At 41.1% G+C, this 63774-nt stretch overlaps 1 protein-coding gene across 1 annotated transcript; it reads left to right on the plus strand.

The window, feature by feature from the left end:
- The first annotated feature begins 2826 nt into the window (after positions 1-2826).
- DHH (desert hedgehog signaling molecule) lies at positions 2827-50258 on the plus strand. Its single transcript, XM_069970090.1, has 3 exons — positions 2827-3522; positions 45072-45333; positions 48368-50258. The coding sequence occupies exons 1-3, from the start codon at positions 3223-3225 to the stop codon at positions 48994-48996; spliced, it is 1191 nt and encodes a 396-aa protein (XP_069826191.1). The 5' UTR covers positions 2827-3222; the 3' UTR covers positions 48997-50258.
- Positions 50259-63774: the final 13516 nt, after the last annotated feature.

Raw genomic sequence — 63774 nt, forward strand, 5'->3', positions numbered from 1 at the left:
CACTGATGGGGGATGAAGGGCAGGTGAGTTATGTACCCCCCTCCTCCATCACCACCCTAACATCACAACTCCAGGTAACAGAATATAAGAGTAAGGCTATGTTCACACAGCGTCAAAAATGGAGAAAAAACGTCCAATTTCGCTATTTAAAATTTTTTTTTTTGTAGCAATTTAACTTACTTCAATGCAATTGCATTGAAGTCAATGGGAAGACGGGCATCCTATGCACACAATGCATTGAAAAACGGACGTTTTTGCCGCGGACGGCAAAATAATGAAAATGAACATTATTTTCGGACGTTTTTTGCAAATAGCGGACGTTTTTTATTAGTTGTTCACACACAGTTCTTCTTTTGTCACCGTTCTTTCTCCGTTTTTACTATTAAATTCAATGGATTTTTCAATTAAGCCACAACCAAAGGCCAATTAGTAACCCCAAACTTAAATAATGTGCAAACACCCGTCATTGCACTAAGGGGATGCCAGGCTTCGAAAAAACGTCTTTTATTTTAGACTCAAAATAACGGACGTCATTTTAAACGGAGCTGAAAAAAAATGTTGTGTGAACATAGCCTAAGGCTGGGTTCACACACAGTATTTTTGCTCAGTATTGTGGTCCTCATATTGCAATCAAAACCAGGAGTGGATTGAAAACACAGAAAGGCTCTGTTCACACACTGTTGAAATTTAGTGGATGGCTGTCATTTTATGACAAATAATGGCTCTTATTTCATAACAATGGCCGATGTTTTAAAATAGCACCAATTATTTGCCATTAAATCCACAAAATTTCAACAGTGTGTGAACAGAGCCTATCTGTGTTTTCAATTCACTCCTGGTTTTGGTTGCAATATGAGGACCACAATACTGAGAAAAAATACTGTGTGTGAACATAGCTTAAATCTGTAACTTTTTTTCTGCCTAGGTAAATACAAGGGGAAACAGTGAATAATCAGATAAACTAAGCTTGCATGTTATCGTATGGCATGGGTCTCCAAACTGCGGCCCTCCAGCTGTTGCGAAACCACAACTCCCATCATGCCTGGACAGCTAAAGCTTTGGATTTGGCTGTCCAGGCATGATGGGCAATGTAGTTTTGCAACAGCTTTAGGGCCGCAGTTTGGAGACCAATGTCGTATGGTCTCCATAACACTTTTTATAAAACAATTAGGTATTATAGAATCTAAGCCGGGTACGGTCCTCTCTTCGTCTGTATCAGTCTGACATTTACTCTGTTTTATGTTCTGGTGCTTGTGTTATGTGTTATGATTTGTACTTTAACCTCTTATCATATCTACAATGCCAAGGATCCATAATAATAGTAATAATAATGGAAAAGGAGGGAGAAGAGGAGAAAGGAATTTATAGGAGATAGACTACAATTGACTTAAAGGGATTCAATCACCTGGACACTTCATATAAACTATCAATATAGCATAATATAGCCCATAGTACTCCAGCACCTTATGCATATAATCTTGTATGCTTGGAACTGGGACAGTTTTCAGGGTCGAAGCAGTCGTGGATGGTGAGAAAAATTATGTAAAATCACCCTGTAGGCGCAATTCTCCGTCTAGGAGCCTGCAGCGTCTGAGTGGGCCTGTAATAACTTCAGGGAACATTATAGGAACGAGATGTTAGACGATATTTCATGCCAGCCAATAGTTGCTTATGGCATATGAGTTTTGCAAACTTCATCTTCAGGGGGTAGCAGGAACACTGATATACAGTACATTACTTATAAGGCTGGAAAGAGTATTACAGGCTATATTATGCTATCATAAGAGATGATATGACATTTTCATTTGGAGAGTTTTATGTGGCCATCAGGGACCCCAAATCTTTAAGAATTTGTATAGATATGTGTTGGCTAGTTGGCAATTTGTTCTAGTCTATCTAGCTGTTGAATCTGTTGACCCAGTACAAACTGGTAGGGGGGATTGAATGTACATATATTTCCCAGAATACCCCTTTAAGTTGTTGTATTGTCACCCAGCATTCCCAGAATGGAACATTCATTTAGGGTTCCTTTACAGAGATTTATCTGACAGATCTTTGAAGCCAGAGCCAGAAACAGACTATAAACAGAGAACAGGTCATAAAGGAAAGACTGAGATTTCTCCTCTTTTCAAATCCATTCCTGGCTTTGGCTTCAAAAATCAGGGGATGGCAGTGCCATGTATTATAGCATATCTAATCAGATTAGGAGTCTGGAAAAGCTGAGTGACAATCTTGTGATATTGTGCTACACTGGTTGTCAGCCAGCTACAGTATGAGAGTATGGTAGTAGAAGACAAGTGCTTTTAGTGGATTTAGAGGGGCTGCTGTGGTGCAAACTGGCAGGGGGCATTGTATGTACATATATTTCTCCAGAATCCCCCTTTAACAGTTGTGTTGTTACCCATCATTCCAAGAATGGAACATCTGCTTAGTCAGGAGATAGCAGTGCCATGTATTATAGCATAACTAATCAGATTTACCGTTTAGGAATCTGGAAAAGCTGAGTGACAATCTTGTGAGCTGTACCTGTGCTATTGTGCTACCCTGGTTGTCAGCCAGCTATGAGAGTTCCCACCCTGGTAGTAGAAGACAAGTGCAGGACTTAGAGGGACTGCTGGGGTGCATTACCGGCCCCCCAGTAAATCTGGGGATTCTTGCTATGAGAAATGACTTCTCTCCTGATCACTTGTAGCAGAAGTCCCATCCAGAAGCAGCAGCAGCAGCACAGGAGGCCAGGAGGGCGCCGGGCAGAGGCACAAGAGGCGTGCCCGGGGGAGGGGGCTGAGGGGATCGCACTGTCCTTCTCCCTATATGAAGCTGACGATGGCCGGGGAGAGGCAGATAGCCGGTGCTGGGAGATTGCAGAGCCGGGCGGAGGGTGACAGGGCGCTGACACTGCCTGCACGGCCATACATAGCTGCTGCCCGGGCTGGATGTGACAGGTGCCACTGGCTGCTGATCCCTGGCACTGCTGCATCACCTGGGACATCACCTGGACAGTGCCATGCCCAACCAGGACACGTAAAGAAGAGTGTGTGGGACCCAACCATGAGGATGTCACCTGCCAGCCACCTGCCATAAGGCTGAACACCACCCAGTGCCAGTCACCACCACCCCATGCGGACACTGACAGCCTGGTACATGATAGACTAGTGAGAGGCAGCCTGCGCACAGGTGTATACGTTGTATCTGGGTGCCCACCATGCACTGGTAACAGAGGAGATGCCATCCGCCCGGGTCTTGGTCCTGGTTGCCTGCTTCTGGCTCCTCCTGGTCCCGGTGAGGTGCTGCGGTCCTGGCCGGGGTCCGGTGGGTCGCCGCCGGTACCTGCGGAAGCTGGTCCCCCTGCGCTATAAGCAGTTCGTGCCCAACGTGCCGGAGAAGACCCTGGGGGCGAGCGGGAAGACGGAGGGCAAAATCCGCAGGGATTCCGAGCGGTTCCGGGAGCTGGTTCTCAATTACAACCCGGACATCATCTTCAAGGATGAGGAGAACACGAGAGCGGACCGAGTTATGACCGAGGTGTGTACCCAGCAGGATCCTGTGCCCATAGCTGTGCCCACCGGGCAGCACTCCTGGCACACTGCGCCATAGGTGACTGGTCACATGTCCTGCCTATAGGTGACTGGTCACATGTCCTGCTTATAGGTGACTGGTCACATGTCCTGCCTATAGGTGACTGGTCACATGTCTTGCTTATAGGTGACTGGTCACATGTCCTGCTTATAGGTGACTGGTTATGTGTGCTTATAGGTGACTGGTCACATGTCCTTCTTATAGGTGACTGGTTATGTGTGCTTATAGGTGACTGGTCACATGTCCTGCCTATAGGTGACTGGTCACATGTCCTGCTTATAGGTGACTGGTCACATGTCCTGCTTATAGGTGATTGGTCACATGTCCTGCCTATAGGTGACTGGTCACATGTCCTGCCTATAGGTGACTGGTCACATGTCCTGCCTATAGGTGACTGGTCACATGTCCTGCTTATAGGTGACTGGTCACATGTCCTGCCTATAGGTGACTGGTCACATGTCCTGCTTATAGGTGACTGGTCACATGTCCTGCTTATAGGTGACTGGTCACATGTCCTGCCTATAGGTGACTGGTCACATGTCCTGCCTATAGGTGACTGGTCACATGTCCTGCCTATAGGTGACTGGTCACATGTCCTGCCTATAGGTGACTGGTTACATGTCCTGCCTATAGGTGACTGGTCACATGTCCTGCCTATAGGTGGCTGATCACATGTCCTGCCTATAAGTGGTTGGTCACATGTTCTGCTTATAGGTGACTGGTTACAGGTTCTGCTTATAGGTGACTGGTTACATGTCCTGCCTATAGGTGGTTGGTCACATGTTCTGCCTATAGGTGGCTGATCACATGTCCTGCCTATAGGTGACTGGTTACATGTTCTGCCTATAGGTGGCTGGTTACATGTTCTTATAGGTGACTGGTTACATGTCCTGCCTATAGGTGATTGGTCACATGTTCTGCTTATAGGTGACTGGTTACATGTTCTTATAGGTGACTGGTTACATGTCCTGCCTATAGGTGGTTGGTCACATGTTCTGCTTATAGGTGACTGGTTACAGGTTCTGCTTATAGGTGACTGGTCACATGTCCTGCCTATAGGTGACTGGTCACATGTCCTGCTTATAGGTGACTGGTTACATGTTCTGCTTATAGGTGACTGGTTACATGTTCTGCTTATAGGTGACTGGTTACATGTTCTGTTTATTGTTTCTCCTTCTATTACTTTTCTTCCACCTTCTATGGGATGGTTACACTGCCCAGCAACAAGGCTTGTCTTATGATGTATTGTCATACTATTATTAATGATTAATAAAATGTGTGGGTCGCCTCACAGCTCTGCATACCTTACATGTTTCTTTATAGGGCACCATGATGTTAACCCTTTCAAGACAGAGTGTAACTAGTGGCTATAGGTGATGATGATAACTACTAGTACTGTGTATCAGCCGTCATGAACATTGTAGCGGTGAGGTGGTTCCAATGCTTTTCATGTAAATACACTTGTTCAGGAACTACTTACTTATGTAGCAAACAAACCTTTGTTTTGGTGCACAGCAGAATGTCATATACTATAGCCTTTATTTTCATATATTTAAAGCAAACAATGGAGTCACTGGCTTTTTATTCTAAGTCAACGCGTTTCCGGTGTGATGTAGGTTATAACACACCAGAAACGCGTTGGCTGGAAGGAAGTGCCCCTACTTTGTTTGCAATAATATGGGAAAATAAAGGCCATATTTTATAAAGTTTGGTGATACTCTGGGTTGAGAGTTTGTTTGCTACTTCCTATCGGCACAAGGTTGGGGGGTGGATTTATGCAGCACCATTGAACATATCAGATGAGCGCTGACCTGGATCTTTTTACTGTAACTACTTATTTATGACCTTTGGCAAATTATCTTCCATTTTGACCCCATTCACGACACATTTTGGCATATACACTTGTGTTGCCGAAAACACAATGCATCAAATGTTGTTATGAAACAAATGTATGGTAAAATGTTTATTTGCTGTACACCAGTGTACCTTATTTTTATTAATATCAAAGCTTATAAACCCAAGTATTCATTAAGAACATAGAAGGATGACAAAATTTTTAAAGATTTTAAATCAGCCTGATCCAGTTGTGATGTCATATGATGGACTAGTCAATGTGGGGGAGATTTATCAAAGGGTGTAGAATTTAGACTGGTGCAAACTGCCCTCAGCAACCAATCACTGCCTCTCTTTCCTTTCACCAGAGCTGAAAGCTGAGCTGTGATTGGTTGCTGTGGCCAGTTTTCACCAGTCTAAATTTTACACCCTTTGATAAATCTCCCCCTGTGTGTTCATGTCAGAATTTTATCACATAGTCTTTCAAACTTGATTTGAATCTTTGGCCAAGTCAACGAATGTCATCACATTGGGGGCTGTTCCCATCACAATGTTGCTGTCGTATACATGTAAATATCTAACATACTGTACTGAAACGTATAGCTTGATGTGCCTGTAAGCTTTACTGGAAAAAAAATGTAGTGCAAAAGTTGCAAACTGTTGTCTACATTGTTTCCATATATTTTCTTTTTTTTTGTGGGGCGGAATGAAAAAATGTTTATCTAAATAATGTCATCCGCTTAGACTTGGTTTGATGTAACATAAAAAAAATAGGACATTTTTAATCTAATAATGTGTTCTAATAGATAAAGTCTACAGAAAAGTATCCATCAGTGCACACATTGTATAAAAAAAAAATTGGTAATTCCAAATTTAAGAACACATTTTTACATTTAAAAACCTGCTGTTGATTTCTCTTTAAGGATTTAGGTGTCCATGCCTTTAATGTGTGTTTTCTATTTTCAGACATGCACTAAAACAGGACTTGTAATAAATTCCCAAACCAACTTTAAAAGGAAAAAAACTTCATTGAAAAACTAACTTTTTACTGTAAAATTTATATAGAAACATTTAACATAAAAGCTTAAAAGATAGACTTGTGCAAAGTACTTATATCTAGATAGAAAGATAGGTAGATAGATAGATAGATAGATAGATAGATAGATAGATAGATAGATAGATAGATAGATAGATAGATAGATAGAAGTGATACTCACTTACCCTGATTCCGGAGCTGCTACATTGCTCCCAGTCCCAGCTTGTCAGTTCTTCATCCTGCTTCCTGTGACATGTTGTTCCCACAAGAACTGACCTGCTAAGGCCTGGTGTCAGTGATTGGGGTAGATAAGTATCACTTGTTTTTACACCATGCCCTTGCAAATTATCTATCTATCTATCTATCTATCTATCTATCTATCTATCTATCTATCTATCCACAGACAACCCCTTTAAGATAAGTCTATTTGGAGTGGAGCGTCCTCAGTAACCTTTGTATATGTGATGAGCGCTGTACAAGATGTAATAGTTCACAAGATACACCTGGCTTCACCTTTATACTTCATTGTAATTTATAAATAGATGTAATCTACATAGAAAGTTGCTTAAGTAACTTTGTAAACACAATCCTTTATTTATCGTGTAGTGAGTCTGAGATACTGTCTATAATATCGCCCAAAGCTTCACAGCAATTACAGTTTTGCTGGTTGCTGGTGAAACTAGTGAAGGGATTGTCCGCAAATTCACATCTGAGAGCCTACCCACTCGGCTGTAATGCTATCATCTGTGCTGTGCAGCATTCAGGGACAGTTAAAGGAAATTTCCGGTACTTTTCCAATGATAACATATGGCCATCAATATCTAATCAGTGGGGTCTGACACCTGGCTGCTCACCAGTCAACTGTTTTCCAGCATCGCAGTGTCCCCAATAAACAGAGCTGGAGGAAGATACTCTGTTTATGGAGTAGTGGCCATGCTGGGTTACTGCAGCTCAGCTCCCGTTCAATTTAACTTTTATTGAATGGGGGTGCCAGGTGTTGCACCCCCGCTATTAGATATAGGTAGCCTATCCTGAGGGTAGACCAACTATCAAAACCCAGAATGCATATTACCAGGGGAAGCAAAGAATGCTGGGAGATTTGTGATCTTTAGGCAGCCCAATGCTGAATGCAGCCGTAGACTATAATAAAGGCTACTATCTAGGTAGCAAAGTTGTAATTCAATGTATTTACAAAGTTACTCACCTTTTTATGTAGATGTTATCTGTGTGTAAAGTGTAGGAGGTGTTCAAAGGTGAACATGTGTTTAGTTTAACGGCTACAACTTTTTTATTTGTTGGCCTATCACTGTGTTTTTTTGTTGTTTTTTTTTCTTTCATGACTAATGCAGGTATCTATATTTTTCTATTTTATCTAAATAAGTCACTATTTTTAATATTTTCTTTTATAATTTGTAGGTTTATCATTTGAAAGAAATAAACTAAAAGCTTTTTGAGACTTTTTAAAAATTAAAAAAAAAAAGTTCTGCAAATCATATAACATTACCCCCAAATAGATTTTTATCTACAGTTATCCAGTTACATATATTGATGACCCATCCTCAGGACAGGCCATCAATATCTGATCAGTGACACGCCAATACCCAGCACCCCCACCAATCTGCTCTTCTTCAGGCCTACCTCACCCAGGTCTACACTGGGAATGGAGCTGGGAACGGCTTCATTCACTGTGTGTAGCTGTGCCAGGTTGCTGCAGCTCATCTGCCATTCACCTCTGCGGTAACCTGGCATGGACACTACAGTGTAGATCTGGGTACTAAGGCTCTGCAGGACAGCTGATTGGTGGGGTGCTGGGTATCAGCAACCCATAAATCAGAGTTTGATGGCATATCCTTAGGACACTATACACACCACTTTATATATACACATACTTCCAGGTGAGTCTCATCCCCATTTCATGTGGCGTGAAGAACTGCACAAGGATATGGCCTCATCAGGTGCTGCAATGTTAACAGATATGAGTTAAAAGATAGAGTCTCCAGGACCTCCCATTGTGGGTTATGAGATTGTAGTAATGGCAAGTGGAACATGAATGGAGCATATTTTTAGAGGTCCCTTGTTCCCTATTAGAGATGAGCGAACCTCGAGCATGCGTGCTTTCGTCTGAACCTGAACGCTCTGCATTTGATTACTGGTGGCTGAAGAAGTTGAATGCAGCCCTAAGCCTGCCTGGAAAACATGGATACAGGCATAGGATATAGACTCTATCCATGTTTTCCAGGACTCCCTAGGGCAGCATCCAATTTTTTTCTCGAGGTTCGCTCATCTCTATTTTCGTATACGTATACTTGTTTTTCATATTCAGAGTAATTCAGACTAACAAACATAGAACAAAAGACTAGTTCTAGTAAAATTTACCTACAGCTTACAGCTTCCTCCTTCAGAAGGGGCTATGCAATATTCCATAGGGGTTTACTGATGTGTTTGCCCCAGTGATTGTGTCATGTAACTGGTCACCAGAAGTTTCAATATCTGAATTATATATAACTTATATATATCTTTTTTGAGACCCAACTCTTTTGATAGGTGCGATGAAGTCAATAGGAGTGGTTCTCGCTTAGTAGTCAATGGTAATTATAACTGTCAAGTGACAATTCCATTGACTTAGGGAGAAAAAGGAAGTTTTGTGGCTTTTATTACAGGAACTGTGCTCGGCAGTCATCGTTTATCACTGACCTGTCTCATTTTTAGACAGGTGTTCAAATACTGTACGCCAGGTTGGATGGCTGTTGTATTCATCATTTATTGCAGAATTGTTTGTTTGGCCTCTCGGTGTGTTTACCCTACCAGAACCTTCTGCAAATCTGGAAGAGGGAACACAAATTCTTGGTATATTTTCCCACACTTTTCAATGGAAACAGTCACCTACTAGGCTGCTGGTATTTGCATACTTTAATAAGTAAATGTGTTCACGAGCCAACTAAATATTACCACAAAACAGTAAGGAGGCAATTAAAGCGGGAATTGTCTCTCCACCCTTGGACAACCCAGCTTTGTCACATCTGAACATACTTACTATCATCCCACCCCACATTAACACACTCTTTTGTTTGTGCTCTTACATGCATTCCCATTGGCCATGGCTAGTGGTCCTGATTCTTGACGCCGGGACCTAGACTTGCCGCTTTAAACAGCCAGGTTCAGGTGCAGCCTAAAATTAGATGAATTGTAAGTTCTAGCTGCGACTACTAGGGCTTGAAATTTATTGATAATTATGGGCTACACTTGGACTTACCAGTGACTAAAGCATCAGGTCCAGGTCTTGACTATAACTGTAAGATAAGCAAGTGCTAGCCACATCTTCTAGGCAGTGTGTAATAGCACCCTTTATGTAAGGGCGGACAATTTCATAATATGAGATATGAAGAGTTGTGTTCATATGCTGTGTTTATTCATGTGTTTCCTAGAGAATGTTGAGGGTATTCTCATATTTTGTCCTATGCTTAGAAGCTTGGTTGGCCTGTACTGAAACCATGGATTGCCTTTGTGGATAGATAGATAGATAGATAGATATATATTAAATAGATAGGAGACAGATGATAGATAAGAGAGAGATAGATGATAGATAGATAGATAGATAAGAGATACATGATAGATGCACGTATATTTTGTAACACTCATGTATATGAATTTACAGCTGATATAATGTCTGCTAATAAGACTCCTATCACGTGCACTTTTTGCACCAATCACTTGTTCACACCAATTATTACACCTGTATAAGAAGGTCTGTTGTTTGTAGTGTGGTCATGCTTGAAAAAGACGACAAGAGGTCGTTGAAACGTTGCTATGGACTGTTATTGCTGTGCTGTATCACTATGACTTGAAATAAATCACGTTTGATTTCACCTCAACTTGGAGTGCTGTGGGCGATTTCTTGGAATATATATGAGAAGGTTACTGGTCAAAAGTACCTGCAGGCACCCGCCATCTTTATTGGAAAAGTAGTGCTGCTTACAAGATTCTTCAGACTAGATAGATAGATAGATAGATAAATAAGAGATGGATAGATAGATAGATAGATAGATAGATAGATAGATAGATAAGAGATGGATGGATAGATAGATAGATAGATAGATAGATAGATAGATAGATAGATAGATAGATGAGTATCTTTGAATCTAGACAATTCTGTTTGCACAGCCTTGGCATTTTCTATCACCAGTATCATGATTTGTCTGACTACATAGCAAGTGTACTGACTAGTAAATGATGATAACTAGAGATGAGCGATGAAAGTTTGAGTTTGCACTAACCCAAATGATCAGCATTTGAATCCCTCTACCACCTATGCAAATTGTGTGCACTATAGTGACTTCTACCTCAGTTTACCTTAGATTAAATACAACCACACAATACTGAGTTTCAGTAGCAAATAAATCTTTATTATATAGCATTAAAAATACAATTTATTAAAAAGAGGAAAAAACATGCATTAAAAACAAAGTGGCAATCCCAGAGCCCAGAGGGTATATACAAGTACAAAATACTACATTATTGCCATCTGCCCACCTCACAAAAGCTACATACGTTAGGGCATCATATCACACATATCATTACAGGGTCCATATCAAAATAGAATAAAGTGCAAGTGCAAAATATATAAGCTACCTGGGAGTCTCAATGTATAAAGTGCTATATGCAAATAATTACATGCTTTACATCACTTCCCACTGATATAGCTGGACCATGTTTCGCCCTTTAATCTCTATTACCCCGCAAAGGTTTGGGACAGGATAGACATATTACCTATGAGTCAATTTCAATCACACCCCTCCGGGACGCCACCACCCCAACGCGCGTTTCGCAATCTTTGTCCGGGGGTGAATCAAAACTTTCACATGTATCTCTCACGTGACAGTGGGTTTCCTCATTTAGGCTATGTTCACACTACGTATATTTGAGGCTGTATAGCAACCAAAACAAGGAGTGGATTGAAAACACAGAAAGGCTATGTTCACATAATGTTGTAATTGAGTGGATGGCCGTCATTTAATGGCAAATATTTGCTGTTATTTTAACCCTTTAAGGACATGGCCCATTTTCGTTTTTACGTTTTCGGTTTTTCCTCCTTGTGTTTAAAAGGTCATAGCACTTGCATTTTTCCACCTAGAAACCCCCATGACCCCTTATTTTTTGCGTCACTAATTGTACTTTGCAATTATAGGCTGAATTTTTGCATAAAGTACACTGCGAAACCAGAAAAAAATTCGAAGTGTGGTGAAATTGAAAAAAAAAACGCATTTCTTTTATTTGGGGGAAATGTGTTTTTACGCCATTCACCCTGGGGTAAAACTGACTTGTTATGCATGTTCCTCAAGTCGTTACGATTAAAACGATATATAACATGTATAACTTATATTGTATCTGATGGCCTGTAAAAAATTCAAACCGTTGTTAACCAATATACGTTCCTTAAAATCGCTCCATTCCCAGGCTTATAGCGCTTTTATCCTTTGGTCTATGGGGCTGTGCGAGGTGTCATTTTTTGCGCCATGATGTGATCTTTCTATCGGTACCTTGATTGCCCATATACGTCTTTTTGATTGCTTTTTATTACATTTTTTCTGGATTTGATGCGACCAAAAATGCGTAATTTTGCACTTTGGGATTTTTTTGCGCTGACGCCGTTTACCGTACGAGATCAGGAATGTGATTAATTAATAGTTCGGGCGATTACGCACGCGGCGATACCAAACATGTTTATTTATTTATTTATTTGTTTACTTTTATTTAAAACCTGGGAAAAGGGGGGTGATTCAGACTTTTATTAGGGGAGGGGGCTTTTTACTATTAACAACACTTTTTTTTTTTTTTTTACACATATACTAGAAGCCCCCCTGGGGGACTTCTAGTATATACACTTGGATCTCTCATTGAGATCTCTGTAGCATAGATATGCTGCAGAGATCCATGAGATCGGCACTCGTTTGCTTTCGGCTGCTGCAGCCGGAAGTAAACGAGTGCCGAGCCGAGGACGGCGCCATCTTGGACGCGTCCCCGGCCGGCATCAGTAACGGAGATCGCTCCTCCGGGACAAGGTCCCGGAGGAGCGATCTCCCCCACTAGACACCAGGGAAACGTTGCCTCCGGTAATCGGAGGCAGCTGTCAACTTTGACAGCTGCCTCCGATTAGCTAATTAGCGGGCACGGCGATCAGACCGTGCCCGCTAATAGCGGCGGTCCCGGGCTACACGCGGCACCCGGGATCGCGGCACTTCAAAGCGGGGCCGCCGCGCGGCCCCGCTTTGAAGTGCAAGTGAGGACATAGGACGTAGCGGTACGTCCTATGTCCTTAAGAGGTTAAAACAACGGCTGTTATATTGAAATAATGGAAGTTATTTACCGTTATATGGCGGCCATCCACTCAATTTCAACATTGTGTGAACAGATCCTTTCTGGGTTTTCAATCCACTCCTGGTTTTGGTTGCTATGAGGACCTGACATGAGGACCAAATACAGCCTGAAATATACATAGTGTGAACCCAGCCTAAGGCTGCGTTCACACTACGTATATTTCAGTCAGTATATGCATATTTCAGTCAGTATTGCAACCAAAACCAGGAGTGGGTTAAAAACACAGAAAGGATCTGTTCACACAATGGTGAAATTGAGTGGATGGCCGCCATTTAATGGCAAATATTTGCTGTTATTGTAGAACAACGGCTGTTATATTGAAATAATGGCCGTTATTTACTGTTATATGGCGGCCATCCACTCAATTTCAACATTGTGTGAACAGATCCTTTCTGTGTTTTTAATCCACTCCTGGTTTTGGTTGCAATACTGACTGAAATATACTGACTGAAATATACGTAGTGTGAACGCAGCCTCAACAGTGAATAGCAGCCATTATTTTATAACAACAGCTGATATTTGTAAGACAACTGCTGTTAAATGATGGTCACCCCAAAAAGCGGCCATCATTCTGATAGTGAACATAGCTACAGGCTGCAATCATCATTCTGTAATTCAGTTTGCAACCTGCTCCTGAGTTTAGGCTTTTCTTAGTGGTTTCATCCTTTCAGCAATACGTGCTTGCAGGGCTGTTTTAATACACTTGTGGGCCCGGTGCAAAGCCCTCAAGAGTGGGCCCCTCTCCCTTTTTGGTGCCCACACTGTATTAAGAGCCCCAATACATACGGTAGTTATCTTATAACACTATTTCCACCATACAGTGATTACATATTGCCTCAAAACTGCTCTGAACAAAATAGAAATATATCACCAATGTTACCTTTACATAATGCCATCACACCATGACCACTATCAGTACAACCCTATAACAGAGTGCAGTTACATCCAGTGACTCACAGGTGGCGTCGTGGATCCTCTCTCCAGAATCTGCCAGAGAAACATATTAGGCTCCAACACATACAGTCGTTAGGTCCCCTGTACCCCTATAGAGTAGTTACACAGCTCTGTGCCCCCCGTAGTTTTTAGGTGTCCCTGTGCTCCCACTTAATAATTAGGTATGCTCTGTACCCCAGTATAGTAGTAAGGTCCCTATATAATATAGGACCCTCTGAGCAGTCCTCACATAGTATGAGGCCCCTGTGTGCTGCCCCAATGTAGTATAAACCACTGTGCGCTGCCCCAGTAGTACAGATCGCTATGTGCTGCCCCAGTAGTAGAGACCACTATGTGCTGCCCCCAGTAGTATATACCCCTTGTGCACTGCCCCTAGTAGTATATACCCCTTGTGTGCTTCCCCCAGTAGTAGAGACCACTGTGTGCTGCCCCCAGTACTATATACCCCTTGTGCACTGCCCCCAGTAGTATATAGACCCCATTGTGCTGCCCCCAGGATTATATAGACCTCATTGTGTGGTGCCCCAGTAGTATATACCCCTTGTGTGCTGCCCCCAATAGTATATACCCCTTGTGTACTGCCCCCAGTAGTATATACCCCTTGTGGGCTGGCCCCAGTAGTATATACCCCTTGTAGGCTGCCCCCAGTAGTAAAATGACTCCATTCTGCTGCCCCCAGTAGTATATACCCCTTTAACCAGATGCACCATTTGCCTTTTGGTTAAAGCGGCCCTGCGTGCCCTGACAGATAGTAATGAGGCAAGCTGCCAAGCATTTGGGTTTGGGGGACACTGATGCCGAGTATACTCTGATTCTGTATAGCTCGAGTGATCTGCCCTCCTAAGGGTTCTTTTACACGTACAGATAAATTGCTTAAGAAATTGTTTAGTGAAGGATAAGCAATGCATTTTTTATTTTGAACGATAGGCGTTTAGACATAAAGATAAATCGCTAAGAAAAGTCATTAATACTTTTGTAAATACGATCGTAATTGCGTTCATATAAATACCATGAATGTTTGTACCTGCGTTCGTGTCTATATACTGTGAACGATGAGTGTTTACACTGAAAGACTCACAAACAATTAACAATGAATTTGTGTTTGTGGTTTGATCGTGGCCGCGTTTACACCAGAAGATAATTGCTTAATTTTGAGCGATTTAACTTTTTTTCACGATATTTGGCCCGTGTAAAAGGCCCTTAATGCTCACATTATAATCTGCTGTTTACACTAGGAGTGGATTGGAAACATAGAAAGGCTATGTTCTCATACTTTTGAAATTGAGTGAATGGTCATCATCTAATGGCAAATAACGGACGTTGTTTTAAAATAACTGTAATTATATGTCATTGAATGACAGCCATCCACTAAATTTCAATAGTGTGTGAACATAGCCTTTCTGTGTTTTCAATCCACTCCTCGTTTTGGTTGCAAAATACTGGGAGTGGGAACATAGTCTAATTTTGCATTTACGAAGCAAAAGGTTTTTTTTTTCTTCTAGATTTTCTAGTTCAGCAGCAATTCAGAGACAGTGGGGGAGATTTATTAAACATGGTGTAAAGTGAAACTGGCTCAGTTGCCTCTAGCAACCAATCAGATTCCACCTATCATTCCTCACAGACTCTTTGGAAAATGAAAGGTGGAATCTGATTGGTTGCTAGGGGCAACTGAGCCAGTTTTTACACTATACAATGTTTGATAAATCTCCCCCAATGTTCTTACCTTAAGGCCCTATTACACCACGTGATTATTGGACGTATTTGGCCGATTATCAGCTGCTACAGCTAATAATTTCTTGGTGTAATAGCCAGTGTTAAAAGGCAACGATCAGACGACATGCACAATGTCGGCTGATCCTTGTCTTTCAACATGTTGAAAATAATTACAACAATAATGATGGTCTGCTAGCCATCGCTCTGTGTAATAGCAGCGGTGGCAGCAGATATATCTTTAGAACGTCCAGGGAGCCCCTCCCGCAGCTCCCCGCTCTCACCTTCCCACTGTTGGAACGTGTAATAGCACAGGGAACAAGGAGCAAGCAAGCGCAGATCTGACAGGTCGGTGCTCGCTAGCTCCTCTAGGCTTTACTTGGCATACCAGTAATGTGAGCAGCCTCCAAAAAATTATTATTCTTTTTCACATACTGTATATTATAGACATTACAATCAGCTTGAAGATACAGCCATGATAACCTTACAAACAGCGAGCAGTACTAGCTCCACAGAAGTCAATACATCATTTCATTTTTAGACATCATTTACCTAATTTAGTTGGTTTGAATATCTTACCATTTCTGCATTCACACGTTTCTTCAGTACTTCGAACCTCTAAAGAACTTCACATCTTTTTGTGTAAATTATATTTGTAACTATTTTTTTTTTTTTTTATTTTAGGCTATGTTCACAGGCTGTATAAGCAACGACTGTTCCCCATGAACATGATCATTAATTCCGGCCGCAGTTAGTGTTAAACATAGGCCGTTCATGCGGAACGGACCTTTTTTTCTACAGAGTGTGAACATAGCCTCAGTATAAAAACTCAGGCTCTTTGGCCTACCGCTCCCCTATTGGCTTGTTTTGGAGAAATGTGCATGCTTCTTGGTTTCTTTTATGAGCTTTGTCTCACTTTATAGTGTATGACTCTGAATGGGTAGAACTCTCTGAATGTGAGAGATTGCCCCTTAGTGGATAATCAGTTTAGCTTCCACTGAGGATGTTTGTATGTATTTATTGTAGGGAGGTGGATATTTTCTTAACCTGATAATTTTCTACATAGAGCACAAACTGTGTCATGTATCAATATAGTCGCTGGTGTACTGTTATAAAGAACAATGGGCTGACCCAGGCTTGTAATTAAGCAGATCGGTGCTCACTTAAAGGGGATGTGTCACTTAAATTTTCTTTTACTGATTAGCGTCAGATACTAAAACTTGTTCTTTTATTCTAATCATTTTCTATTTTCTGTCTGGGTACTCCCATCTTGCCTGAGCTGTTTTTAACAGCATTCAGTAACATGCTTTACAGTACATAGGACATGGACATAGGCGACAATAGACAGACTCTGTCCCCTTGTGATGAATGTGAAACATTACTGAGCGTGCTCTGTTACCTTTGAAGGGTCATTCCACAGGGAGCTGCTATTGTTTCCTATATCTACTGGTGTCACATGTCGCTGCAATGCTGTACCGATCACTACAGACAGAACAGGAAGTCCTTTTAGCCCCAGTGGTGAAAATGAAAACTGCAAAGTATCAGAATTATTTTGTAATATATAGACAAAAAGTCATCAAAAATTCTTCAACATAAAACATTATGTAAACAATAAGTCATTTTCTGATGACATATTCCCTTTAACAACCCTTTACATGGCCTAATCTTTGTACAGGCAGGGCTGGACTATTTGTGAAGCCCTTTAATTTCATCCCAATTACGCAGTGTGATTTGCAGCCCATAATGATGCTTTTTAGACGTGCAAAATGATCCGATCAGCCAAGTAATGAGTGTTTTCTCATCCGTCAGCTGATCGCTGGCCCTTCTACATAGGCCAGTTATTGGGAATAAACATTCCTATGAATGTTCATTTGGCTGATAATCCGCCTGTGTAAAAGGTCCTTAAGATTCCAGCCACTTTTACACACAACTTTTTCTTACTATGTAAATGTTCACCCCCAGTCCCAATCCTTGAAAAAATTCTAAGTAAGACCTGGCACTGTGGAATAGAGTGAACTTTACTACCACCAGTTTTCTGCTATGAGTACTAGGGATGAGCAAACCGGCTGAGGTTCGGGTTCGTATGAACCTGAACTATCGGCTTCTGATTCCCACTGTCTGCCCGCTCCGTGGAGAGGGTGGATACAGCCTGAGGACCGCCTAGAAAACTGGGATACAGCCTATGGCTATGGCTGTATCCCAGTTTTCCAGGCGGTCCTCAAGGTTGTATCCACCCTCTCCACGAAGCGGACAGACAGCAGGAATCAGAAGCCAATAGTTCAGGTTCATATGAATCTGAACCTCAGCTGGTTCGCTCATCCCTAATGAGTACAAAGCACAAATACACCTTGCATACTGTTCAGCTGCTGTGAGAGTTTTCATACCTAGGGCTGTATTACATGGCCAGTTCAGCAAGTAAACAAGCACCGATGTGCTTGTTTATAGAGCCTATTAAATGGCTTGACTATTGTGCAGCAAGGGCTATAAATATATTGTCAACGATGTCCGTGCAGCCCTTGCCTTTAGTGTAAAATAGTGTCCACGCTCCCCAGTGCCTCTGCCCGTTCCCCGTTATCTTCCTGGCTTCTGCCTGCTGTATGCAGCCACCGGTGGAACATAAGAGCTGGTCTCTTAAATAAGAGGCCACTCAGCCAATCACTGGCTGCAGCTGTCCCGGCCAGTGCGACGCACAGTCAGCGGCTGATGATTTTAGGTCAGGACCAAATGACACGATCAGCTGATGATTGTTGCCATTGTGTGCTTGTTGTCTTTATTACAAATAGTGATATTCTGCTAAATCGCCCTAATTCGACAGATTATCACTCTGTGTAACAGGACAATTACTTTGTGAAGTATCTGATTTTACCTGAAATTAGAAAAAAAAAAAAATTGATTTGCGGTATATATAACATACACAGCTCCACTGGTCTGTTACTAGGCCTTGTTCACTTTGGTCCTAGGTTATTCTGACAATAAGAACAGCACCAAACTTGTCTTAGATTTTATTATTGTTTCTGTTTATACATATTTAAAGGGGAATCCTGCCCTACAAATAAGGTTCCGTATACAGAGCTTTACCTCCACCACAGATACTATTAGGGCTCAGTTCTCCTCCATCACATCACTTAGCCCTCACCCACCACATCCCTTCAACTGTACTTCCAAGCTTCTGGTTTAAATAGGATCAACGCTATCCATGATCCTTTCGGGAATGTGTGAGTCACGTCACTAGTGAGCGGTGCTGGGTGCCGTATGTAATCCTCAGCCTCACCGTGACCAGGAAATCCGCTCAGGGTATGAGGCATCAGGGTTTTATTCTCCTGGTATAAGGCAGTAACCTGCACTTACGTCAAACCTCCGTTGTGTTGAGAAGAAGGTGTCTTAACCCACAGGCTTCCATAAAATCTGTTATGCGTCACAATGTGTTCATCCACTAGGAATAACATGCACATATACCATTATGTAACATACAACTGCACTTATATTTAAGGTGAGGGCACACAATTCACAGAATAACTATATTATACTTTACTCTCACGGGTTTTGGAATATTGGATGGTAGATTAAAGGAATTTTACTCAACATATACAATAGTTTAATGTGTAGTCAGAACAGGATGTATAAAAGAGCTAAAGCCTAAATTACATGGGTTAGGGGCTCAGGGAGAGTCTGGACCATCCAAGAACCAAGTCATCTTCAAGTGTTTAGAATAGCAGGGGGTCATACTGCTATTTGTTCTTCTACTATCAGCCTGTTTTGGACAGTTGCACACATATATCCGTGTAAAAAGTGATGTGCAGCTGACAACTGCTTAAAGGAAAGGGCTGTATGGACATGACTAGTGATAATTCTGCAGCCTTGGCCGCATGATTATCGACCATCCAACAGGCTCTGCAAACGAGCACTGATTGAGCAGATTGGCGCTTCCATACCCTGTGGGTCAAGCCGTCTAAGGCAAAAAAAGAGAGCCCGTGGAGCCTCATTTAAGAGTCTCCAAACACAGGACTAGCCAGATATCCCTCCAAAAATGACCCAGGGGTGGATCCTGTAGGGAAACCACTAAAACCACCATATTAAGTGGCCCTATAAGTCAATGTAATGACAAGGGAAAAACCAAGGCCAGGTATCCATCCACAGGCAGCTGTTTCAGGGTGTTGCCCCTCATCAGTGTGGAGCAGGATTCTGGCTAGGTGGTAGCAATGCCTAGTAGAGCCATAAGAGAAACCGATCACTGATCTCAGGGAGACCAACCAAAGATAACTCTGCCGGCTGCTAGTTAAAGAAGGAGGGATATATGGCTAGTCCCGTGTTTTGAGACTCTTAAATGAGGCTCCACTGGCTCTCTTTTTTTGCATATTCATGTTTCCCAGGGAGCAATGCTCCTAGGATTGCACTGCATTGAGCGCTTTAACTAGCAGTCAGCAGTGTTATCTATGGCTGGTCTCCCTGAGATCAGTGATCTCTTAAACCCATCTAAGGGTCACTGTATATTTTTGTAGATGAGGGGTTTCATTAGGGATATTTAGGGACAGCAAGGGCCATGTCATTGGTGTCTCAAGTTAGGGTCAGTGTTCAGTGATAAATCTACTGAAATATTTAGAAAAACTCATGAGGGTGAGTGTTTATAGTTTTTTTCTGTCTATCATCCATCTGCTTTAATTTCTGGCTGCCATCTCCATCATTTTGTTTTGCCATCATCTGTTTCTATCATTATATTGGAGGAGGGAAAAGAGAACAGGGGCGCCTACTGGTGTAATATTGTTGGGTAAATGCTTCTTAATGAAAAGAAGGAATGCACTCACCTAGAGGAGTTGTGCAAATTTAGGCACAACTCTATTGAACACAAGTATATAGGAATACCGCAGCTCCACACTGGGACTTGTCGACCAGGGTGGTACGAAACAAAAATTCTTGTATGTGGATCATTCAGGATCACAGGACCATAAGGAAACTCCCAGCAGATCATCGGGCGCAGGTATTCAGGGTTGGGACACAACATCCATATTCCGCAGGTAATCAGGATTATACAGGCTTTATTAATGCTTCACAACGCGTTTCGGCCAACCATGTCAAAGGAGGCCTTTCTCAAGCTTGAGAAAGGCCTCCTTTGACATGGTTGGCCGAATTGCGTTGTGAAGCGCTAATAAAGCCTGTATAATCCTGATTACCTGCGGAATATGGATGTTGTGTCCCAACCCTGAATACCTGCGCCCGATGATTTGCTGGGAGTTTCCTTATGGTCCAGTGATCCTGAGTGATCCACATACACTATCATTATATTGGTTTCTGTCATCTATTGGTGTTTTCCTATCGTATTGTTATGTGCTGTCTTGTTGTCACACAATTTGGCCCTACTGTCCTTGAGGTATCTGAGTACCGAGGTGTGGTCAATTTCCACCATCTTGTGACCAGCCAATGAGATGTGATGAGAGAATAGGACAATAGACATAGATAAAAGGCATACTAAAGAGCGAATAACTTTAGGTCCTAATTAGAGATGAGCGAACCGGGTTCAGGTTCGAGTCCATCCGAACCCGAACGATCGGCATTTGATTAGCGGGGGCTGCTGAACTTGGATAAAGCTCTAAGGTTGTCTGGAAAACATGGATACAGCCAATGACTATATCCATGTTTTCCACATAGCCTTAGGGCTTTATCCAACTTCAGCAGCCGCCGCTTATCAAATGCCAAAAGTTTGGGTTCGGATGGACTCGAGCATGCTCCAGGTTCGCTCATCTCTAGTCCTAATCCTACATGAATAGATGTTGGAGGGACTCACCTTACTGTGTTGCGCTAAGGGCACAACACCATAATCCACATGTAATAACCAAAAACTCAGGCCTCTCTACCCAATAATAATGGGGCAGCCAGGCGGGTTTCTGGATCCACATCAATTGGATAAGTGTATAGGTTACTGACTAAACTGTACCTGATGGGAGAAAGTGAAGGCACAAATGATATATTCCAAAAGTAAAAGATCCAATAATTCTCTTTATTGCAAATCTCTAGAAAAACAATTTCGGTGTCTTTAAAACCCTGCAGAGGTATGTCTGTTTGTTCTGTACACTACACCTTTAGGCGATGTTCACACACAGTATTTTTGCTTAGTATTTTGGTCAGAATTTTTTAACCAAATCCAGAAGTGGATTGAAAACACAGAAAGGCTATGTTCACACACTGTTAAAATATTAGTGGATGGCTACCATTAAATGGCAAATAACGTCCGTTGTTTCAAAACAACAGCCATTGTTTTAAAATAGGGATATTGTTTGTCATTAAATGACGGCCATCCACTAAATTTCAACAGTGTGTGAACATAGCCTTTCTGTGTTTTCCATCCACTCCTGGTTTTAATTGCAAAATACTGACCAAAATACTGTGCAAAAATACTATGTGTGAACATAGTCACATACTACAGACAGAACATAGCGTTTTAAAGGTTTTTACCACCAATAGTCCTAATAGCAAGCTTCTATTCTGCACTAAAGCAAAGTGGAGCAGTGGGCTCTAATAACTATTTAGGTCACTACAAAAATGGCAGCAGTAATCTGGTTACTTTGGGCAAATATAATGCCTTCATTTCATAGGATTTTATTATTTATTAATTCGAGTGTATACATACCAATGTTAGAAATCATAGTATTGCAATACCTTGTCCATGTTCTATAACTTTTTATAGTGGTTAGACTGAAATATAAATGTAGACAAATAGAAATATAGTGGGAGATTTATCAAACTGGTGTAAAGTAGAATTGTCTCAGTTGCCCCTAGCAACCAATCAGATTCCACCTTTCATTTTTCAAAGGGTCTGTGAGGAATGAAAGGTGGAATCTGACTGGTTGCTAGGGGCAACTGAGACAATTCTACTTTACACTAGTTTGATAACTCTCCCCCATAGTGTATTAGGTTATTAGTATATTAATTATGATTGATGTGAGTTAATTCTCCAACAAAGAATTGGTCAATAGAGTACTATATCCCCCAAATTTTTCTCTCTCTCCGAGATCTGTCTGACATTCTTCACAGCCCACTGGAATGGCAGTAATTTCAAGGATTTTGAAGTGTTATTTATTTTTTTCTTTTTATGGGTGATAAACTTTTGCTGACCCTGCAGCACTCCTTGAACTCACAAAGCACCACCCCCTTCAGACAACAGAGCGGCCCCCTCCCTTCTGCATTTCTTCTACTACACACCTTGATCTCTCCCTCCACCTCAGATACCTGCACTGGTCTGGCTGTTCCTAGGGTGTAGATAGAGGGTGGTTCATATAGTTATACATGTGGGTATAATCTATCAGTACATGGTGATTGCATTTTCTTTCTTTTCTTTTCTTTTATTTTTATACCTATATAAATAAAAATTATTATTATTATTATTATTATTATTATTAATATTATTATTCCTAGATAAATGCATTATTGTTATCACTGATGTTGGGCTCATTACTCATCACTGTATTATGGTGATAAGAATTTTCTTCTGCCTCATGCTAGTCATAGATGGTTTTAAGGGGGTATCCATCCTTTTAAAATTGATGTATAACATGTTTATCTGGCCGATACCACAACATTATTTTAAAATCATTGAAATCCGACCACCGTATGGGTGTGCCTGGAAATCAATTATCCATTGATTTCCAGGCACACTACAGCCAGCATGACAGCCACACAGCCTGTAAACTGTCAATTATTTGTGCGCCTGTAGTGAACAGCGTCCGTCCTTTAATACACTGTGTTAACAATGGCCACTGTTTGGCTTGATTTTAATGCAACAGCCATTCTTGTCATAAAAAAATACGCAACTAGAACTCTTTCTGCTGGAAATTTGTACATATATTCTCCATTTATATCCTCATGCATGTAATCATCCTTTCATGATTAGATATATAAATCATATTTGTGTAGTGTAATGACATATCTACTTAACTGTTTCTCAAACTGTTTTACGGCCAAACTGTTAACGGCCTACTTGTTTTTTAAACAGTTTAAAACAAAAACCTTCCTTCAATAAAAACTATTGAAACTAAAAATACGCAGTGTGAACATAGCATCTTCTAAGGGCTGCCAGGCAATCTAGCAATCACCCAGGCAGCCCCCGCACAGCTCCCCCCCCCCAGCTATTACCTACTCGCTGCCCACGCATGTAATAGCGCTGGCAGCGAGCGGGGAACGAGGAGCAAGCGAGCACTGACCGCACAGGGGCTTTACAATGGGGAATCAATTATAAAGGCTGGATAACCGTTTTATTCCCAGCAATTGTAATGAGTTCCTCTGGAGAGTCTTTAGAAACATATCAGAAGACATGTAAGAGACTTGTTGAAGGATACTGACATCTCAATAAATGGCATTGATTTTGGGTTAAAAAACTTAGCCTTAGGATACATAGCAAACTGTGGAACCTCAGCTGGCAGCTTGATCTCCACCTACTCATGTGTTTTCTGACTGATGCTTTGAGCTCAGGTATAATCAATCAAAGATGATCAATTTTATTTTGATCATAGCTAAGCTCACATGATCACTCAGTGGCTGGAGATCAATCCATCAGACAAAGACACCTCTAAGCTATGTATTTTATGATAACCTGAATTATTCTTTCTGCTGTAGATTAACTTGCCCGTATAGTAACACACTACTTAGAGTAGCCAAGAGTACAATAGGATTTCCTGCCTATGGGTGTAAACCTCGACTTCCCAGTTTCTCAATTACCATTACCAATTTAGAAAATGAAATCATTGTAATTTTTTTTTTATGGATGCTATACAGGGCTTGCAAAAATATTCAACCCCCTGCCTTTATACTTATTTTGTTACATTACAACCTGTTTTATTTTGTAAAAGGCGAGGGGTACAGAAAGGTGCAACCAATTTCCTTCAGAAGTTCAAGCTTAGTAAAATGAAGTCCACCTATGTGCAGTCCATGATCTGTTAGTATATACACACGTCACTTTCCGCTCAAAGAATTGACATGTCAATTCATTGAGCAGACAGCCACGGAGAGCGGAGGCACGCGAGCCCTCCCATATAGAAACAGTGTCACGCTGAGGCAGGCGGGATTCAACGGCGGACATTTCCGCTGAATTTACTCCGTGGGAGCTGGCCCCATCTTTTTTAATAATAATAATAATAATAATAATAATAATAATTTTTATTTATATAGCGCCAACAGATTCCACAGCACTTTACAATTCTGGGGTACATACATAGACAAAAAAATAGACATTACAGAGATATACTGTACATATAGTCATCCATACATAAGGAAGTGAGGTCCCTGCTCGCATGCATCAGCTTACAGACTATGTTGGATTGGCTAAGTTTGTAACTAGAATGTGCAGTAAATTCATATAGATCAAATACTAACAAATCAGCCATTCATTAGTTTAATCTTTGAAAAGTAGTTCTGCCCTTTAAGTGCTCCAATTTGCAGGTCAGGTCCGGCACACTAAGGTCTGATAGGGCTGTATCCAGTGGATATAGTCCTAGAGAACCTCTGAGTGTCATCACTAAATTTTACAAGAAAGCAAATATTTTGAAAGCAGAATTACTTTTTCTAGACAAAACTAATCAACAACCCATTTGTTAGATTTGGATTTGTAAAAACCTACTGTAGATTTGCTCATCTCTATTTGTTTTCCAGATTATACTCATTTACGCAGCAACAAATAAAAAAACTACTTTTTTTTCCTTCTTCTGGAATATATTTGATCAGGGTCAGGTTTTTGTTTACTTCCACATTTAGTAGAAGCAGTCATTTAAAATATTTTGCAGAAATCAATAGTACAAACGATTTTAAGAAACTCTTTAATAGGTTTTATTAGGCAAAAAAGCCTCTTTCTGTACTCAACAAGCTGTTTTGCAGCCTCCTCCACCCACTCAATTCTTAAAGGGAACCAATCACTTAAAAAACGCATGTAAAGCTATGGGAATGTGCTGTAGCAGCACCCAGCACACTTCCCAAATATGCTTTTATACCCCCCCCCCCCGTCCCTGCAATGTACAAGCCAAAAACGTACTTTATAAACTCGGCGCCCTGTATGTAAATTACCCCCAAGTAGTCCTCTGGGCGGGGAGCTGCGGGCAAGTAGTCACGGTCCCTGTGCGATCTGCAGTGCTAATCACTCCCCTCTGGGCGTGATTAGCCTGCATAATTGTGGCGGCGTCATCGGAGGCGCGCTGTCTCTAACGTTAGCACGCCTACGTTCTTGCTGTGCCGCTCATGCGCAGTACAGCGGGTCCGGTCTGCGTCGTACTGCGCACGTGCAGAAAGCCTCAAACTCATTGCTGGAGATCCCTTTAACTGTTCATTATGAGGCAAAGCTGTCTTTATTACAGAGGAGCAAAGTGAAGATGGGTTCTGCTGTGTCCATTATATCTTGTGGAGAAGGTGGGGTCAAGGGGGATGACTGAGCAGGAAGAGCAGACAAGCAGCTGTATAGTTTGCAAATTGGACACATAACATGCTGGATTCACAGGTCAGAAAGGTCACAGCTAGTTTGGTGAGAGAAGATTGCCGCATGAGTTCAGAAGGAAACGCCTTTGCTTAATAAAACCTATTAAAGAATTTATTTAAATCCTATGAACTACTGATACTTGATTTGATTTCTGCAAAGTGACATTTAAATAACAGTTACGCTTTAAACATATCAAATACACGTCGGCCCAGTGCAGTAGCTGCAGGGAATGAGAATAGTGGTGTTATTATTGAGCAGTTTATCTCTCAGCATCATGTCAGCTAATTTACAGATGAGTCTTTGACAAGCGGATTTCCATTTTATACCATTTGCAGTTGTGGTGAACATCCTTGGTACACATGAGATTATATATATTGACTCAGTTTCACTAAATACTTTGGCCCTCATTTACTAACGTGTTTCTGTCATCAGATTAAGGTTTTTTACTAGTGTTTCCCTGTCAGTTTCTTGTTTCACCATATTTACTAACGTCATGTGTAACATGGTTTCACACAGGCCTAAATCTGAGCAAAAATGCAAAAAAAAAAAAAACAACAAAAAAAAAAACAACAAAAAGCCATAGCATTTATTTGGGCAAAAAAATTACTCTGGCCAGATGTGAGTCGATGGAATTTTTTGAAATGTGTTTTTTTTCTCCCCAAAATGCAAAGGCTTTGACTTTTTTTCTGCTGCAAAGTGTGGCCTTTCTCTCCCATAGAGTTCAATGGAATTTCTTCTGTTCGTCTCAAAAACGACACTCCTGGAAGCACACAAAAACTCCAAGATGGCAATTCATCAAGACCGGCGTACTCCGGTCTTAAATTAGGCCCCATCCACTTTTCCTCAACTGGGTCCGGCCGGCCGTGCATCCGACTCTGCGCCCGGTGTACCAAATCTTCCAGCAGGTGTAGATTTGAATCATGATGAATAAGGCCCGGGTCCTCAGCCAACTCATCAGGCGAGCAGAGGATACAGCAGGGATAAGGGGTGAATCTGCGCCTTCTCCCTGGGGTACACCCTGGCCATAAGCTTGATAAACGTCCCCCAGTGTGTTTTTAAATATCTCATGTAGAGATGAGCGAGTAGTGAAATATTCGACTTTCGAGAATTCAAATCGAATAGGCACCGAGATTCAACTATTCGAACGAATATTCGATCCCATTATAGTCTATAAGAAAAAAATTCTCGGCACTTGAAAATCAAAATTCGACCACTTGGAGGTCACCAAGTCCCCCATGAAAGCTCCCTAAATGATGCCAACACCTCTGAAATGACACTGGGACATTAGGGGGAGCATGCCTGGGTCCACCCAACACCCCCAAATTGTAGTATAATGCCACTCTCCGCAGTTGCGAAGGGAAAATATTTGCGAACGCTTTACAAACGTTTATGGCAATGTTCACACATTTCGTTCGTATTTCTTGTGCAGCGTTACATACATGATTCCAATGTGTGTCCGTAGAGCGTCATGTTATTCGCGCTTATCACACGTCATGCTCTACGAACGTTTCTGAAACAGTATGTATGACGTGCCTTTTTCTGGGCTACTGGAACAGTATGTATCAGGTGCCCTTAGTGGGCTACTGGAACAATATGTATCACGTGCCTTTTACTGGGCTACTGGAACAATATGTATCACGTGCCTTTTACTGGGCTACTGGAACAATATGTATCACGTGCCTTTTACTGGGCTACTGGAACAGTATGTATCAGGTGCCCTTAGTGGGCTACTGGAACAGTATCGATAACATGCCCTTAGTGGTGTTAAACAGGGACACTATAAGTCACCTGTACACATGGGTACTGGAATGAATACACCTGCTGCTGCTGCTGATGCTGCTGTTATATCATCTATTTCTTAGCACTGAGAAGTGCTTTGGATTCAGAGATGACTTTTTTGCCACACTACTCGATTGAATTCAAATCTTTCGAATACCGCAATATTCGATCGAATACCATCTCGATCGAATCGTATTCGCTCATCTCTAATCTCATGCAAAATGCCACCACAACATAAGACAACATAAGAAACTGTAATGTAAGATAACTGTAAGAAAGCCTAGGAATGTCCAGAACAATGTATGAGTGTGTGTTTTAATAATAGATTGCATCTGAAATATTTCCACACTTTTTCCTGACACGTCATCTAGGCCTGTTACAGCTGAAGTGTTATCAGCACCCAGAGCTTCAGCGTGACTTTTTTGGATTAGAAGGTTACATAGGAAAGTTATGTCTTTCTATTCAATCCTGTCAGGCTGCCTTAAGAAAGTCTGAACCCTTGTGCCACTCAGAGTACTGTGAAAATGTTGAGTGCCACTTTATAGCACTTTGTGTAACTACAGTGGAATTCATACTATGGCTTGTGAATACCAGAATTGCAGTTTGCTTTTTCTTTCATTCTTTTTCTTTTTTTATTTCTTTTTTTGCATTATAGATCAGTATAGCTAACCGGTTCTCAATTTCCGAAGTCTAGACGAAATGTAATAGGGAAAAATATAAATGGTTTATCACAAGTATAGACAATTGTATGAGAACCCTAGGGGGACATTTATTAAGGTAAAAAAGCTTATTTTTCAGCGGAAAGGGGCCAGATGCAAATAAATTTATTCGCAAATGGCCGTTTTGCGAATAAAATATTCACATCTGGCCACTTTCCGATATGTTGCTGTCCATGGTGAGACTAAAAATTCCTTCAATACTTGTTATTATGTATTAGGTCACCTTCCCCTAGTTCCGAGCTGCTGCTTTCTGCTGAAAACATAAAAATGTGTGTGCGAGCTTTTCTCTCCCCCTCATCTCCCCTCCCTTCTGAGACAGCTGATGTAAACAAGTCCCTTACAAGTAACTTTGTAATGCAAGGAGGGTTATTCTGAGGTCAAGTTGCTATTGAACTCACTTTGAATATTCCTCCTAGCATTCCAAAGTGGCTACAATGTTGCAAATAAAGCCTGCCAGGAACTTATTTAAATCAACTGTTTCAGAAGGGAGGGGGGAGACAGGGAGAAAGACTCACACACTGATTTTTGTGTTTTCAGCAGTAAGCAGCAGCTCACAAGTATGAAAGGATTTGTTAGGTTTACCATAGACATCAACATATCAAAATTATGCTTGAGTGGAATACCCTTTTAAGCTTGGGATGTCAATCACTGACTGCGGCAAGGCACTGCTGTGGCCCTTCATTGGTTTATCAGGCCATTAGTTCTGAGACAAGTCCATCTTGCATGTAGGAAGCAGAGCAACCAGTAGGGGACCAGATGACGTCACAGCAGATGTTGCAGTGGTCCCAGGTAGATGAGCATGTAGTTTATGATGATAGCAAATACAGTGATTCTTGGAGTTACAATGGCCTCAGGTTACAATATTTTTAACATACAATCGTTTTTTTGGGGGGATGGGGGTATCATAAACTGTGCTTCTTTGGACACCAAGCGATGGCAGCAACATTATTCTTTTTTGGCATTCTGTATGTACTGTACGGGACCCTGAAGAATCTTTTCTCTTCAATTTATAAATAAATAAATATATATATATATATATATATATATATATATATATATATATATATACATATATATATATACATATATATATATAAATATATATATAGCTTTGTTTAAAACAGGGGACATGTAGCAGGACATGTATGCACATTGCCTCTCCATTCATTCTTTATAGGAGCCGTACAGATCGTCAAGCGCTATATTCGGCTATTTCTGGCAGCTCCCATAAAAATACACACCCCACTGCTCCATTTGGGTGAGAGATTTGCATCCCTGTTTTCGAGACTGTGGAGGTCCCAGCGGTTGAACCCCCTATGATCAGATAGTTATTCTCTATCCTGAGGATAGGGGATAACTTAGTTATAGGACAAGCCCTTCGTTCTTTTTGTTTTGTTTTGTAATTTGAGATTATGAGGCTTTAGAACAGGGTACCAGTTTTTCATAAAATATAATACATTATTTTCAACTTAACAATGGTTGCACTGGACCCAGCTAATCTGAGGGATTACTGTATAGGGTTTAAAAATAAATGTTTTATTAGTTTTGTACCATTAGTATTTCTTTTTAATTTATTTGGTGTTGTCCCATTTCCAAACCCACCACATTTTTTTCCTTCGACATATGAGGACTTTTTTGTGTGTTTTTGTGTTGCATGTTTTTTGTTTTTTTTTAAAGAAAAGCCTCAAAAACATCAAATTTTTTGTGCTTCATGTATTTTTGTGCTGTAGTTTTTGTGTACTTTTTTTTTCCTGAGATGTTATAGTAATTTAATGTTAAAACCAATGCCCTAATAATAAAGCCTCCTCTCGTGCCAACAAAACTGTTCAGACCCATTGATGCATGGACTCCACTGGACCTCTGAATGGTATTTGGTACCAAGATGTTAACAGTAGATCCTTTAGGGTACAAACACACACAGTGTATACGCAGCAGATACGCGGCAGATTTGATGCTGTGTTCAGTTATTTAGATATAATCTGCTGCGTATCTGCTGCGTATCGCAGCAGTAAATACGCAGCGTATATGCCGTGTGTGTTTGTACCCTTAAGGGTATAAACCCACACACCGTATACGCAGCGTATTTACTACTGCGATACGCAGCAGATACGCAGCAGATTATATCTAAATAACTGAACACAGCATCAAATCTTCACCATCAGATCTGCTGCGTATTTGCTACGTATTTGCTGCATATACGGTGTGTGGGTTTTTACCCTAAAGATGATTTCTAGGATTAGAAAAACAGTGCCACACCTGTTCACATGTGTGTTATTGCAGCAAATCTTATTAATTTCAATGGTTTTAGAAGAAAGCAGCTATGTTTTTTTTTTTTTTTTTAATTTCGGACAACCTTTTTAGGGCCAGTAATTTGTGTTGCTGATGGGCACAGGCCTCTATGGATCTTTCTGATGGGCACAGGCCTCCAAGGATCTCGCTGATGGGCACAGGCCTCCATGGATCTTTCTGATGGGCACAGGCCTCTATGGATCTTTCTGATGGGCACAGGCCTCCATGGATCTCGCTGATGGGCACAGGCCTCCATGGATCTCGCTGATGGGCACAGGCCTCCATGGATCTCGCTGATAGGCACAGGCCTCCATGGATCCTGCTGATGGGCACAGGCCTCCATGGATCTCGCTGATCGGCACAGGCCTCCATGGATCTCGCTGATAGGCACAGGCCTCCATGGATCTCGCTGATAGGCACAGGCCTCCATGGATCTCGCTGATAGGCACAGGCCTCCATGGATCCTGCTGATGGGCACAGGCCTCCATTGATCTCGCTGATGGACACACGCCTCCATGGATCTCGCTGTTGGGCACAGGCCTCCATGGATCTCGCTGATGGGCACAGGCCTCCATGGATCTCGCTGATGGGCACAGGCCTCCATGGATCTCGCTGATAGGCACAGGCCTCCATTGATCTCACTGATGGGCACACGCCTCCATGGATCTCGCTGATCGGCACAGGCCTCCATGGATCTCGCTGATCGGCACAGGCCTCCATGGATCTCGCTGATAGGCACAGGCCTCCATTGATCTCGCTGACCGGCATAGGCCTCCATGGATCTCGCTGATGGGCACAGGCCTCCATGGATCTCGCTGATGGGCACTCGATTACAGCCTACAATGGGGCAGTGTAAAAGAGCCTTTGCACTTCTCCATTTTATTCTGTTTCCAGCGCTTCAATTCAGCATAGTAATACAGAGAGTGAGAGATTTGCAGTACTCATGTGTGTATTTTATAGGCAATAGACATGAGGATTCTGCGGTTCGCATTAGGAAGGAGTTCAGGTTGACATGGGAGAGGTGCCCACAAGGAATCATTTGTGCCTGCTAGAAGGGAAGGCAGCACACAGGGCACAGTCATCTCTCTTTAGTCCCACGTTGCCCTTTTCCCCGTTTGCCCCGCTTCCTGACAGCAGTGACGTCTCTGAAAAGCTCTTTTGTGGGCAGGCTGGGGAGCTAGCTGGTATGTTGCTTCTGAACTCTGTGCTGGCAAATTCTCACCCTGTTAAGTCATTTGGAGAATGGAAAATGGCTATTGTTTGGCCTTGGCAAGGAGTCTAAGTACCATTCCACATGCAGACCTTTCTTCCTAGGTCAAGATGCTTAAAGGTGCAGACACACTAATTAATGTATGGATTCTTTAATTAACTCCTTACTGGCTGCAATTGTGAAATCTGGGTCTCGTCCGTTACAGTTTGGAATTTAACTGTGATTCTGTTATAGCTTTCTGTCTATACAATGGAAAGCAGAAGGTCACTGTCCTCATCTCTGCACCTCCTGTCTGTGGGAGGATAGCAAGAGGATGTGTGAATTGCAGTTTAGAAGCCGAAGGACAAAACCTGTGGCCAGCTCCGAAAGTCACACAGAACAAAAGCCATTGTTCCACCACAGAAGAACTCTGAGCTATCAAAAAATCAACATCCATCAACATTCCGCCTTTGCTGGCCGTGTGCACTGGAAGGGACTGTAGAGAAAGATATTTAGTAGACAGACACTGAGCGAGCACAGTGTAGGAGGAGGTGATGCCAGTTTACAATAGGATAACAAGACAACATAAGGCTTATTCAATGGGCTGCAGCTGCACCATGTACAGTAACCCACTGAATCTCTACACCACCAGAAGAAGTATTTAGACACGCTATGTAGACCCACATAAACAAACTACACTGGCTTGGTTATTCTGCACAGGATGCAAACAATTACTACAATGCATTTATGCTTGTGAAGCTCTATTCATCACTTATCGAGATGGTATATACAGTATATCATATAGGGCCTAGTAGCAAGTTCTAAAAGAAAAATTTATTGTTAAACTAAAATGTTTAAGGCTATGTTCACACGGTTTGCAACAACGGCCGTGATTAATACTGCAGTACCGTTCGGGATAAACTTCACTGACACCAGCCGTTCTGTGAACCTGGCCTAAAGGTGGGGGAGAGTGCATGAATACTGTAAATGATCACTAGAGATGAGCGAACTGTTCAGACTTTTGGTCCGACAGCAGTTCGCTCTCTTGTCATGCCTGTGATCCCGGCCGCATAGTTGCGCTCCCGGGAATATGCGGCCAGGATATTCCAGGGAATCGATGTTGAAATCCCTGGAATATCCTGGCCGCATATTCGCAGGATCGCAACTATGCGGCCGGGATCACAGGCATGACGAGAGAGCGCCGATGCCGTCGGACCAAAAGTCCGATGGTCCGCTCATCTCTAGTGATCACGTCTCTAACTTCCCAAAACTCTAACAGTCCAAAATAGACAGAAAATTGTGAAAATCTTTCCATTAAAGTTTTTCTATGTGCCAGAGTTAGCTACAAATACTGAAAACACTAAGGGTACTATTACACGGAACGATAATCGGCCAAATCAGCCCGATTCGGCCGATTATCGCTCCATGTAATAAAGACAATGATCAGCCGATGATCGTTGTCATCGGCTGATCGTTGATATAGGTTAGAACCTATAATTGTCGGGCGCCGACTGCGCACCGCCACGTGTAATAGCGGTGCGCAGCCAGCGACTGACGTTCTACATTACCTATCCACGCTCCAGGGCTGTTCCTGTGGTCCGCTTCTCCCCGGGTCCTGCGCGCAATAGCTTCAGAGCAGCCTGTCAGCTGACAGGTGAGAAGTCTCTCGTTCATTGGCTAATAGCAGCTTTTTACAAGTATTAAAATCATGGGTAGCTATCCACACACGCCTCTATGTGAATGGCTACTATAGAGTAAATAGGCGGGAGGAACAATGCAGCAATTGTTTGTGTGGGCCAGCCATATGATTGGTTGTGCATTGTAAAGGCGCTGGAAATCTCACTGATTGGCGCTCATATGTGACTCTACATTAGTGTGTGTAAAAGGGTCCTAAGTGATAAATGGTTCAACTCGCTGGAAAAGTAATGGGGTATAGAACTACGGATGTCTTTTTAGGTTGTTGCAGCTTATACATTTGGTCAGTTTGGGCCAAAGCACCTTAAATTTGAAGCCTTGAAGCCATTTCAGATCCTTGAAATGGATACTAGCAATCATTTTGTCACATCGAATGGGAGAGTTGATGTCTTATCAATTTTTTTGGCTGACTGTGTTCGGCGTGATCAACCAAACCTGGATGCGGAACTTTTTGAAAAACAAACAAACAAAACAAAACTGAAAGTAGAAATGTTATTACTATTATTAGAAGACATTATTTGGTTACCTGGTGCTTTTATACTTGGTTTTATATACAGTAAAACCTATTTGAGATACTCTTGTAAAATTGCAGTCAACATGCCTTTTGGAGAGGTAATCTTCTCAATAAAGAGGGACAATACACAAAGAATATGAGGTGGTCAATATAAGGATGGGAGGTGGTCATCTCAAAAAGGTAGTCATTTAGAGATTGTTCATACACAATGGGGGATATAAACAAACACTTGTCGAGCATGGTGCATATAGCCTCTTCTTAGATATTTTTTTTGTTTCTCCAATAACATGCACTTGTTTTCTGGTGCAGACATGGCCAAAATTCTGTTGCACACATGTTTCTATTTATCTCCCCCAGTATCTTTGTGAAGACCGACATTTGCTAAAGATGAGAGGAAGGAAGACATAGTGAAGTGAAGGGAAACTGCTGTCATCCTTACGTTGTAGTTTGGTGGGACTAGAAAGAAAGTTCTAGTCACTGCTGCCGGCGTTCAGCCTGCGCTCTTGTACATAGATGGTAAGAGTAACCAGTGTCTCCGCTTCCTTTGTTGTAGATTGGGTATCAAACAAGAAGACACAACAGCCAATCAAAGTGAAAAAAAATACAGGCACATGGCGCTTTGTAATGTATCAACAATGGGGTTTTATCGAGAAGGAAATGGAATGTCGGTGGCGGACACAGGATACTTCTCTGTGAAACCATTCTAAAATAAGATAATGTGATTGTGTGATCTCATTCTAGTGAAGGATACAGCAGAATAAAAAATAACGGACAAAGCGCTATATTTAGTCATGACAGGGCATGATCTCAGACATGTTATACTCATCACTGAAAATTCAAGTGTGGCCTTACCAGATACCATAAAGTCTAGGCCAGTGACTTTTTCCACAGAATCAGATCACAAAAGGTTGCATAATAAGCCAGAAAGATTTCCCTAATATTTTTTTGACACAGATGGCAATATATGGAGCTTATAGGATCAATGATACAACTATAGATACAGATATGGACATATGCAAGGTTATGGTAGTGGGTTGCTGTTTATGTAATTGTCCCCACTAACAGCAGAGACTGTGACATTGGCCACTGCCACGCCACAGTTGTTGGTTGTAACCGGTAGCTGGGAGGGGTTGGCATGGGTTTTCAAATTCAAAACCTTTTTTACCAGTTAGTGCATGTCTCTGGAATGATTGGTTCCGAAATGTGTTCCATTTGATGTGAGAAGCTGAGAACTTTTTTCCCTTCATTCTGAATGCTGGATATATCCAGTGCTAGAGTAATATACTGCAGAGAATCCATGGCACTCTAATAAAAATTCAAGTTGGTAACTGCTTGAAAATAGTGGTGTGAAGCCACTGAAACCATGCACTCTTGATATTTTGCACAATGTTCTAAGAAATAAAAAGGACAGTTACCCACTTGAGTCTTCGTTGGAGTGCCGTGGATTCTCTGCTGTATATTCCCATCAATCTAAGGTGACGATCTAGATCCGCAGGCACCAACAGAAGCAGTGTTGCTCCTCTCTTTGCTACTACAGTGCTAGAGTAAGATACACCTTCAGTAGCTGTCATCCAAGCATTCGTGTAGCTGACAACTATGTCTACCAATCTCCCCACACCAGTGAACCAGCATAGTCAACCGTTGATGTGTTCTTAATGGAGAGAAGAGGGATAAGCTGTTACCAAAAACCCTTGGGGTGGCTTATCTCTCTGAAAATAAAGGGTTAGGCATGATGGATTCCAAATGTTCATCTATTGGGGAAGAGTTGGGGGAGGCCACCATGCACTTTAGACATTTGGCTGGTCCCACAGATGTTGTCGGGTTTAACTTGTGACTTTTATTAACTATACACACTGAAATGACAATGTTAGTAACATTAGAGAATGTTTCTTCCATTGAGGACAAATGTGTATGTGTAACTTTATGGGGCAGCAAATGCTTAATTCAAGATTTGGTTTTTCCTACCCTGACATATAGATGAATACATTTGTTTCACTATTATTGCATGATCTATATAGTATGAACTGGCACACGTTCCCACCTATGTAAAACATTCAGTACTAAATATTTTCTTCAAAAATCAAATGGGTTGAATTTGCAAGGAGCAAATTAATTTAAAGTGTCACTGTCGTGAATTTTTTTTTTGCAGAAATCAATAGTCCAGGCGATTTTAAGAAACTTTGTAATTGGGTTTATTATCCGAAAAATGCATTTTTATCATGAAAAAGCAGTTTGAAGCTCTCCCCCCTGTCTTCATTGTTCTCCTATGGAGAGAGCTAAAGAAAAGACTAAAACAGGACAACAAAGAGTTAATCTACAAATCCCTCACCCGTTATCTCTTTTGACCATCACCAGTGACCTGTCTGAGCTCGGATTACAGCTGTCACCCAGCTCCGTGCCTGTGATCCTCTGTTATCTGCTTTCTGCTGCCGGCTAACTCCCTCCTTCCTCCTCCCCCCTCCCCTCTCCCTAGAGCAGACAGGGGACGTCTCCTGCAACAAGTCACAATTTTCAGATTTTTCAGAGTGGATGAAAAAGAGGAAGGAGGGGGGGACCTGGGAAAAGGCTTTTTACATGCAGATAATGGCAGATTTGGCTAATAAACCCAATTACAAAGTTTCTTAAAATCGCCTGGACTATTGATTTCTGCAAAAAAAAAAAATACGACAGTGACTCTTTAAATGATGTCTTTTATACTGATATGTAGCCCCCCATTCTTGAACTTACTATGTGACTGGATTTCCTTAAAGTGTACCCATCGTTATAACTTTCAAAATCTAAATCAGCAGTAGATGTGATATAAAGCAAGTTTGCAATTTACATTCATATTTTTTTTTAGTTATCATGGAAGACACAGCACTTCCTGTGTTCTGACTCTTTTTTATTCCTCAAAGAATCAGAAAACAGAAAGTCCTGTATATCCCAGGCCCTCTGAGCGCTCACAGAGAAGGCAGTCATGTGACACATTGACCCGTGACTCTCTGTACTGGTCAGACTTCATGTGTTTAGTCTTTTTTTTTCAACCAGCACAAGTCAGAAAATCTGCCTTCAGGAGATTGGACCTGGATTACTGGTAAGTTCAGCTTTATTTTACAGCATGATAACAGCAACAAAATAATGAATGTATATTGCAAACTTGCTTTATTTCACATCTACTAATTTAAATTTTGAAAGTTATAACGACAGTGACACTTTAAGGTTATTCTTTGTTCTCCTATGAGGCTACATAAACCTGATGTCAATAACTATTTAACCCATACACATTTTACCTGCCTCTTCAGAGGCCCCCAAGAGAAAATAAGAAAATTGTTCATTTTCACAGAGGGTGAGACAGATGTAATATTTGCTGAAGGAAGGTAGTGCCATTGTTCCTAAAGGTCTGCATTCACCAAGTCACATTAACATTATGTGTGCTGGAGAAAAGTTTTTCATAGGTAGGCTATGTTCACACAGTGTTTAAAATGGCGTCCATAATTTCGCTGTTTGGCCACCCATCAGTGCAATGACGGCTGTTGGTACATTATTCTAGTTCAGATGGACTGATTGCCCTTTGGGTGTGTCTTGAATTAAAAAGTCCATTGACTTTAATAGTAAAAACACTGAAAGGACGGTGAAAAAAGAAAGACAGTGTGTGAATAACTTAAAAAACACTGTCCGCTGCTTGCAAAAGACTTCCGAAAATAATTGACATGATCATTATTTTAGCGTCCGTCATTTTATAAATCTTGTGCATTAGATGTCCGTCAGTCCATTGACTTCAATGCATTGCATTGAAGTCTATTAAATTTTGTCAAAAACGGACATATTTTTAAATAGAAAAAACGGACGCCTTTTCTCTTATTTTGACGTTGTGTGAACATAGCCTTAAGTTAAAAAAAAATTCATAGTGACATATCAGGGAGATCTGTGCTGAGACCCCACTGATAGCTAAAATTAAAGGCAGCAATACTCCCCTGAGTGCTGTGCCCTTTCACGTCTTCTTGTCACCACCATAGGATAAGCATGCTATTTTCTTGTATCCCTGAAGCTTTAGAACACCTTTATCATTTGTTCTTATCATGTTGTCATTTAAAAAGGGCGGGCACCAGTAATCCCCATTTGTGCTGTTCTGTGATAGTTGCTGCACCCTGAACATATTTTATTACACGGCTCTTGCTATACTGAATATTTCTTCAGATCTATAAAACATTTATTGATGGCAGGGAATACATGTCCCATTTCCAACAGCGACCTTTGAGCTGTACTTTCTACTTGGCAAAGTCAATTGTTTTTGGTATCCAGGCCACAAAAATCAACATGTGAGTCACCACTGAATATGCATGAGGCCTATGTAGACGGTGAATTTCTATGTCTAGAGCAAGGACGAGGCTGAAGACTGAAGTACCATAAGCGAAGAGCCCTTATGCAGAAATATTACAAGTTAAGGAACAATCGAAAACAACATGCAGTAGTTATATTGGGAGTTGTCTCATGAGGACAACCCTTTCCTCTAAAGTCAATGGGCCACTTAATATGGTGGTTTTGGTGGTTTCCCTACAGGAGCCACCCAGTGGCTGGGTCCTTCCCAGAGGGATATCTGTCTGGTCCTGTGTGTTTTGAGACTCTTAAATGAGGCTCCACAGGCTCTTTTTTTGCATACTCTGAAGTCAATGGCTGTCCATACAATGTAATAACAGTCCTGTACAGCGGATGGTCTTTTAAAGATGGACACACGTTAGATATATGTTTACCAAACCCACCTATTTTGGTAGGATCGCCCAAACTTCTAAAGGGTGTAGTGGCTTCCAGAATCTCCACCAATGGCAAATGTAGTGGAATAGAAGGGGCGGGAATGGTGGAGTGGTGGCATCTGCCTGATGAGTGGTTTTTGCCTTCCTCTGGATCAACACAGTAGGGTTATACTATAGGTTGAACTTGACGAACTGTTTTTTTTTTCCCCAACCTTATTAATTATATAACTATGTGTGTGCGGTGATCAGGAGAGATAGAGTTGTACCTTCTAACAAGCCATCTATAGCCATGGAATTAAAGCCATTGGCTGCATCCATGTTTTTCTGGAAGTCCTAGGGCTGTATCAAACTTCTTTAGCCACAGAGAATCAAACACAGAGCATCTGAGTTTGGAGAACGTTGCTGAACCCAAACAGTGTGACAGGTCCGCTTAACACTACTTGTAATCTGATCCCTGAGCTGCTACATGTTGTAACCAGTAAACAAAAGTCACTAGTAATCTGATTCTGAGAGAGGATAACAGTTTAGCTAGAAGAGGGAAAATGCTTGATAACAGGAGAAGGAAACATTTTTGGCTGATAAGATATATTACAAAGTTTTCTATATTCACTCATACTGTTGACCTCTGCAAAGTTTGTTGAAGCATCATTTCCTATGTAGTCATAGACATGATAGCTGTGAGCTAAATGGTCATTTGGCAAACAAGAATCACTATAGTATTGCACAGGTAGCATCACGCAGTAGTTTCATGTACAGTGTCTGGTTGGCCCCCAGCATTAAATTACACTGGCAAGCACTCCGCACCCCAGTCCGACCCTACAGTAGTTTCAGTACTCTTCTACTTGTAAGATTAGTCTGCTAGTGTTGGTAGATGTATTAGCATATGTATCTTAAAATAGGAGCAACACATTGAACATATGTAAGGTAGAAGACGAAAACAAACAAATTCAGAATCATGCAAATGTTAAATTGTCCAAATAGCTGCCCCCAAAATATCTGATTAATAAGTGCACGTATAATACATGGATGCATATTCTTAGGACAAGTTCTGTTGCTTTAGTAAATGTGTAGGATACTTTGTGAGAGTTGCCAGGAAAGAAACAAGAGCGAATCAATTTCTCCCACTCGCTTGGTGGTGACTAATTGGCGACGGTCCCTGAAAGTGAAGCTGGCCATAGACAAAGATTTTTTTAGCCTGTCTGATATATTTTTTGACAGATCCATAAGAAGTAAAATTAATTTGCTAACAATCTGTACTTAGTTAACAAGATACACCAAAGTCGATGAGAGCTTGTGTGGTGGAGGTTGGTGACTGGCACAAATCATGTCACTTATAAGCAAAAAGGATATCAAGGAGAGAATTTAGTGGCGTTTATAAAACTAGTTAGTCATGTAGTGATAGCATACACTGTGCCCCCATATAGTAATAATGTCCCCCATGCCCACATACAGTTATAACACCCCCCGTGCCCACATACAGTTATAAAGTCCCCCGTGCCCACATACAGTTATAAAGTCCCCCGTGCCCACATACAGTTATAATGTCCCCTGTGCTCCAAAACAGTAATAATGCCCCCTGTGTCCCAAAACAGTAATAATGCCCCCTGTGCCCCAAAACAGTAATGTCCCTGTGCCCACACTTATAATATCCCCTTTTCCCCGTATAGGCATAATGTCCCTTGCTGTTCCCCCATAAAGTTTTAATGTCCCCTGCTGTGCCCCTATAAAGTAATAATGTCCCCTGCTGTGCCCCTATACAGAAATAATGTCCCCCACTGTGCCCCCATATAGTTATAATGCAGTCACTATGATGTAATATTATTGCACCAGCCAATGGGAGGATTATGTCCCTGTGGCTCGTAAGCTGCAGGCCTGAAGTGCCTGGATCCCATGAGAGTGAATGGGACAGCAGGGAACTAACAGTTGCCTACTCTGCCATTCTTCTTCATTGAATTGTTGTCCAGAGGATGTAGATGCAATAAAGGGTGGTAGTCACTCAGTAAAAATCTGGGACTTGTGGCGTGGAAGCCCAATTCTAGAGATAACTCTGTGAATGCCATAAGGGCTGGCAGTGTGGGCCGCATGCAGCATGCAGATGGCAGGTTGTTTTCCCTGGTTTAGACATTTGCAGTAAGTTTTTGAATGTTGATTTGTTTCTTGAATGCAAAGTAAAGAAACTTTCTAAATAGTCTTTATTAAATATTTCCTGCTTGGAGAAATACAAGTCTTGGCACTTTGCTCTCTCAGTGTTGTCCTTTTACATGGGCTGATATTCTCAGCAGATCATCCCTCCGTGTGATAAAGACAATGATCAGCTGATGACAGCAATCATCGGCTGATCATGTCTTTAGGTACTGACCTAAAATCATCAGCCTCTGGGTGTGCATCACTACGTGTAACAGCAATGTGCGGCCGACGGCTGATGACTGTGTAAAAAAAAAAAAAAAACATACGTACCTCTCTGCGCTCCCTGATGTCCTGCTAGCTTTGGCCCACTCCCCGCAGTGTCTGAAGGGACAGGCTGCTCAGCCAATCACTGTAATTGGCTGAGCAGCCTGTCTCTTCAGACACTGCTGGGAGCCAGACTAAGCTAGCAGGTTATCAGGGAGTGCAGAGAGCTATGTATGTTTTTTTATTTTACCCTTATTAGGCAAGAGCTGCACGGATATCACTAATGATATACTGTATATACAGCCCTTGCTGCACAATTATCGTGCTGTATATGGGTTCAGTAAGCGAGCACTGATCTAGGGGATCGATAGTCGCTTACACCAATTCTTCAGGCTGTGTAATACAGCTCTTAGAGATAGAGGCAGGAAAAAGGAGTTCACTATGTCAGACTGTGAACAGGAGGGAGAGAATGCTTAGAGGGCAGCTTACACAGGATGGAGATAGAGAGAACAGTTACCAGACAGTTTGCTGTACTGTAGAAGAGAAGAGAAAAGAAGAAGAGAAACTGCAAATGACCTATGGAGAAAATATTTTTTGCACCATGTGTCTATTGCCATTAAAAGAGAATTACTACTAAATAATAATCCAAATTGGACAACTACAGTGCCAACAGGTCTCAAAGCTTTTACCTGGAACAAAACTTTTACAAACAAGATTGACTCTTATAATAGGGAAAAACAGGCACAGAAAAAATTGATTCTCCATATAGTTTTTTCTACCAAAATCTGCAAAAAAAAAAAAAAAATGCCATAATGAATTTTTTTATTATTGTAAATGGTGTAAATTAGCACAACTGTGACCTGGAGAGAGGGGTTCTGCAGTGATTTCTCTGTGTTATATTACGGACATTGTATATTTTGTGGAGGGTGTCTTATAAAGAATGCATTCGTGGGAGTGTTGCAGGAAGAAAAATATCAAAGTTTTTAGATTTTCAAGATTCCAAAAGAGAAATTTGCATGGACGCAAGTTAATTAATGACCAGCTATTAAAGTGAAGTCATTGAGCCGTATGGGGCTGGGAGTGACGGGACAGCCAACTTGACTTCATTCAGGCATTTATGGCCACATTATTTATTTATTTTTAATTAAATGAAGGCTTCAGCGGCTCATAAAATGAATTCTCTTTTCTGTTACAGAAAGTGATCAAAAGTCAAATTATCAGCCATACCACATACACCAAAAAATACTGTAGTGCTAATGTATACAAGGTACATTATTCTAGTACTGGGAAGGATGCCCATTACACTGAGATATATATGGCATCTAGGTCTTGATCACACAGATCCATGTTCACAAACTTAATGGTTCCACTTGAATCTTTCTGTTTGTCGAATATCCTTCATGCTCTATGCTTTTGGGATGTGGTGACTGTTTAAGCCATTAACATGCACTGGGCTCATTGTCATAGGACCCGTTTGCTATGATGTGCTTTGCCACATGGCACTTTATTCTGTGGAAAGTAAGGCTGCGTTCACACTACGTATATTTCAGTCAGTATTGCAACCAAAACCAGGAGTGGATTAAAAACACAGAAAGGATCTGTTCACACAATGGTGAAATTGAGTGGCTGGCCGCCATATAACAGTAAATAACGTCCATTATTTCAATATAACAGCCGTTGTTCTACAATAACAGCAAATATTTGCCATTAAATGGCGGCCATCCACTCAATTTCAACATAGTGTGAACATAGCATTTCTGTGTTTTTAATCCACTCCTGGTTTTGGTTGCAATACTGACTGAAATATACTGACTGAAATATACATATACTGACTGAAATATCCGTAGTGTGAACGCAGCTTAACCCTGAGAAGAGTATATTAGAATGCCATTATAGGAGTGTGTGTATATATATATATATATATATATATATATATATATATGATCCTGATCTAGGAGCCTAATGTCTGTGATTTGAGGATTCTCAATAATGTTAAGATCCTGTCACAAGTGCACTAGAGTAAATACATGTAGCAGCAGCCAGGGAGCCACATGGAAAACACTAGTGTAGCTCTTCCACTGCAATGTGCTGAGTTTTTTGTATTACTGTTCAGTGATGTGAGTACTTTATTCACCTCCTTTAATCAGTGTCACCATCCTCTTATGATCTCTCATAGGAATTTACTGGATGTTGTCAGGATTTTGGGGGGTTTTGGAAACCATTCTCATGAACATGAACATCCTAAATTTTAAAATGCTTTAATTTGATGTAGTTTCAGCCAAATCATTGGGTGATTTAAAGGTGAAGTGTATATATTAAAGACAGTGGGGAAGATCATTATTTGTCTGCATTAAATATTACCAAGAAAGTGGTTTACATGACAAGTTATGTCATGTATGATAAGTTTTTCTTAAATGGAGAAGGCTTGAATGGTCAAAAAAAATTTTTACCACTTCTTGCCACACAATTTTGGTGTAAAACTAATCCAACTATAGAAGATGCAAACACAGGATTTATTGTCGGAAGAAAAGACCTTCATCTGCTAATATAATAGGGCCAAAGATCAGCCAACAAACAAGCATGCCCTTGTTCATTGGTTGAGCATGTTGTTTTGACCTGTTTAAAAGTGATTGACTGATTTGAGCAATCCAGTTAACATTCGTATGGCCCTCTCCATCTGACATTTGACTATATGGCCCTCCTGGCCTAACACTTGACTATATGGCCCTCCCCACCTGACACTTGACTGTATGGCCCTTCCCATCTGACAATTGACTGTATGGCCCTCCCAGCCTCACACTTGACTGTAAGGCCCTCCTTGCCTGACACTTGACTGTATGGCCCTCCCCATCTGACACTTGACTGTATGGCCCTCCCCATCTGACACTTGACTGTATGGCCCTCCCCATCTGACACTTGACTGTATGTCCCTCCCCACCTGACACTTGACTGTATGGCCCTTCCCATCTGACACTTGAGCTGTGTAATCCGTAAATGAGTGTCAATCTATGAGATTATTGCTCATTTGCAGGGCAGCTTTCTACTCCACTGTCTGAGAATTAGAATGTTTTTGACTATCATACACAATGTGCTATCAAAAAGCATAGCTATATGTCCTGATACTAGAAGAAAACACTTGGAGATTTGTATAAAGCCAGAATGGTAACTGCCTATGGTATATTGCACACCCAAGATAGATTTCATGTATACATAGATCTGGTAGAGTTGAAGTGACAAAATCTCTGTGCCAATGGACTGTCTCAGAATGCAAGATTGTCACTGGGTACTGACTGCAGAGCAAGCATACCAGAGATAACTGGCTGTGCCCGTGGGTGACTCGTGGAGGATGGGCACCAAACAAATGACTTGGGCACAGCATTTTGTTACAGAGTTCCTAAATGGAACCATTTATCAGTCAGTAGTTTAAAATGTAGATGTTTTTTATGGATGACAATAGAAAAACCATGAAGACATAAGAAATAGACAGGGGGGTTCCCAGGCAAAAATGACTGAACAGAACCATTCAATTAGATCATCGGAAGAAGAAAGAGAGCAACAAGAGATGGGGAGATGGGCCTCATCATGTCATGTTTCTTTAGTATGTACTTGACTGATATAAAAAATTTTATCTTCTTTTGTTAACTGTGTTACAAAAATTAATGTGTACATTTTACTATTTAATTTTATATATAGAATAACAATAATATAAATAACAACATTTTAAGGCCATATATCAAATTCACTCCACAATTTAGATTTTGTTTTTTGCTTATGGGATTATTACTAGATTTGCATCTGTTTACCAATCTTTTTTTTGTTCTTTCTTTTCAGCGCTGCAAGGACAGAGTGAATGCATTGGCTATCTCTGTGATGAACATGTGGCCAGGTGTGAGATTGCGGGTGACCGAAGGATGGGATGAGGATGGCCACCATTCCCATGATTCCCTGCATTATGAAGGACGTGCACTTGACATCACAACCTCAGACCGAGACAAAAGCAAATATGGAATGTTGGCTCGCCTTGCAGTTGAAGCTGGCTTTGACTGGGTGTACTATGAGTCCAAAGCACACATTCATGTCTCTGTGAAAGCAGGTATCATTTCAGTAGATAAAAAACGTGGGTACTATGACTACTGTATATTTACGGCTACACTTGCATCACACCTTCTAGCTAGGGTACACTTTGGCAACCTGTCAAGAAGTATATTGCAGGGTACAGACAGCAGGCCTCTTGACTTTAATGGGCTTAATGTACTGAACTCATGACTACATTAAGCCAATTTCCCAAATGTATGCATTCATTTTATGAGGCTCAAAAGCAAAAAGTTCCTGCTTTTTGGACCCTTTGTTCTGCTTCCTGGTGGAGATGCCAGGGGGCAGGCCACCATGACTACTAAGTTATCATCCCATAAAATGTAAAAGTTTATTAAAGTTGTTCCAACCTTCTTTGCTGGGGGTTACAGTTTGGCAGGATACTACACAGCAGTACCTACACACGTCCATCTTCAGATATCTCATAGGGTGGTCACCAAGGAATTATTTCCCAGTAGAATAAAGGCTATGCAGGGTTAGGAAGTTTGTAGTCACTTTAGTCAGTCCCTGTGAGATCTATAGGCACATTGGCACTAGTGTTAGGGTCCTATTACACAGAGTGATTTTTAACGATTAACGATAAACGATCGCAAGCCCGGGTGATCGCTGATCGTCTGGGCAGTGCATAGGATATAGCAGCGGTCTGCTCCTATCGCTCCTATTCCACGAAGACGCGGCTACAGATCGCTGATATATAAGTCGTTTGTCTTTCAACATGTTCAAAGACAAATGACTTCAATGATCAGCCGACATGAAAGATGTCGGCTGATCTTTGCCCCCTATTCCACAGGACGATTATCGTCCGTAATGGCCGATATTGGCCAAATACAGACGATAATCGTTCCGTGGAATAGGGCCTTAAATCACAACCAACGACATACAAACTATTTTTTAATCGCTGCCTGCAATTACACAGAACGATTATCGTTTAAATTCGAATGATATAACGATTTTTTGCACAATAATCGTCTTGTTTAATAGGGCCCATGGAACTCAAACAGGAACCTGGGGAACCATTTTTTTGCACCCATGTATAACTTCAGAGACTAGGATTTTGGCTTTACACTGGGTGAGGCTGAGCTCACATCTGCATTAGAAACTCCATTGGGTGCCTCCATTATAAGTTCCATCTAAAATATCAGAAAATATAGCACAGTATGCAGCTCTATTTCATCATGTTGAATGTTGAACACCATGGTCGAAAGCCAACACTCCCCATTGAAGTCACTGGGGTCCGCAGGGTGCCACTGGTATCTAGTGTGCAGGGGGTCCACTGATAGACGAAAAATGCCGGCATAATCTAAGCCTCAAGGCCCTATTCCACTGAACTTTTTTGAACGATTATCGTTCATAAAATCGTTCAAACTACCGCTCATTAACGATATTCGTTCTGTGGAATAGCTGTAAACGAGCAACAACAACAGCGAAATCGTCGTTGAGTCCTTCACTACTTTCAACAATAATTTGCTAATCTTTTCGTTGAATAAAAAAATCTTTCAGTCGTTCTTGAAATGTCTACCTACATTTCCCCGTTTTAAACGACCATGTAACAATGTAACGACCGCAAAAAAAACGTTACACTACAGATATCGTTCACGTTCCCACACGTATTATGTGTTATCGTTCGCTTAAAAAAATCGTTAAGTGCTCGTTAACGAGCGGTCGTTGGAGCGAGTCTAAGAATGATAATCGTTCCGTGAAATAGGGCTATAAGGTGGCTCTACCGGTACAGTAGGTACAAGAACAGCTGTGTATTTAGGGAGCAGTATGAGAAAACCCAAGCATAATAGAAAAATATGAGAGAGAATTCGCACCACTAGTTTCCTAGAAGCAAAATGTAACAGTAGGTGCACTTTTATTTGTATTCATTACTTGTTCCAGTCTAGCGGACAGTGGGAGGCTTTACCTTGAGGAGATGTAACACTGTATTGCTTCATTATACAGCAATGAAACCATATTAATACTAGATTGTGTGTACTGAGTGTAATGAGACTATTTTACTGCATTTGTCTTCACACTTCTGTACCCATTGTATTATCACCGCCATGTCACGTCACTCCCACTCATTGTATCCGCTCATCTCATTTGTTAATTCTCGCTATTGTGTTCTCTTAATTACTTTTCTGTATTTTTCCTCTTTTTCACACTTACCCGCTGAAACTGGGGAATAAAAAGTAAAGACTGTGACGCATCGTTCAGGGAGTTGTTTATTTTGTCGTAATGTCAGGTTGTTACAATTCAAAGTAGCCAGTGAGGTATAGATGCAGTTAGCTGGTGTCAATGCTATTTTACAACCGTGATCTTCAAAGTCTTAACAAATAGGGTTATATATAAAACTACAGCAAACAGGAACAGTACTTGCATCGTTCACAACAAATCAGATTCCAGTTTAAATTTTGCAAGGTTTACTTCTCACTCTCTTTTTATATATAATAGGGGTGTACGCACCAATAAGTCATATGGGTACTATCACAATTTTATACCCTAGTATTTTTAAGTGTACCTGTCGTTATAACTTTCAAAATCTAAACGAAGAGTAGATGTGATATAAAGCAAGTTTGCAATTTACATTTATTATTTTTGTTGTTGTTATCATGCTGTAAAACAAAGCTGAACTTACCAGAAATCCAGGTCCAGTCTCCTAAAGACAGATTTTCTGACTTATGCTCGTTGAAAAAAAAAAACAGACTAAACACAGGAATTCCGGCCAGTACAAAGAGTCACGCCTCAATGTGTCACATGATTGCCTTCTCTCTGTGAGCGCTCAGATGGCCTGGGATACACAGGACTTCCTGTTTTCTGACTGTTTCCTGTTTTTTGAGGAAAAAAGTAAAAAAAAAATAGGAAGTACCGACTTTTACATGAGAACTAAATAAAAAATAATCAATGTGAATTGCAAACTTACTTAATATCACATCTACTGTTGATTTTTATTTTGAAAGTTATAAAGACAATGACACTTTAAGTTGTGGTTATAAAGGGAAATGACAAAGTCTTGCAAATGTATTTTGACATCTACCTATATTCTCTTTCAGACAACTCCTTAGCAGTCCGTTCTGGGGGCTGTTTTCCTGGCACTGCCATGGTTACCTTGTCTGGTGGTCGTAGAAAGCCTATTTCTGAGATTCAGCTTGGTGATAAGATCCTCGCTACAGACAAGACAGGAACAGTGACAACAACTGAAGTCTTGCTGTTTTTGCACAAAGACCTAGATAAAGTGGCCACCTTTGTTGTTATCGAAGCTGAAGGACATCCCTATAGCTTACGGTTGACACCTCACCATCTGCTCTTCGTAAGCAAAGACATACGGGCCGGTTTTCTGCCCATTTATGCCTATCGTGTCCAGGTGGGAGACTTTGTTCAGATTTACGTCAATGGCACTCAGCTTATACCATCTAAAGTGGTGAATGTGTCTATACAAGAAGAAAAAGGGGTTTTTGCTCCACTGACTGTCCATGGTACACTACTGGTAGATGGCATCCTAACATCCTGCTATGCAACTATTGAATGGCATGACTTAGCACATAAATCGTTTGCTCCTTTGAGATTCCTTTACAACATGTTCTCCATATTTCCCAATTTTGTAGACAGTGATGGAATTCATTGGTACTGCCACTTCCTCTATGTGCTGGCCAAGAAAGTTCTCTGGTGGGACATGCCATGAAGTGTCATTTATTGGGTCGGCTATTTTAGAAATGCTGCTGAAGTATGGTCTCCTAGACCTACAGTGACGTATATCCTGTGCTTCCTGTATGCTGCAGAAGCTCAACAATCACAGCACATGCTCTATGGCTCCAACGTTCCTATGTCATAAAAGCTGAAGATTGTGTTGTTCAGATGGACCAACGGCATGTCAAAAATTGCTTAAGGAGCTGCCAACTTACCTTTGTGGATAACAGATAATGTCATGTTAAAAAAGACGTGTGAAGTGGTCAGAAATGAAATGGTCAGAAAGATGGATTCCATGTAAGATGTAACTAGGGTTAATAAGTATACTGATTTCACCTTAGGTCTGAAAAGTGAGGTTTTAGGTTCTTGTAGCATCTACTTAACAGTATATATCATTTAACTGAATGATCGTCTACATGTATGTAAATGTCTCCAATCCATGGCTGGCCGGGCATGACATCATGTTCCATCAGGCAGGCATGCATAGATCTCCAAGAATGTTCAGCTACAAACCTAAATCTGTTGAGCCAGAAACATAGGAGGTAACAAAGGTCATTGTGCACTGATTATTTATTACTTTGATTTCTGCTATGATCTTCCAGTATGTGTCCTAACCAATGGAAGGTGCTTATAGAACTTGTGTTAATGCAGGATTCCAGCTCCATTGGGTGCTATGGGACAGGCAACCACAATGCCTGTCTGCACAATGGTTATATACATCATTATTATTTATGTTGATTGTATTCATTGGAAGAGATAAATATGTGATCAATTAAAGTTGTTATAAGGGAACTACACCCAAACTACATACATTTATTTTTTTAGCTTTGGTGCTTTGACCATTCACTGGTAAACAATAGAATTCAATAGGATTGTTAAAAAAATCAGATTTTGCTAAGTATATTTTTACTTAAAGGGATTTTTCAGGGGAAAAATACTGATAAGTTATCCACAGGAAAGCTGTTCAGCACTGGAAGTACATACTGAACAGGCCTAAAAATAGTTGTCTCTGTTCACTGTGTATTGGCCGGACCTGGTTACTGCAGTTTAGCTGGTATTTATTTGAATAGGAGCTGAGCTGCAGTTATAGGTCACTACCACTACACGGTGAACAGAGCCCTTCAGGATTTTCTATACTTCTACACATATTTGACCAAAGACAACATCAAAATATCACTTAGGGTACGTTCACACTTACCGGATCTGCAGCGGATTTTCTGTTGCGGATCCGCAGCAGATCCGCAGCAGATTTCATTTAAATAACTGAACACAGCATCAAATCTGCACCATCAAATCTTCTGCGGATCTGCTGCAGATCTGCTGCGGATCCTGTAGGTGTGAACGCACCCATAGATAAAGAAGACTAAATCAAATAAATAAGTCAAAATGTTTAGTTATTTGCTAAAGGGTTATGCAAGATTAGAAAAAGCATAGCTAATTTTTTGCAAAAAACAAAACAAAACACAACTCCTGTCCTCAAGTTATGTTTTGTATTGCTATTCAGCTCTATTCACTCTAATGGAACTGATCTGTAAAACCACACCCAAACTGAGGACAAGAGTGGTGCTGTTTCTTGAAGAAAGCAGACAGGTTTTTATAGGCCTGGACAATCCCTTTAAGGACAATTATTTAATATAAAATATCTGTGAGTGGCTAAAATAAGGGAACCTTTAATTTCAGTATCTGTATGTCTACCTAATATATACATTTCCAGTAAGTGTTGGTTAGTCCTGCACATAGCCCATATGCCAATGATTATTTTTACATATACATAATAAGATGGAGAATGGGAAAAAAAAATTTCCACCAAAATGCTTAACATAAAGACTTGATGGAAAGGTCCCATGACCTAAAAAGAAAAGGGAGGGAGGGTTGTTGACTTACCTATTCTGGTTCCCTTTAAAACCGCTCCCAGGTCCAGCTGCTGCTGACAGCTCTTCCGGCTGCAACTTCATGTACCCGGCTGAGTGATTGCCCGCTTAGCCAACCAGTGGCAACATGACAACTGACTAGCTGAGTGGGCAATCACTCATCTGGGCCTTAATGTTATAGCTAGATGAGCTGGGTAAGTGGCATACCTAGATTCTAGCAGAAAATGACAGCAGGCGGCCATCAGCAGGACCCAGGAGCGGTGCTGCGGAGGAACAGGGACAGGTAAGTATACATTGTTTTTTCATTTTACGCAATAACCCCCCAACCCTCATCAGCCTTCCTGTTTTTATTCTCATGGGACCTCCCATTTAAACAATAGGTAATTCTCTGATGACACATTCCCTTTAAATATAACAGGTGACACCTGATCATCCCATTGACTGAAAACATCTGACTCTAATTTTACCTTTAAATCATCTACTAATCCTGAAGGCACACACGCTTTTGCCCCTTACAAATATGTAATATTGGATCATTTTGACTTGTTTGACTTATTTGACTTATTTGTTTCTCTTTATCTACATTAAAGACTTGGGTGAAAAGCTGATTTGTTTAGGTCAAACGTATGCAATTTACGGAATACGGAATATTTTAAAGGGTTCACATACTTTCAAGCACCACTGTACTTAATATATCCCCTTTTTTACATTTACGTAAATGGGTGGCGTTCCCTTATAACATATTTTAAATGAATAATCTCATGGGCTGAGAGATGAATTCAGAAGCTACTGTAGACTCTCACCCAAGCCACACGCTATTACTAAAAATACATAAGGTGGGAGGTGCGGTTTTCCAGGGAGTTGCCAAGTTCCCTGAATAAAAGTATATTTTTTTAGATCATGTCTTATTGTAACATTCCAAAGGAAATCTGCTTTAACACAGCTGCTGCACAATCATTCTTAGAGTATATTTTTCTACTTATAAATTGTAATTTAATTTGGTCATTGTAAAGTTCCGGCTTCCTGTAGATGTGAGAAAGTGAATGTTCAAACAGAATTTAATATCTTTTTAACAATCTTATTTAATGTGTTTTCTGTTAATAAACCAAGTTATAATTTATCAATACTAGTAATATTGATTGAACATTGACTCGGTAAGTGAACGTATGTAGACACTTACATCTTGTCAAAGAATTGAAAATATGCATTGAAAGCATTAAATAAAAATTTTGCGGCCTAAAAAGTTTGCCATTTGGGCCCATTGTCTTGTGGTATCCAGGTTCTAGTCATTCTTCAACTGTAACTGTAGGAAAGTCAGAACTTATAGGTCAGGGGTGTCAAACTTCCTTCCAGCTGTTGCAAAACTACAATTCCCATCATGCCTGGACAGCCAAAGCCAGGCATAAATGGAATTGTAGTTTTGCAACAGCTGGAGGGCCGCAGTTTGAACCTGTTTTATAGGTAAGGATTACGTGCTGTTTAGACTGTAGACTCAACAGTAAGCCAGTGTGCGGAGAGCTGATTTTAGGTACAGAAATTATATATGATTATAAAGTACAGACTGCTAAGCCAGCAGTGAAAAAATAAAGATTATTTGGTAAATGCCACACATATACTGAGAAAAAAAACAACTTTATGATTTTGAGGTTATATTTACACACAGTAAAATAATACCAAAATACGGCCATAATTTTGCGGGTGGGGAATTTGTATTTTCAATGTAATAATTTGCTCTATTGAAGTCTATAGGGAATTGACCATCAGTGCATACACCTTATACAGTAATGGTTTTAATTGAGTGAAGGAATTAATATCATATACAACCCATTTTTGCAAAATATGGCAGTATTTTTTTTACTTGTTCTCCCATTGTATTATTTTCACTCAAAATTACAGCTGTATTTTGGTATCATTTTACTATGTGTAGATATAGCCTTAGGCTAAGTTTACGCAACATATTTTTAAATTTAATAATGGCCTTTGTTGCAGATTGCAACATCGGCCTTTATTAAATGAAAAAATACATTGCAGTAATTTCAATGGAATCCCGCTCGGAGTGTATACACTGTGTATACTCTCCGGCCGGGATTGGGATTCGTGTCAGTTTTGTGCGGCTGCTATTCAATGAAGACTGACTGAGCAGACAATATAAAGTGCGGCTCCGGACAAACTTTACATTGTCGGCTAAGATGAATTGGAACGCAGACACATCCGTATGTGCCCACATCCCAATTCTAAAGAATTTAGGTTCATCCAGCCGGTACTGCATAAACTTCACTGACAGCGGCTGTTCTGTGACACGGCCTTGTCACAGAACAGCCTCTGTCATATATAGTGTGAACCCGGCCATATAGTGCTAATACATAGTCTAATACTTGTCTAATAGCTGAAGAGTATTGCTCCAGGTCAAGCAAAGGAAAGATATGTTTAATAGCCTAATGGCCCTATTCCACGGGTCGTTTTAGAGGAGCAAACGAGCGCTATTAGCGCTCGTTTGCTCCTCGTTCCCCGCTCGCTGCCGCCGCTATTCAGCGCGGCTGCAGCGAGCGGGTGAGTGCGGGAGGGGCGGCGGGGAGCTGCGGGGGGGCTGCTCGGAGGATCGCTGATCGTCCGGGCAGCCCATAGGATATAGCAGCGTCTGCTGCCGATGCTCCTATTCAACGGAGCGACGGCAGCAGATCGTTGCTATATCAGTCGCTTGTTTTTCAACATGTTGAAAAACAAGCGACTGCAACGATCAGCCGACATGAACGATGTCGGCTGATCGTTGCACTCTATTCCACGGAACGATTATCATCCGTAGCGGTCGATATCGTCCGAAAACGAACGATAATCGTTCCGTGGAATAGGGCCATTACGCTGCGGAGGAAAAAGTAATGTTATTACCTTGTCATTTTCATTTCTGAAATAAATCCTGGCACAAGTCTAGGCTGGGTTCACACACAGTATATTTCAGGCAGTATTTGGTCCTCATGTCAGGTCCTCATGGTAACCAGGAGTGGATTGAAAACATAGAAAGGCTATGTTCACACAATGTTGAAAATAAGTGGATGGCCGCCATATAAAGGTAAATAACTGCCATTATTTCAATACAACGGCCGTTGTTTTAAAATAACAGCAAATATTTGTCATTAAATGACGGCCATCCACTTAATTACAACATTATGTGAACAGATCCTTTCTGTGTTTTCAATCCACTCCTGGTTTTGGTTGCCATGAGGACCGGACATGAGGACCAAATACTGCCTGAAATATACTGTGTGTGAACCCAGCCCTAAAACGTAATTTAGTATACAGATTATAAATTATGAAAAAAAAAAAATTGTATACAGATAAAAGGGAAAGTGCTTAAAAGCTTTACTGATCTGTGAACATGGCTAATAGAAAAAAATGGCAATGGCAACAATGGAAAGGATGACGAACTGCTTTAAAGGAAAAGAGAAGTATCCAACTTGCTGATATCTCCCTATAGTGCACAGTTCCTTACCGTCATCCTCGATGCCGTTTCTGTGATTAGGAGGTTATTCCCTATGCTAGTAAGTCATTTTGGTGCACTGGGGGCGGGACTACCTCCCCTGCTGCACCGATTCGCCTCGGCCTGCCTGCTCTTTATTAGAAGGGGCCGGATGGCTGGGGCAGATTGGTGCACAAGGAATGGTAGTCCAGTTCCCAGTGCACTAAAATAACTTATTAGCCTAGGGATTAAGCTCCTAATATCATGGAAATGAGCCCAGTGTGTTATAGGGAGATATCAACTTATGGATTCCCTTTAAGATGCGAATCATATATGGAGTCTGGCCAAAATGTTGGTTGTTCCCAGTAAGCTGTGTGTAAAATTTAGTGAAGGAGAACGTACAAGAAGAACAAGTAAGAAGGCAAAGAGTCAGGATAGAAAATTTAATGCAAAATTATTATTTTTTTTAAAATTTTTTTTAGTAATGATGATTTGGTTTTTCCTCAATGATCTGGAAAAACAAATGACATTACTTCCAATAATTCTCTTTTATGTGAATGAAGGACATTTTATGAAGTCAAAATGTTCAGCTATTAACATTGTTTTGTGTCATATACCTGATTTGTGTATTTTTTGGCGTTAAAAATACTAGACATTTTGGAATTACATAGGAAATGGTAAACCAAGTATTGGTTTGGTGGATATGAAATGAAACAGGAAAAGAACAGCGAAGCAGATAAATCTTACAGCGTCAGAACCTGATCATGATACATTATATCTTGTGACAAAGTTAAACCAACATTACACAAGCTCCTCATCTCTCAATACGTTTCCTACCTCCCCACTGAGCACTTGGATACAAACGGAAAAGAACATGTAAAACAAGACTTGCATTGAAGGCTCTGCGGTCGCCCCCAGTAAATATTGTGTAAGCCCTGAAAGAATGTGTTTATCTGGGGGGAGAGGAGGGGATTACCACGGTAAGCGGGGAAGCTAGCGGTGGGTTTAATGAGTCTAATCCCAGCGTGATTAGCAGGCTCAATGCAAGGGCAGCAGCACCGGGTGAGGGAGGGGCTTTCCTCTGCGGAACCCCTGTAGCTGCCCCCCCTCCATTCCAACCCACCAAAACTGTATGAATATGTACAAAGGTGGGTATGGAACCCATTAGAGGGGAGTAAGATGAGGTCCAGGAAATTACTAAAATCATTCAAAGTGGTCTTATGCCCAATTATATTATAATGAAATCTTGTGAAAACTAAGGCCAGAGACCATTGATCCTTAATAATCATCATGATCATTTGCTAGTATGCTATTCCAATGTACTATAGTCTGTTTTTCATGGGACTGCAGATAAATTATCGAAAATGAGAGGGTACAGCGGGTCAAACTGGAATTTATTTCTGCTACATATTATAGGTGGGTAAGCAGCACTTTTTATCATACTCAGATTGTCATGGGTCATTGGAATCTGATTAAATTTACTATATGGATATGTTCAGCTCTTACCTAGTGCAAGACAACAAGGCAGATGCTTTTTTATAGGTCTCTGTAGCGCTCCGTCATTCTCTATGAGCATTGGACTCATCTCTCAGCGCACGTGCCGGGCTGCAGCGGCTAAAGATCTCTGTGACCCGACCGGATCCAGAAGCGGGACCCGGCGGGATCAGGTGAGTATAGGGGGCTGTAGCGGGGGGGGTCGGGAGCCTGTCACCCCGGCACGGGGGGGTGACAGGTTCCCTTTAAAGGTTGTGAAGTCTATGTATATTGAAAGAAATGATTTAGATGAATGTGACAGAGTGTAAGTGCTGCTGTGTACTGCACTCACTGTACCATCATTTAGGCGACCATTAGGATGATGTCCCTCCAGGTGGATCTGGGTTTGTGGACATGTATCCTAAGTTATGGTCTAGCAAGGTACAGATTGGTAAATGGAAGCCGATCACAGCAAGCGATCTGTGTGGAGATGCCCTCCCGTCACCCTGCGTTCTACAAGGTTTTAGAGCAGCTGAGCTGTATTATAATGACTCTTATAAGGGACCCAACTACAATGCTGTCAGTATTGGTATCTCTTATACCTTCAAACTGATATCAACATTTCTCCATTATCCCAGAGTGTACATTTTTATTTCCAGTCCAGTCCTATATTTGTATGCTGATGCACCTCCTCTTAGTACCTATACATTTTAAGTGTCTTTAAAGGCTCCTTCTACTTCCTAAAGTGCAGATATTCATCACAGGGGTGTAAACTCGGACAGCGGCATGACCATTTCTCCACTTCATAAAGGATAGTCATTTATTATACTTATACTATTATACTTATAAATGTTTGCCTTATGACTATGTTTCCGCTATTTTTTTTTTGGCAGTTTTACAGCTGCCTTTGTGGATGGCCGTCATTTGCAAAGTTGCAAAACGAATTATAGCCAAAGTGGGCATGTAGCACAGCCTCTTCCTTGCCAATCCCTGGGTTTTGCACTTCCAGCAGAAGGTTACACTCACAGTTAGGTAAACTGTATGTGGTTATATAATCTCACTGTTAGTATTTGGTCACTATTTTTAGGGAAAACAGGAATGGGTCCAAAATATAGACAAGTCTGTCCAATATAGTTTTTCTGTGTGTTAGTTCCAGTCTTTGTTTTGGCTACAAATACTGATCAAAATCCTAACCAAATAATAGCCAAAGTACTACAAGTGAACGCATCCATAAATTGCTAGATACAATGCCCCCAGGTGCCAGTTCCCAATGTTGGTCATAATACCCCATGAACAACACCAGCCCCAGAACTTCCTTAATAATTTTAGCTAATGTACCTAGCCATATCAGCCCAATTTCCAGCAAAAATATTCAGCCAAAGTGCTCCATTTATAGTACAAAGGTTCCCACATAGTCACAGCCACAAGAGACCCATGGCCCGCAGAGTCAGTACCCACAATGCCCACAAAAAGCCAGCCAGCCTTGCACACAAGTCTGTTTAACGGCGCTGACTGTTGTATTGCACAGTGGTGGCAACAATATAATTTATAGTCTTTAAATAGTTGTATTGAGATGAACAAATGTTTCTTTTATACACCTATTATATCATTTTAGTCTTACATGTTAGTCCACTAGAACTTCAGTTTAGTAATTTCCCACTCCATTGGTTGTTCTTTAAAAGGACAACATTTACAAGGAGTTTGCATGTTCTCCTATTGTTTGCATGGGTTTCTTTTGGGTACTCTAATTTCCTCCCACATCCAATAGGGTACAGATGGGTGACTGACAGCATCCTGGAATATGTTGGTGCTATAGAAATAAAATAATTTATATACATAGAATTAATAAATAAAACAATCATTAGTATATATAGGCGGCTGCTAGGCATCACTGGCACCTCTTATCGGACACATTCCCTTTAGTTCACAAAAATAAATTTCTTTCAAATTGACTGCTACCAGAAAGTGCCAGAGATTTGTAATTTACTTCTATTAAAAAATATCAAGTCTTCTCATACATATCAGCTGCTGTATGTTCTACAGGAAGTGTTGTATTCTTTCCATTCTGGAGATCTGGAGAGGATTTGCTGCTGTTCTGGACAATTCCTGCCCAGACAGAATAGGAAGCAGAGAGCGCCATGTCAGACTGGAGAGAATACATTACTTTCTGTAGAACATACAGTAGCCGATAACTACTAGAAGATTTGAGATTTTTTAATAGAGGTAAATTACAAATCTTTGGCACTTTCTGGCACCAGTTGATTTAAAAGAAATATTTAGGTGACTCATTTTTGGTGATTTACCCCTTTAAGCTAAATTCTGGCAGCTCTAAATACAACAGAATATACAAGTTGTAGTTGTATGTTTCAGCATGTTGATCAAATATTTTTTTGTGTCTGAAAAGCGTATGCTGGCATCTAGGTATGTATTTGCATTGTAGACTGTGCTGATACAATTGTAGCATTGCTGTTTGTCTAGATATCTGGGTGTGTGTCAGAGTGTATGTATAGTTGTATCTGAGATTGTGTGTATATTGAGGGCAGCCGGGTTTGCTCTCGGCCTTCCTTGTGAAGTATTTGTCAAGAGTGAATAGTTCAGGATTGTTAACCAGTTAATGATCTTCTTCCTCTGCTGATACCTGGCCTTTGTCTGCCATCTTTATTAACCATTGAATCGGAGAAGTCTTTGTATTCAAACCAGTTTTATTATCTGAGTCCCAGGTCTTTCCTAGCAGAGACTGAGAAGACAAGAGACATCTGAAAGCCGCTTATATACACATCAGTTCTGTTTGTTTGTGAATCAGTGATTGAAGTTCTTGGCGATTACATCAGAGATAATGAGATCACATGGAAAACAATGAGATTTATCAAAACTGTTGCAAAGGACAAGGCGACTAATTTAGTTCCTGATTTTGTCCAATGGGGCTCTGAAGAATAAAAACTGGAATGTGAATGGTTGCTATGGGCAATATTTACCATAGCAACTTGTAACAATCCGTTTTTATTTTATTTTCATTTAACGGTAAATAATGGCCGTTATACGAATAACAACCTTTGTTATAAAATAACAGCTGTACAAAAAAAACGGGGTCATTTTGACAGTGTGTGAACATAGCCCATCAGTGTACCTAGCAGACTCACGCAGTAACAGTCATCATGGTGGGATAAATAAAAACTGAGACGATGTCTAATGGCAGCCAATCACAGAGCAGCCTTTATTTCTTAAAGGGGTCCTGCCATCTGCCAAGAATTCAACTCAGCACCGCTGCATCCTTGCTCACTTCCTAGTTCAGGGCAGGGGGCGGGGGGCTGTCGGGAGACCGAGGACAGCACTCTGTGGTGCTGAGCTGAATCAGTTTGGCATCGCTATGTCTTCTACTGAGCTTCCACATGTGTCCAGGGACAATCCAAGTCCTGGAGACTTGTGTAAGCTCAGTGGGAGAGAGGGAGAGGGGGGGGGATAAAGTATACTTACGGCTCCATGGATCTTGAACTGGTTGCACAGCCCGGTCAACACTCTCAGAGCTGAGCGCTGTGGTTGGGAACCTGGGCAACAAGCCGACAGCATTATGGAGGGAGAAAGGGGAAAAACTTCAAAACCAAGTTTTTCCTTTCACTTAACAAAAGTTTAGGTGATAAGAATACCCCTTTAGGCTATGTTCACACTTCGTAAAAGTACAGCCGTTGTTGCCATCAGCAACAACAGCCGTACTTTGTACAGTGTGGAACACTGCCTTATCTGCTATGGGACCCCGGCCGGAGCGTGTACACATAGTATACGCTCCGGCCGGGATCCCATACGGCACCGCAAAGAACTGACATGTCTAAAGACCTGCTATGGGGAGTTTTGATACGGGCGCGCGCTGATGCACCCGCATCAGAACACTGCGTCCGGAAAAATCATGATCTTTGCGGAGACCGATCATTCCGTGACCCAGCCGGGTCACGGAATGGCCGGTCTCTTACGTAGTGTGAACATAGCTTTAATAAGCTCTGATAAAATGCAGAAGAATGGTAGGCTCAAGACCCATGCTGCCACATTGTGACTGCAAAAATTTGAAGGAAAGAACGGCTCTGAGATATTTAGGTGCTCAGATTTCATGAAATATTAATGGGCATAAGCAATGAATGTGAGCCGCTCCTTTAATATATGTATACTGCCAGTGCTACCTTGATACAAGCAATTAACATGTCCATAACAATATCTGCCATACATGAATGAATAATACAACCAACAATGAACAATGGAAATAGTGTACATTTTTTACTACATGAATTGGTCTTAAGTGAACTTAGAACAATCTACCATTCATGAATGAAATTACGGTTATCGCTCTGTTCATTTCATGTACGAAGAAATCTTAGCAAACAGAGTAATATTACTACTCGCTTACCAGCTGTTACACAATATTATTATCATGTTATTATTGTGACCACCCATTCGCCTTTTTATTCGCACTCACTGCATCTATCTAAATGTAAAAAATCCCCAACATATAAAACAAAATTACCCCCCCCCCCCCCTCTTTTTCATTTTTTCAAGTTACAAATTTTGGGGAGTCTGTTCTTGGTAAAGTGTCACTGTCTTTATAACTTTCAAAATCTGAATCAAAAGGGGAAGTGAAATAAAGCAAGTTTGCAACGTACATGAATAATTCTTTTTAGTTATACTTACTTGTATTTTGGTCCATTCTCCTGAAGGTCGCTTTTTAGTCTTGTGCTGGTTGAAAAAAGAGACCAAATGGAGGAAGTCCCAGCCAGTACAGAGAGTCAGAGCTCGAGGCGTCCATCATTCAAATCATTGGTGCCTTCTCTGTGAGTGTGTTTAGTCTCTAAAAAGCTGCCTTCAGGAGACTGGACCTGGATACAAGTAAGTATAAGAGAAAAGACCAAAGTTCTTCAGCTCTTTTAAAATTCATGTATTTTATTGTAACAAATTCTTAAAATCACCTTAGAGCTGAAGGACTTTGGTTTTTTCTCTTGTGAACACCCAGATATCCAGGAACTGTGCCTTCGTGCTAAACATTTCCTATATGAGAAGTACCTGTATATTGGCTGGGCGCTGACCACACCATATGATTTTCTTCTTACAAGTAAGTATAGCTTTGTTAAAAAGCATGATAACAAAAAAATTAATGTAAACTGCAAACTTGCCTTATATCACATCTACTATTGATTTAGATGTTGAAAGTGCCCATTTAAGTGGTCTAATCTTTAGGCCAGGTTCACACTCTTGCTTTGCAGTGTCAAACAGTGGCTGATGTCTCAGATGTTCACCCGGCGGATACTGCAGTATCGGCTGGATGAACATCACTTCATTTTAATTGGAATGCGGGCCCACACTCCAATTAGCCGTAGAGCACAATGTAAAGTACATCCGGGAGCCGTACTTTATGTTGTGATTACAGGCTATCTTGCACGGCCGCTGTTCACTGAATAGCGGCCGCACAAAATAGAAATGTAATTTTTTTCTGTGCGACAGCAGAGAACAACAGCCATAGTATATATAGAGTGTATACACTGCGACTGTTGTTCAATACACACTAACTCAAATTGCCACCTTAGGGTCCCATTATATGGGGCGATTCATGCAGATATTGCCCTGTGTAATAAAGACAACAATCAGTCAAAGAGTTGATCATTGTCTTTTAGCAGGTTTAAAAGTCATCGGCCGTCGACGGCACACCGCTCAAGAGATAGGGGGTGTGCATGGTCGGCTGATTTAACTGTATAAAATAATAAAAAATAAACACTATGGGGGACATGCATCATCCGGCATACTGATGATTTTCGGCGTAAAGTGCCGATATGCGAATGATTTTATTTGCAAATGGCCGATTTGCGAATAAAATATTTGCATATCCGCACTTTCCGCTGGGTACGCCGGGGGGGGCGGGGGTGGGGAGGGGGCGGAACGGGGGGCGCGGATTCAGAGTCCGCACGATTTATAATTTTTTCAACTCAAAGATACACGAAAACCTACTCCACCTTTCAGGAGGCGTAGGTTTTCGGCTGTGCACACCGACGCGCACGGGATTTATGTAGAGGCAGTCCGCCTCTACATAAATCTCCATAGCGCCGGAGATGCGGGGACATTTATAAGTCCGGCGTAAAAAAAAACGCCGGACTTAATAAATGTCCCCCTATATCACAAGTCAAAAGTTTTAATTGGTCTTATTGTTCTAGCTGGGCAAAGTCTTTGCTCAGCCTGCTCTCTCCTGGGTATGTCACATGACCTGGAGGACTGCACTATGTAAGTCTATGGAGCCGTCACACTCAAACTGACAGATCAGGGAGAGAAACGCACAACAGCAGTCGTCTTCTTGCTGGATCTCCTGATCAACCACAGTCTGAACTCCCAGACCCCGACCAAACAAAATTTCTCACGTCTCTGACGTGTCAAAAGTTCTTTTATTATCACAAGTACTGTAAAAGTGGGGATTCACACATTTTTGTGGCAGTTTTTCAATCTTTTTTTTTTTTTTTCAAGTTAAGAAGCAGATTTTTGAGCGCCAGCTGGGACAGACCTAAATGATGGAGAGCTCTGTACAGCACTGCAGAATATGTTGGCACTACATAAATAAAGGAATTAATCATTAGTTTACAGGAATTAAAAAAAAAAAAAAAAAAAAAAAAAAAAAAATATATATATATATATATATATATATATATATATATAAAGGACCATATAAAGCAAATTTCACCATGGTGCTCAGTGCATGCTGCTATTTCCCACCTCATGTATTAGTCCTAGATATCCCTCACAATGCCTGCCACAATGTATTTATTTCTTGCAGTTTAAACTAAGAGTGGTGAGAGGTTCTTGCTCAGAATACAAATAGTTACTTGGCCATTGTTATGATACATAAAGCAGTCCTGCCCTAGTTAATGGTTAATAGAAAGCTGTCATCAATCTATTTGTTTTATAGGTGAAAAAGGCATTTCTCAGTGTAGACATATGGATGACTGCAGTCGGTTTGCCCCATAATAAATCACTGCCAGAGTAATCTACTAAACTATGTTCAAAGGTTTTTCTATATGTAGATCAATACAAATGAACACATGGCAAGTGGGAAAGAACAATCCTTTATCCCAACCTGCTATAGAAAAATACCTCCGTTATCCTGGGGTCACACATTGCAGCTTTGAAAAAACTGTTTTTACAGTTTCGGGGGTTTTTTGGCAGTTTTTCCTCCAGTTTTTCAAGCCAAAACTGGAAATGAATGCAGAAAATATAAAGGGAGGGAATGAGGAGAAGGGGAATGAAGGAGAAGTCTGGTGAAAATTTTTATGACAGTATTGTATTGCTCCTTAAAAGTTATACAAATCACCAATTCACTTCCTGGATAACATGGTGATGTCACTTCCTGGAAAAAATGGTGATGTCACGACCCGACTTCCAGAGCTGTGCGGGCTGTGGCTGCTGCAGAGGATGATGGCAGAGGGACACTGAGGGACACAGGGCACTGGAGGGACACTGAGCATCCCTCTGCCATCATCCTCTCCAGCAGCCACAGCCCGCCCAGCTCTGGGAGTCGGGTTGTGACATCACCATGTTATCCAGGAAGTGAAGCCTTGATGCAGTAGTAAGTGCAGGGAAAAAAGCACTTTATAAGCATTTCCTGTAATAAGTGTATATTGGTGATTTGTATCTTTTTGGGGGGCAATTCCATACTTTATTAAAAATTTTCAGCGAACTTCTCCTTTAAGTTAAATATATATATTTTTTAAAAATGTACCCCTAAATTTCCATTTTTCTATCTATATTATAAAATTATCTGGATATTTAGCAGTTTTCATTCTTACCACTGGGCCCTATTCCACAGGAGCAATAATCAGCCAAATTGGCCCCATTCGACCGATTATCGCTCGGTGGAATAGAGAGAACGATCAGCCGATGATCGTGTCATCGGCTGATCGTTCATTTAGGGCCAGACCTAAAATCATCGTTCCCCCACCGTGCATCGCTACGGTGG

The sequence above is a fragment of the Dendropsophus ebraccatus genome, chromosome 5 (assembly GCF_027789765.1).
Source record: "Dendropsophus ebraccatus isolate aDenEbr1 chromosome 5, aDenEbr1.pat, whole genome shotgun sequence".
In the NCBI taxonomy this organism is placed as follows: domain Eukaryota; kingdom Metazoa; phylum Chordata; class Amphibia; order Anura; family Hylidae; genus Dendropsophus; species Dendropsophus ebraccatus.

Coding starts and splice junctions, on each gene's coding strand:
- DHH (XM_069970090.1), top strand. CDS start 3,223: ATGCCATCCGCCCGGGTCTTGGTCCTGGTTGCCTGCTTCTGGCTCCTC. Junction 3,523..45,071: donor CGGACCGAGTTATGACCGAG/GTGTGTACCCAG, acceptor CTTTCTTTTCAG/CGCTGCAAGGACAGAGTGAA. Junction 45,334..48,367: donor TCATGTCTCTGTGAAAGCAG/GTATCATTTCAG, acceptor ATTCTCTTTCAG/ACAACTCCTTAGCAGTCCGT.